This window comes from Aythya ferina (genome assembly GCF_964211825.1).
Source record: "Aythya ferina genome assembly, chromosome: 1".
NCBI lineage: Eukaryota > Metazoa > Chordata > Aves > Anseriformes > Anatidae > Aythya > Aythya ferina.
The window spans coordinates 69,240,016-69,312,104 of NC_140296.1; the positions used below are offsets into that span (position 1 = coordinate 69,240,016).

General features: G+C 41.3%; 1 long non-coding RNA gene across 1 annotated transcript; it reads left to right on the forward strand.

Moving 5' to 3' along the window:
- The first annotated feature begins 27,550 nt into the window (after positions 1 to 27,550).
- LOC311446050 lies at positions 27,551 to 51,718 on the forward strand. The gene is made up of 3 exons (XR_014698731.1): positions 27,551 to 27,640; positions 28,237 to 28,299; positions 51,321 to 51,718. It is a non-coding gene; the product is annotated as an uncharacterized lncRNA (long non-coding RNA).
- The last annotated feature ends 20,371 nt before the right edge of the window (positions 51,719 to 72,089 follow it).

A 72,089-nucleotide genomic window follows, 5' to 3' on the forward strand; every position in this document is an offset into this window, starting at 1 on the left:
AAAGGCATTTATTGTGCATAGAAAAGTCAGCCCCAGACTCCTCAACACCTAACATCCTTCATACCTTCAGTCATCCTCTGCAGTTGCATTTTCTAAGCCAAGTTAGTACTGTGGCACCTAGCCTGCCACAGGCCACATCTTGGAGTAATGGAGGTGAGATAAAGTAAGAAGCACTATAGAGTTAGCAGAAGGATTTCTACTCCTAGTTGCTAAATTGTCTCCCTTCCTTCTCCCCTGCAGCTCTGTGCCCCCATGCCCCCATGTTTTCCAAGTGCAACTTTTTTTTTTTTTTTTCCTCCCTTTGCTTTGCACTTCATTTTCATTAAATACTAGCTGCTTCTCCTTGCATTTGAATAATGTTAAGATTATTCCTGAGAACAGGATACCAAGCATTGCAGAAAGCCTGGGGCAAGACAAGCTGCATCTGAATATCACAAGAAATGCAGAGTATACCATCACACTGTTATCACTTGCTTTTCATTTCTGCACAGCCCATAGTTATAGCCAGCAGCCACAATAGCTGTCCCATAAAGTAGTTAGCCAGGATTTCCCCAAACCTCAGTGGTACATGCTGGTACAGAGACAGACAGTCCCATCTGTCAAAAGTCCCACCTGCTGTTGTGGTTTAACACCAGTAGGTAGCCAAGCACCACGCAGCCACACTCTCACTCCTCCTCGTCAGCAGAACAGGAGAAGAAAATATGGTGAAAAATACTGTTAGGTTGTGATAAGGACGGGGAGATCACTCACCAGTTATTGTCAGGGGCAAAACAGACTCAGCATAGGGAAGATTAATGATTTATTGCCAATTAACCACAAACCAGAGCAGTGAGAACTAAAAGCAAGCTACAAACACCTTCCCACCATCCACCCTCTTCTATATCCTCCTCCTGAGCAGCACGGGGCAAGGGGGGAATGAGGGCTGTCATCAGTCCCTAACACTTTGTCTCTGCTGCTCCTTCACGGTCACTGTTATTTATCCCAGGAAGATAGTTTTGGTTGTGCTGCTGTGCAAGTGCACGCAGGTGCATTTCAAAGCTCCTGTTGCTGCTCAGATGGAGGTGAAAATGTCACATTTTTATCACTGTGTAGAAGTGTCAGTGGTGACCAAGGCTTGCAGTGCCTGCCACCATTTAGTGATGCTGTCTCTCAGGAAGGGGCTGACTCCCCAGGAGAGCAGCCTAGCAGCCCCCAAGGTACCAAAGGATTTAGCATCTCACCATTCCCAGGCTGGGCAGGCATCGGGCTAGATGCAGTGTGAGGCAGCAAGAGGCACAGCTGTGGCTCATACTGGTGTAAAATTACAAGGTTGTGTGATCTTGCTAATTTGGCAGTGGCCTTTTGTAAGCCAGCTACATGACTGCAGCTTGAGCCAGCTCTGTTGAGGGGTTCAGTAATATGCAGCTCTGCCACTAGGGTGGTCATGGGGCCAGCAGAATTAGATCTGCGCTTTACTGGAGTTTTATATGTGAGGAATGCCTGGACGGTAATATGAACATCCCTTACTTCCTTTCCAAAATAGAAGTTTTTTGTTTGTTTGTTTGTTTGTTTATTTGTTTTTTTCCAATCATATCCCTTCCTGTTCTGCTGCCTCTTTAGCATTAAATGTACTTCTTATTAGTTATTGAATAGAATGATGCTGTTGTAATTTACCACTAACCCACATGAGTTTTCTGCAGTAGAGACACAACCTTCCTATGAATTTATTACCTCATTGCACAGAGAACTGAAAACAACTACATTTCAGAATATGACACAGCTTGCCTGTTTCTTCAGCCTCAGAAGGATTTTTTGTCACCCCCAGGTTTCCTCTGATACTGAGTTTCAACTTTCAGACAAGCTCAAAGAAAATATCATGCAAAGTCTTGCATTTACTCACTGTTTCACAAACTTTACTGTTTGTTATAGCAACAGATCCTGCACCACCAGGAATGCCCATTGCTTCTTTCTTTTCTTGAAGTTGAGATCACGTCTTATAAAGGCTTGTCAGCTGGAGGGGCAGTGGTACTCTGTCTGTGCTCTCTGAAAGAGAGGATGGCTCAGTCACAGGCACAGTAACCACCTATGGATTTTACTGTCTTGCAGAAAAGGGTGGGCAGTTGTAGCTTCTTACAATTAATCTCAGTATTCCCTTCCTATGCTCTTTGCCAGATGATTTCTATACTTTTTCTTTTTTTTTTTTCTTTCTTTTTTTTTTTTTTTCACTGTTACATAAATTTAAATTAAATTTATCTCCTTTCTCTGCCAGGTGTAGATAAGGTACTGTTTGGAGAAGATATCTTTGCAGTCATATAGGTGATCTATCATTTGTTCCATACCATTCAACACTCTATTGACCAAGGCATAAGGGTTCATCTTCCCTGTAAGTGCTGAGGTCACAAATATTGGAATAAATAGACAAATGGACTTCTGGGATATGTTATAGTGCCCCGTTCTTCCTGCATTAATGTCCTCCTTCATCTTCCTCAGGTCCCAAATAAATGCTTATTTTTGCAACTGTAGGAATAAAGGGGAAAAAAAGTGTAAAGACACATTTTTCCTCCTTAAAATGAGAGGAGGAAGCAGGCCTATTGCAAGCCATTTTCATCTTATCTGCATCACTAAAAGATGCAAATAAACTGGAACTTTGCTTGCCATCACTTGCCTTCCTTTTCCTGGGTGATATGGTTAAATTCTTGAGATTGCTTGTCTTGTATAGCAGTTTTGCCTTCAAATTGGATTATAATACTAAACAGACGGGTGGGGCAAAGGCTTATTGCTGAACTGCAAGACGAGGATGTTTAATCGGTCATGCCAGTGTCTGAAGTAGAAGGAAAATACAAGGTCTAACTAAAAATGAGAACATCTAGCAACAAAGGGTAGTCAGAGCTGGCAGTTAGTCAGGTTACACATCCTGGTTTGCAATTTGCTGAACTGTTCTAAGAAACTTCATGGAGACGAAAATAATAGGGTTATAGAGGAAGTCTTCCAAACACACAAAATGTGATAAAGGTTTTACTGCACAGAAGTTAAGCTAATTAGTTTGAATTTGGACAATTTGTATTTAAAAGTGACATCTAATTCCAGTTGGGGTCCCACGGCCAATTTTGTGAGGTTGATAGAAACTGTGCCACAGTCTGATACATTTTAAATACACCTCGGCTGAATCTCACTAGTTCAACAGTCCACTCAGTAATACTTATATAGGAAAAAAATGCAAAAACATGAGACTCAAACTCCTATACCTGTAGGTTAATTTCTTACCAACAGCTCTTACTGAAGAGCAGACAGCTTTTGTGAGGGCAGGGGGGAAGGAGGAGCTAATCCATCCTCCCAGAATATTCAAAACCCTTAACATGGATGTGAAGTATTAGGAGAACAGAGCCAGAGAATAAGTGAGGATGGGGATTATTTAATAGGCACATCAGCAGCTTTCCTGCCTCGGCATCATGTTTTATGGAAATTCAAAAGAAACCTTATCACTCTCATCCATCCCTGGCAATTAACTAGACCATAGATGAAATTCAGGTAGTATTCCTTTCCTCCTTCTATGTATGGTCCAAAACCATAATAGTACATTTTTAATTATGGAATTCAGATATACAAAAAAGCAACAGAAGTAGAAAGAAGAAAGAAGGATGGATAAAAGTTCAGGTTATTCAGCAGGATGATCTAGGTTGCCAAGATAGGAGTGTCATGGTTCCGCTCAAGTGGGCAGCCGAGCTCCACCACAGCCGCTCTCTCACTCCCCCTCCTCAAAGAGAAATGGGGAGAAAATATGTGAAAAGGGCTCAAGGGTTGAGATAAGGATGAGAAAATCACGCAATAATTATTGTAACGGGCAAAACAGACTCGGCATAAGGAGATAGTAAGATTTATTGCCTATTACTAACAAGCTAGAGAAGTGAGAAAACAAAGGAAAAAGCAAACCAAAAGCACCTTCCCCCCCATCCACCCTCTTCCACCTCCTCCCCCGAGCGGCGCAGGGGAACGGGGGAGTGGGGGTTATGGTCAGTCTACAACTCTTCTTCTCTGCCGCTCCTTCTCGGTCACTCTCGTCCCCTGTGCTGTGGGGTCCCACCCACGGGATGCAGTCCTTGATGAACTGATCCGGCGTGGGCTTCCCACAGGCAGCAGCTCTTTCAGAACTGCTCCAGATATGGGTCCGTACCACGGGGTCCATCCCTCAGGAGAAAACTGCTCCAACCTGGCTCCCCTACGGGCAGCAGCTCCTGCCAGGTCACCTGCTCCTGCGTGGGCTCCTCTCCACGGGCTACAGGTCCGGCCCGGAATCTGCTCCGGCAGGGGTCTTCCACAGGCGGCAGCCTCCATCGGTGCAGGGCCACCTGCTCCACCGTGGTCTCCTCCACGGGCTGCAGTGTGGAACCCTGCTCCACCATGGCACTCCATGGGCTGCAGGGGGACATCTTGCTTCACCATGGTCCTCACCACAGGCCGCAGGGGACTTCTGCTCCGGCGCCTGGAGCACCTCTCCCCCTCCTTCTACACTGACCTTGGCACCTGCAGGCTGTTTCTCACTCCTGGCTGCTGTGTGGCGCAGTGTTTTTTCCCTGTCTTAAATATGCTCTCACAGAGGCGCAAAACAACATCGCTTATTGGCTCAGATCTGGAAAACAATGGGGCCTTTCCCAAACATGGGGCAGCTTCTAGATCTTTCTCACAGAAACCACCGCTATGGCTCCCTGCTACCAAAACCTTGCCACGTAAACCCACTACAAGGAGAGAGATATTTGTTGACATTTTGTATCTAGTGCCCTCTATTCATTCTTGTATTGGCTATAACTAATCATCGTCTGCGTGGAAATCTCTTGGGATATAGTCACATTATTATTTTGCTGCAAAATACCCAGAGGATATAAGGTGGTATTCAAGAACCTGTTTAGGTTACGGGAAGGTTTTTCCCAAGTGTTCTTTGGAAACTTAGGAACATCTCACCTAACTGCAGATATAAAAGTCTTTTAACCATGATAGCAAGGTTTTAATTGTTCATGCAAGAAATTGATAGACTTGAGATATTTTATAGCATCACAAGGAATTTATATCAGTCTCGTTGCTCTCTTCTTTCTGTCACTCAGACAGGGAGTCTGGAGACTAACTGCTCCTATTTTGGTGCCTAAAATTAGCTGGAGTAAGCTCCCGTTGGATATTATCTGGATGACTCAATGTTGAATCAGTTTTTCTGGACTTTATTTGTTTTTCCCCTCCAGGACCAAGCCCATTGTTTCTTTCCTTGTCCTTTTTCCCCTCTCTATATGCTGCATGCGGATAGGTGTGCATGTTTTATTCATATCCTGGTGTTACCCTCCTTCCAGTACCATTCCTCCCTTTCATTTTTTCTCCAGGCCTCAAGTCAGCGTACAATATCAAGTGTGTCTGTTGTTTATTGATTTATGCAGTGTTCAGAGACTACTCTACAGAAGCCTTTTACATGCAGGGAACACTTCATTTATAACTAAAATACTGGGACCTCTCAGCTGGAACACAACAGCCATATAACAGCGCCAGTAACACAACTCAACAGCTCTCAGAGAGGAGCTGAAGAATACCATATCTAATTGAAGCAACAAGGGATTTTTAACTACTGTGGGGAGAATGTAATTGCTTATGCTGGAAACTGGCCAGGACACTAGGGTTAACATTTCTCCTCTTGCAAAACACATACTGGGACCTTTAAATGACTAACACTAATTATTGTTACCCCAAATAACATTGCTTAAACCACCTTTTACTATCACATCACACCATCAACTTTATTATTATTAATGCATCTTTCAGACTGCTCTTCTTGCAGTCTGCTACACAACAAAATAATTCAGAGAATGCTAGTAAAGCTATACACAAATTGCTTTAAGTCAGAAGATTGGGCAGGAAAAAATCAAAAATGTATACGACTCTCAGCTTCAGGTAGTTTTTATTTGTAGTAAAATTTAAAACTGTCAGTAATTATAACTTGAAAAGAAAAATCGTGCAAGTTGGTTTGTGAATTTAACTCTACAGTCCTGAGTTTATGAAGGAAACAAACAAACAAACAACAACAACAAAAATAGAGACAAATCTCTCCCCAATACATTGTGCAGTGACTGAAAAAAAATATTGTAAACCTTGGGGATGAGGTAGTGAACCTTGTGTCCTTCTGAATTTTATCAATTCGCTCCCTAGCTCTTCCTACCCATGTATGAAGAAAGGTGTCTGTGCTCTTCTCAGGATTGCTTATAACCAGAGGAGACTATCCTCTTTAGCTAAGTTTATCCATTTAAACTTACATGGCCAAAACGGCTGCATTTTCGTTAACTGCCAGTCAGGTTCAATTGAGGGAAATTTGACTCACATCACGTAAGATTGAAAAATAATTGCTAATGGCACACAGCAGATGCCTTTAACTGTATATTTTTTATGTTTCTCCATTAAGCATCGTTTAAAGGTATGTTGCATATTTTTAGATTTAATTAAAAAAATTGCAGCTCTCGAGGTCTACAATATCTGTCAGTTATTTTGAATAACAGCCTATGCAGGAAATCGCTGCCCAAAAGCATAATAAGTGCAGACAGACATGTTCAAGCATATAACATCACCTCATTCAACTCCACAGTTCCCACGACTTTCACCTAAAGCTTCAGTGGTCAATACTCTGGCTTCAGGCTCCAGAGGTGACGTGATGGGGCTTCTGTCAGACCCAGGGAAGGGAAGTTCACTGCCCCGCTGTGATGGGGGACCCTCACTGCCTCATGCACCATAGAAATTCCAGCTTTTAAAACCTTTTAAGGCCTTATTTGGGGAGACACCATCAAGTAACTTCATTTTGGCCACAGGTAGTGCTTCAGGGTCTGCCAGGGAACCAAGCTGCATGCTCATGATTATCAACACTGCTCTGTGTATGGTTTATTCAACTTGGGATTGAACCAGGCTGGTCTGGGGCTTCTGCAGGAAAAGATGCTCAACATGAAGCACGCAAGTGTATGTGTAGGCTTTAATAGTGCCACTCGCATGCATGAAGTTTTGTGTGTCTGTAACCAGCTGAAGGAACAAGGCCTTGAGTTTTAGCTCTGCAAGGATGTCAGTAAAGGCTTCTGCTCAACCAAGGGACTGGAAGTCAGGGTGCTGGTGGCCCCTCCAGTGATTCACCACCACAACTTTACCAGTCACATCCCCCAGCCCAGTCCCTGCCCCTAAGAGGAACACAGTAAAAGCTCTCATCTTCCTCATGCGCAGGGAAAGCAACTCTCAGGGGGTTGTTTGTATTTGCATTTATCACGCTGCATCTTCCCCCTGAAAGGGTCTCAGCCTACAATATTTCTCATATCCTCACAGACTTTCTAAGTTGTGGGCTTGCTTTTTGTGTGTGTGCTTTTGTAAATGATTTCCTTCATTTCTGCAGAGCTAAGGGAGCTCTGTGGTGAATAATAGTACTGCATTTGCAGAATTTATATTGCCAGCATTTAGATCTAGGGGAAGAATGGGTGTTCCATTATGCTGAAGATTCTGAAATCTGATTTTCTTCTGAAGAGGAATGAACTTGAATGTTTTAAGGCTTCACAAAATCTTTGCGAAAGAAGGACTTCGGAAAAAATATTTTAGATAAATACAGTTCAACAGAGTGCGATATCTTATGTCAATGCTTACTTGTTTTCAGTGTTAAAATAAATATAAAGAAATTATATAAATATGTATATATAAAAGGTAAACATAATCGGAGAGGAAACATTTATGTATTTAATGAGGCATTTTTATTAATGAATGCAATAAACATGAGTAAAATATGACATTGCATAGTCCACAGATAAGTGGCCCCATCAGAGTTTCTTTATCCAGATCCCTTAGGAAAGATGTTGAAGCCAATAAATAATCTTAGCCTCAAACCCACAGCTTGCCTGAGCTTGTGGAGATGAGAGACTGTTCAAAGCTCATTCTTTTACTAGTTAAGCTGAGCCTGACTTGGAATTCCCTAAGACCCCACATACATGGTGTCTCAGGGACATGGTGCCAAGCATGGCAACCCCATCTTTTCAGGCTGGACTTCATATAACCAGCTGGCACCTCTCCCCAAGCTAGCATACCACTAGGGCATCCTGCTGGTGGCTACAGAGGTTGCTATCCTGCCTGCCACAAAATGCCCATCTTCTATGTTACGTGACTGTGTGAAAGATGCATTCAAGTGGCCCCGTGGCTTACACCATGAAATTCACCTAGCACAAATCCCTGCTTCTCAGAAAAAGGTGAGTTTTCAGAGGAATACAGATGTTTCGCCACTGATTTGCGCTGCTGCATGTGGTTCCAGTGTATTAGATGGAGACCAGCTGAAGCTGATTCATGCTGTCCCTGGTTGTTTAGAGCTTGCTTTCTGACTGACATGATAGTAATTTTATATTGTTTTTCAATTGGATTTGTCTGGCAGCAGGATATTATGTCAGAAGTTTCTTTAAAAACATGCTGCAAAGCTTCTACTGTACATCTTGGGACCAGGTTGCTTTGATGCCTGAGAAGGGTGGGCTAGGTAACCTCATCTAGGTGCCTGAAGTCTCTAGGAAGCTGGTTGTGATCCTAGTAAATATCAACCATTGCATGCTAGGTTAAGGCCAAGACATTAATTCCTTATTGTTCAGCGTAGATTTTATTTTATCTAAATCCCTATCTAGAAAATATCAGAAATAATTTTCTCCATAATAAAACGGTAGATTTTATTATGGCATCAAGCGATCCCTTGACACTAGTGCAACAAGAAAAAGAGAGAAGAAACATTAAAACAACCTATACACAATAAGTCACACAATACAAAGTGTACGATGTCTCTGTATATAAACTAAGGCATTTAATTACTGACTGAGTAGATTACACTGAATTGCAAAAGTCATCAATACTTATGGAGATAAATCCTGGCTTATAACAGCTATAGAAATAAGGAGATGAAACCCACCTGCATTATTAGATCTTACGACATTTGTCATCGGAGGTAGCTGTTTGTTATTCTAAATGAATCATTAACCTGACATCTCCACCAATACAAAATGTAAATATTCGGAGGAATCTCATTTTTAAAAGCTATTTACAGCCTTAAATTCCTCTCAGTTTCCAAGGGGTTTTTGTCATTATTATAAAGTGCCGGACAGAGCATGCATACTCAAGAAGCGTGCAGAGCCAGGAGGCAGTATCACAGATACCATTCCCTCTGGAGGGATGTTGTTTCAAGCTGAGGAATCCCAGTAACCAAATGAACAGAACCCAGCCATTCAGAAACCTGAAGCTTTGCCGGGATTTCTCTCCATTCCCCACCTCATTTCTATATTTGAAGTTTTGCAGACAGGATATTTACATTTCCAGCTGATTCCTGGTGTGGAGGTAATTTGGGCAGCGGGATAAATGATTGCTCTGTGTAAAGAGATGTGTGTCGCAGAATGAGCTGACTATCTTTTCAGCAAAGCCTTACACAAAGGCAATTTCTCTACTGTGAGGAGAAGTATGTTTGGACCAGATAGCTGTCTTGCTGTAAAATGAGGAGGTGGGGACATGGCACTGTGCGTCTGTGTGACACATGTAGAGGAAATCAGCCCCCTGGGTGAGGGCTGCCTTTGTCAGACTCTATCTGGGTAGGTTCTCCCCGTACCTCAGCATCACCACGATTTTACCACAGGAGAGCCAGCTTCAGCTACTTCCCTCTGTATATGCTGTCATCTTTTCTGGCAGGGGAAACACGGCTGAAGTTACATTCCTCTAATCCACTAACCATAGTATCACTACATGTATTTTAAATCTTTCATCCATAGTTTGTCTGTGTGCTTTCCTCTAAGTTCTTTCATGGAAGAGTGATCTCCATGTTCTTGCTGCTTCCTCCTGCACTCCATAACTGGGCTGAAATTTTAAGTGTGTTTTTTTTTTTTTTTTTTTTTTTTTTTTTTTTTTTTTTTTTTCGCATATGAACTGCATATCTTCCAGGTTTTCACCTGGAAATCACTCAGCAAAATTCTTTTTACTATCATATTTTCAGCTGTTATTCATTCACATTTTCATTTTGCTGCTCCAAATAGCTTTGGAGATCAATACATATTTTGTAACGTTGCCTCATTGTCTGCTTTTAAGAATCATCAGGCAAAGGTTACAGACCTCTCTCAAACAAGTAGGTCCAGGAAACTTACTGTCAAAGGCTCAGCATGGAAGAATCAGCTGCAAAAGCCTTTTGATTGCAACTCCACCATCTGCAAACAGTGCCAGCATCTGGGGCGGTCTGGCAGCCCAGTGACCCAAGAGAGCACAGAGGTCTCCTTGCGGGCTGGGTGGGGATTTAGCAAGGAAGAGTACATTTTGCAACGAGCCTGGATGGGACCCTGCAGTGGCTCTGATACATACTTTTGGTGTCTCTGAAGGGGAGAAGAAGACCCCTGGGCACTGCAGAATATACCCAGCTCTCACTCATGGGAGAGGCACGGGTTTTTCCCTTTGCCATCACCACAGGTTGTCCTGTGGGGCAGGGACGGGGGACTGGAAAAGAACAACACTGAGCGCTTGTAGCTTTATTCCCATAACTGTTCAAGAAAATGGGAAATGGTCATCAGGGACAAAAAGGCTCTCCAGACATTTCACTCCATGTTAGAGGGAAAATAGCCACTACACAGAAAGGAGCTCTGCTCCTCTAACTCCCTGCAGCAAATTCACCTCTGTACCTCTGCTTCATGAATAAATTGATGTTGTAATAAAACCCATCTGTCTGTGTCATCGGTTTCTTATCCAAGCAGAAAACATACTGCAAAGACCCAAATTCAGCTATTGTTTTGTTTATAGAACAATAATATGGATCATGGCTGTAATTTTGTGTCCAAGGGTAGGTAGAGCATGCCAATTAGCTCATGCTACTTTGGGGCTGGGATATGCAAATATCTCTTGGGCAAAAATTCTATATAGACTCCCCTGGTGAGGAAATGCCAGTGCCCTCAGTGAAAAATAGGTGGCAGGTAGTGTGAATCTTGCTTTCTTCAGACAGCTAGAAAGGGCAGAGTCAACACATTCATACCTATAACACCAGGTTGTTTCTGCACGGCTATGTCAACAATGACTTCATTTTTTATTCCAGCTCGTGTCTGGCACCTATAAGGGACAGTCATTTCTGCTTAAATTGCTCCTGTTTGGTTACATAGCTTGGATTACAAGTACACAAGTACACATACAACTTGTTTCCTTTTTTTTTTTTTTTTTTTTTTGAGCTCACAGGAAGTCTACCCACTCACACTTTAAAGTACTGACAGTATTTTTTTTTTTTCGTCACATCATAGATTGAAGATCAGAAGGTACCAGTGTGATTATCTAGTCTGGCTTTTTGTGTAACACAAGTCAAAGAAACTCAGATGCTGTTTCCTTATGAAGCCCCAAGCATCTGTTCTATCCATGAGATGTTTTTTAGAAACAAATTAAATTAAGGATCACACATGATGAAGAATCCATCAGAGCACTTGTTAATTTGTTCTATAGTTAATTCCCCTAATGCTTAAAAATGTGTCTTATTTACAGCTTGAATTTATCTAGTTCCCATTTAAAGGAACTGGAAATCAGCATGTTTTTTCCCCCTGCAGTATAGAATAGTTGTCTACAGGAAATCTTTCTCCTATAAAGATACTTGTAGATCATGAACAACACCTCTTGGCCTCTTAAATAATCTTAATAAATAGAGCTCTCTGAGTATCTCACTAAGTTTTATGGACAACAAATTACTTTTGTGGCACTTTTCCATGCTTCTTCCCATTTTTCAGCATCATCCTCCCAATGCATATATAGAGTTCAGACACATTGGCTACATCTAGAGTAGTAAATTAAACAGGAAATGTTTCTGGGCACTTGAACTTAGTTGCCCCTAGTGTGAAATTGTTAGCATGGGCTCTGGTGTGGTTTTGGCCTGGATCAATGAGACAGATTGGCCTGGGCCAGACAATGTCTGAGCACGGTTTGGGGTTAGCACAAGCCAGCTGCCATTCCCAATGGGCAGCTTGTTGCAGCCACTGTGGTTTAGAAATTAAGATAGTTTGCAGGCATGGACACAGACCATTTCACGCCAGCCATCCTCAGTGCTAGTGGGTAGCACAGGGCACTTACAATTTACTAGGAGACACACGGGCAGTCAGCCCTCTGCAGTGGCCTTACTAGATTGCATTTTGGGAAGGGAATACCAACTTGCTGTTCCATTTTTGTTCTGTATTGTTCATTTCTCTATATCTAACTCCTTGCTATCCAGTTGCCCTTGAATCTTGTGATTTTATTATCTACCGTGGTCTCCAAATGATTTTGTTGCCCAAGGATATCAGGATATTGGATCTTGCTCTTACAATAGGAAGTAACAGGGATAAATTTTGCATTCCATAAGATGTTTTGGAGAGATTTGACTACATATGATATTTATGAATGGGGGTAAGTTTTCCTACACAAGTATTCTGCTCTCATCACAATATATCACCATTTTTATGGGGAGCTATTTTAGAATTCCTTCCAGAAAGTACTACTAACAAAAAAAGATAATGAGAAACATCACACCAAGAAAAGATCTATTTGGTAACTCCTAGGAACCTTAGAATTTGTGTAGGGGAATGTTTTGCCCTTTGTATTTCATGTTTGAGATGTAGCAGATTCCCTACAGTTAACCCTTTGCTTTGACTATGCAGATACCACACAGACTCATGTCATGATCAGACCACAATCAAAGGGCTCGAGCATCTCTCCAATGAAGACAGGCTGAGGGGGTTGGGGTTGTTCAACCCATAGAAGAGAAGGCTCTGGCTAGTCCCTGGCACAGGCTGCCCAGTAAAGCTGTGGCTGCCCCATCCCTGGGGGTGTTCAAGGCCAGGCTGGATGGGGCTTTGGGCAACCTGGTCTGGTGGGAGGTGTCCCTGCCCATGGCGGGGGGGTGGAATTAGGTGGTCTTTAAGGTCCCTTCCAACCCAAGCCATTCAGTGATTCTACAAACCTATGGCTGTGGGTCTCAGCTTGGCTGAAGGTGCTCACGTCAGTGATTTCCAGCCCAGTATCTCTGGAGAGCTTGTCAGCAGCACCACTTGAGCCATTGTCTGAAGATGGGCTGAATGAGGCAGCACTGCTTAAATGGTTGCTTTCCTCCAGTGCGAGGTTAGTTGCATGTCTGTCTTGTGATGGTCTGTCCCAGGAGGAACTATTTGAATTGCCTTGTCTGTGTGGCTGGGAAGGGAAGAAAATAAAACCTTTGAATAAGGACACTGTGTAATAGAAATAAGCTGAATCTGGCCAGCCCTGGATTTCAACCCTCTGGGAGACTTTCTTGGTCTCTCTATGCCTTGGGAGAAAAGTAAGCAGATTGAAAATCCTCCTGCATTTGTAGATGGGCATTTTTAGTGATAATCCAAACACATTTTGTCCTTCCAGTTGCAGAAAAAGTTGCATTCCCAGCCTGAAGTATAAGCATTTTTTCACTGGTACTTTAAAGATCCAAGCTGCATTTTCATCATTTATCATCTCTTGGAAGGTGCTTTTGCTGCAGCTTCACACTATTCCATAACTGGTTAAGTCAATGCATATTTCATATAATCTCCTGATAGTTTTCAAGCTAGGATGTAGGATCTTCTGAGGTTCTTAATGGCTATAAAATTTGTTCACCTCAGCAATGAATTAACTCAGCAATATGTTGTCACATCTCCTGTTAATGCCAGACCATACAATGATCTGTGGGATCAAGATCAAAGTGTGTATGTCTGGGGACAAAGTTGGTGCTCAAATTAACCTATTTTTACTTCACATTGGATTACAAAAAGCTTATGAATTGATCCACTGACTGGTGGCAACTCTTGAAATTGTTAACCACTGATTTTGTTACTTACAAACTTGTCACCATACTATAAAATATCTTTGTGCAATGTCTCTGTCTGTATCTCACCTGGATTATTGTCGACTTCAGAGGATAATCATGTTTTAGCAAAGATTTTGGCGAGGTTTCAAAAAAGAAATAGTATTTCTAGAACAGCATTGACACTATTGTTTCTTATATGTTGGGTCATGACTGACTGGGGTGCATATGGAGAGGGAAGTGTTCAAATAGCAAGGCTGCAGAGTGTAAAGAAGAGTATGGCTTCCTCCTCGTAACTGGCAGTGGTGCAGCATCTGCAGTGCAGGGATCACACCAGATCATGATGTATTTCTCTTGCTGCTGGCAGAAGCCCTGTTCCTCCAGGATGGGGAGGGGTTACACTGGTGATCAGTGAGGAGGGATGGTCTGACCTGCCTGCCCTGAGAAGAGCTGAGCTGCAGCAGATAGAGGGACATTGCAAGAAATGTCAAAACAACCTCCAAAGTGGGGGGATCCTGAGCTCATCAGGGTTTGAGAAGCCTTGCCATAGATACCAAACATGTATTTCTGTGGGTTTCCTTACCTCATGCTGCAGGACTTTTCTATCCTCTTCCTCATTCCACTTCTTTCATTCTTTTTCTCCCCCGCAGGCTGGCAGGCTTTTGATTCCAAAGTTTTTTTTTATATATATTTCTTTTCTTTCTGTTCCCCACCTATGCTGCCTGCTCTCTCCACCCCTTTCCTTCTTGCTGAAAGAAAAACACAGCAGAGGGTGTGCGGTTTAGAGGTATGGAGCTCCACTCCAAGTCGTTGCTCAGAGATTCATGAGGGCCCGGTGTCTGTGGCAGGCGAGGGGCGCGCTGCTGTGTCCCCAGGGTAGAACAAGCAGCCCGGTGACACTTCTTCAGGAGAGCATTTTGGGGCTGATGGAGTGTTTCTGCAGAAGGGACCAAAATGGGCCAGCTTTTCAAGCTACTTTTGGGTGATTAAGGATTCAGACAGACTCTGGGAGATTTGCAGAAGGAATTGGCTTTGCTAGGTATACTGAGCAGAATTTGGTATACTACCAGGAGAGGAGCACCTCGGGATTTATTGTGCATGTCTGAAGACACTCAGGAGGGCACCCAAAACCCCACTTGAGAGCTTCTAAAACATGTCTGCACCTCATTGTTGGCAAGCATGCAGCCTCCTCCAGCTGAACCAGAGCGATTGTGCTCATATTGTGCCAGCAAGCAATGGCCTTTTCTTGATGGTACATTTTTGTTTCCTACTTGTGAAGCTGTGAGAGCATTTTCCATCACCATAACAAGGGGTGATATACCACTTGTGTTGCCCAGGGAGCAATTCACCCCTGTACATGGCTCACGTTGCACCTCAGAGGGGCTGCGGCTCCGCAGAGCCAGCCCTGCCAGAGCAAAGCCCGGAGGCGGTGGTGGTGGGGAGGTGGCAGCGTTTGAACAATTAAATAGCACCATCTGCAGGCTCTGCACTTCCCGTGGTCCACGTCTGAAGATGTTCATGGAGGTGCAGAAGCTGTTGGTAGCTGTTTCATTCATGTTCATGTGGGTATTTTATCCCTGGTGCAGGCAGTGAATGTGGTGATGGAGTCACCTCCTGAGGGTAGGCTCAGCCAGCGGGTGTTTGGCTGAGACCTTGCAGGCAAAGCACAGCTGCAGGTGGCATTTTTAAAGGAGAAATCTTCTTTGGGATAGCCATTCACTTGCAAACATCAGTAGGGGCTTTTTTGGCTTCCTTTGCCCACAGGTCCCAGCAGTGCGGTGCCGTCACACTGAGGATGCTGCCTGAGCTGCCCCTTCCCAGAAAAACACCTTGAGGGGAAATGTGTCCGGCAGGAGGTAGGAATCATCCCCTGGCTGGGAATGTGCTCACAGACTCACTTTTCTACCAAAAATAAAAAAATAAAAAGAAAAAAACACTTCTGCACTTCACAGGCAAGAGAGAGCAGGAAAGCACGAAAGCGAGTGAGTGACAAACTGATGTTTTAACGTTGATAACTTTCCCTTTAAATCACAAACTTCTTTTATTTTTAAGCCTCCTGCTGCTGGCACATTAAAATGTCTGCTGTATCCCTGACTACTCTTAAATCATCAGCACTAGGTTGTGAACATTTTTCTGCTGATACTTTTCTTTTACTAATAATATCTCTGCTGTCTTATAGGAATCTTGCTAAAAGAACCATGACTGATCCCTCCTCCCCCCACTTTTTTGTAATGCTTAAGGTCTATCTCTTTATTCTCAAAAAAAGCACTTTCCTGAAATTCACTGCGGGAGTTTTGTCTTCCACCCAGCTGCATCTTTCTGACAAACAGGCAGAATAGAGGCAAGTTTAGAGTGTCCTGAGGGTGTAATGCCAATAGTTACCTTAAAAAAAATAAAATCCCAAACCCACCAAAACCAAACACTTTTAAAAAGTTGAGTACTTTAGAAAAAGCTTTATGAAGCAAGCCTCTGTGCAGAAGAAGAGAAACACCTACTGCTGAAGGCTAAAGACACTTTGCTTCCCCAGCCTGCCCCCCCACATGCCGTGGGGACATGGAACATCTGTGGTGGTCCTCAGTGGCAGCAGTGCCTCTGCCTGCAGTGAGGGCAGCTCTGGGGCTCTCTGCTGAGATCTCCTAACTTCTCCCTGTCTCAGCGATGACACCCTGTGACCAAGGTCACAACGATCTGGGTCTTCCCTAAAGGATGGTAATGATGCCTGCTTCAAGGGATGTGGAGGTGGCATGGTGACTGGTGGGTGACTGCTGCCAGCAGAGACAGCTGGACCTTAGCTGCTCTCTGGGGACTGCCCCATGACCTCAAGCACTCCCAGGACTTCCCAGCTCAGCTACATGTGATTGCAACCCTCTGGTTCGCAGCAGTACGTAAGCCACAAAGCTGTCCTTCTCTAGCACCCTGAGAGTTGTATGCTTTGAGGATGCATTATCGTCTGAGCCCGCAACCTTGTACAGTCAGGCAAATCAGAATTATTACTGCACATAATGAAAATATCTCAGAGCAAGCTCCATCTCTAACGACCTTCTTGCATGAAATCTAAACGAAGGCCTTGTAGCAAAAGCTGAAAAATAAATTGCCTGCAATAATAATGGCATTCCCGCTTGGCCGGGAAGCAAAGAAGGCATTAATGCTATTGTGTAGGACTCTGGTGTGACCTTCTGTGGGACATGGGACGCAACCATGGCCACTGAGGCTTGAGTAAGAGGAACTCCAGCAGAGAGAGGGAGCCATGCAGGGGCTGGAAATGCTGCCATGCTGGTGGGGAGGCAGCATGACCAGAGGAACCTGCCCTGTGTGCCTTCACCATACAGAAAGGAAGAGAGAGGAGAAGCTCACTGTCCATGGAGTTGGAAGAGGGGACGCAGCAGCAAGCTCTGTGCAAATAAGGTTGTTTTTTCCCTGGTACATTGCTGTTGCCCACTGCCTTCCTGCCAGGTACTGCCACTCAGGGCAAACATGGCTCTACCACCAGCGCCTCAACTCGGGTGTTCATCAGTCTTCATGGGGACACTGCAACCAGCAGCCTGGTGTAGCTGAGGAGTAGCGACCTATTCCCTCCTTCTCCTGGCGTAGGACATCTGGACTTCCCTTGCTGTGCCAAAAGCGTCCAACTCATTTCTCAGGGCAGTGCAGGCCTGTGACGACTGCTGTGGGAGTTAAGAGATGAACTCCCAGTGGGCGGCCTGGGTATGCAGATGGGCCATTAGCGTGTCCTTATTCGTTCCTCAGAAATGAAGATTGGACCTCTGAGCACAGTACCGATCGCTGAGATCTGCAGCAGGTTCTCTCAGTCCGTAATGTACTATGTTTTTCTGGAGGAAGAGAAACATCCAAGAGTTGCATGTTTGTGTACTAGGCTGGGCGGACGCAGGTCAGCTCAGGCCCAGAAGGTGATAGCGGTGTTAAAGCAGTGCTCCCAGCAGGTCTGGCTGGCATCGGTGTAGCTCCGTTTTAACCTGGCTTTCCAGAATGGAGCTGGCTCAGGCTCAGAAAGCTTGCAGACCACACAAAGGCAGCCTCGGTCTGTCTGCATCCATCCGAGCCTATATATAGCCACAGAACAGAAACCTATGTGAACAGGGAGTCTAACACTTGTGTCACCACCCTCTCCACAATGAATATGTGTTATGGAAAGGTCCCACACGGGAAACAAACCTTGCTGGTGAAGCTAATCAACATTGCTAATGCAAGTCAACAAAGTACACTTTGTTTATCAGAAATTTGCACAACAGCATGTCTGTTTTCTAGTAAGGATTCTTCAAAACAGGCCCTAAATAGCTGAAGAGGAAAAGGCTTGCTCCTCAGAAAGTGATATTTTGCTTCTTGCAACTCCATTAAGAGTTGCTGGAAAAGATTGTTGCCCATTTGGAAGTAAAAATATCGTGACCAGAATGTGATAGAAACGGAAATAGCGCTGAGTTGCAGGAGGGTTAAACCAAGATGAGGGGATTTAGCAGCATGCTTTTGCAGAAAAACAGCAAACTTTACTTTTAGTTCCAGCACACAAAATGATTAGAAGTGAAATAGAGCAGAGATTTTTCTAAAATGGACCTCAATCTCTGCTGAATATTTAAAAGGCAAAGGCTGTGAAATTCAAGCACCTCCAAAGTGTATGGTTGGGTTCTGCTTTCAGAAATGCCCAATGGCAAATTCTTTCTCTTTTGTAGTTTATGAGCTGTGATGGCGCTTTAGACATTGCCAAATACAATATTGCAAGAGTGTAGAATTACATGTTCTATGACTTAAAAGACTGAGAGGGCTGAAAATATTAGCATTTATTTCCTGTTGCACCTGAAGGAATACAAGCCTCTACATTCATGGGGCTGGCACAGGAACAGGGAGGGACTCAAACTCCTAAACCCAACATGATTTGGGGAAAAAAAAAAAAAAAAAAAAAAAAAAGAAAAGAGGAACTGTTTCAGTCCTTATTTGTTTTATAGAAAAGAGAGGACTGAGGTACTCATAAGAGGGTTGTTTTGCTATAGGTCAGCCTCCACACCCTGAGCTCAACTGCGGAAAGGTCTAAAGCCTATCACAGCTTTGGGTCTGCTCATGCAGAGACGTGGCCCAGCCTGAGGCCCTCCAGGTGGACCCCCAAGAGATGCAGTCCCCAGGGAAAGAGCTGTGGAGCCTTTGCTCCTGTATATCCATTTTACATTAAATGAAGCGAAAACAGAAGTATTATGGGAACATGTACCAACTCCAAGGCCTTCTCCTCCCACAGACATGCTCCGAACAACTGAGAGGTTGGCTGAAAGAGGCTGAGGAGGGCTGTGAGCCAGATTTCTCCCTCTTGGAGAGATACTCCAGCCTCTTCCTCCTCCTTTCCCAGGCAGTCCTAAGAAGAGCATGGTGAGCATGGTTTTGTTTGTTTTCATTTAGTTTTTAAAGAAAATATTTGTGCCTGCCCCATGGCCTTGTTAAGCTCAAACCTTTCAACAGTCTTTCTTCATAAGCCTGAGTCCCAGAGAGAGGATGGCTTTTCAGATGCAGGGTTGTGCTTAATATCACCTGTTTGTGAGCTCTGCACCACAGCTTGCTCAGCACATGGGCTTTTTGAATTGCTGGTGTGAGGTGTATGCCAGCCCCAGTGGATGCCTGCATCTGGATTTCTCTCACAGGGAACAAGGTGCCAAGAAGTTGGATTTAGCAGCTCATGCTTATCAAATACAGGAGTCTTAGCTGATAGGGCCTTCAGCGCTTGTTTTGGGCTGTAAAAACCACAAGGAATAAGATGGCAGCAAAACAAATTATACATCAAGAGGAATTTAGCAGGTCTGTGTGGGAGGCAGGTAGTGGGAAATTCAGGCATTTGAACTGGACTGTATGCGAATAAATGTCATCCACATTCTTCACTGTATGTGGCATAACATCAGGTGCCAGAATATCAGGTGGTCTTTTTCTTACAGCATCAAGACAAACAGACCTGAATATCTCCTGGGAATTAGCTAAAGTTAGTCATGTTGCTCAGAGCTCAACAGGAAGGCTACCTGGGTTTTTAATGAAAGGACAATGGAAAAACAAAACAAAACAAAACACATTTAGAAAAAGGAATGGACTGAGTTATAAGCAAAAAGCAAAGAAACCAGATAGCAGAAGGCAAGAAGCCAGGACAAACTACAGGGGCAGATATTAAGGTTACAGAAGGTGATATTGATAAGTACATTGTTGTAAGACATGTATGTACTGGATAAGGGAAGACATGGCTGCTGTGCTACAAAACCCATGCCACAAAAAGGAGTGCAGTACGTAAGTGTTAAATGCATGGAAGCATTTAAATTCATAATTATTTGGGCAACACTGATTTTAATAGATTTAGGGCATTTTGCAGAGGGCTAAAACCTACCTACTTCTGCAGACATAGCCACAAACCAGGCTATATAATACACGTCCAGTGAGCAAGTACAAAGCCTGTGCACCATATGTAAGTGTGAAGAAAGATGTGATGCTTCGTACGTGCGGTGTGCGAAGATGAAAGATGAAATTCAGGTAGCACTACAGAAGTGAAGAAGCCACAGAGGCATCTGTTCCCATTTGAAAGCAATGCTCACATACCTCTCTGGTGCTCGTGTTGCTGTACACTGTCCCCATTGCCTGCAGAGCAAGACCAAAGAATCTCAAGGGGACATTGATATCTGGGGACACGTTTGGTTATCGATATGGGTGCAAGGTTGGTTATAGTATGATTCAGGGTGGTTTTTCTTTGCCCACAAAAGCTCAAGTACAAAAATACACATTTTCATTAGGAGAGAAAAATGGAAATATTGCACCTGAAAGGTTCCTACATGAAGTTGCACGAGATATGAGAATGACCTGGTCAGAGAGAGGCACCTCTCTGGAGAAGGAGGATAAAACTAATGGGCAGATGCTGCTGTGTGTTTCTAGCTGTTCCCTGAAGAAACACTGGAGACGACGGTGAAGGACAGCAAGCAGGGTAAGGATACAAGAATCTGAGAGACACCATCTGGAAGCTGGCAAAACAGCAGCCCCTTCAAAGCGACAATGAATTATGCAAGACTGACTGCCTGTATGAAAATAAATAAATAAATTAATTAATTAATAATAATAATAATGAAAAAAGACATGCCTATCAGTCAGGACAGTTCAACGCCCACCTAGGGATGGCTGCTTTTCATTAGCTGCTAGTGGTGACACAGATAGCAGTCTCAGTGGAAGAATTAGACGGGGGAGAGGGCTGCAGCTGGCTGTCTTGTGAATCCTGTCAATACTGAATGCAAAGGAGGAACAAGCAGGATTTTGAAAACAAACTTTTGGCAGAAGAAATGTTAGATTCATGTGATGTGAGGCTTTGCTGAAAGAGGAGCTGGTATGGGTTGGAGAGACTCCAATTAATCCATAGGGAAAATAGCCTTCTGCTAGCATGATTAGAGGGAAAAGGCTTAGAGTGAAGACGTGGGGGGGAAGATATCTCCTCAAAAGATAAATGTGAAGAGGATGTTAAAACACCAGTGTTAATGTTATATACAGGACAACAGAAGGAAATGAAATCGGCTCTTGAAAACACAAGCTGTTTCGGGTCTTAGCTGTTCTTCCAGAGAGGCCCAAGGGAATGCGTAGAGCTCAAGTAAACAGGTTCATGGTTCATGGTTCAGACACCTGTGTTGTCACTGATGAGAAGTGACTGGTTGTCACTGATGAGAAGTTTTTCATTAGGTCAGTATAATTTATAAATCATTCATATAGACATCTTCTAATGTATTATAGCACAGGTTGCTTATTGTTTTCAGCAAAGAATTCAAGGACCAGGCATTATGGGTGGATGTTTTATGCTCAGGTTGAGGCATTCTGTGCTCAGACCTCTGGCACGGTTAGGTTCATGTTGAGAGCTTGGACTTCTGCAGCACAGTCCTTGGATGGAAGACTTTGGTCTCTTTATCTTGGATTTTTTTGTTGTTGTCGATTTCAGAAGATATACTGAAAATCTGCATTTCCCAAACACAATGTTCTCTTCCACCAACATTTTTTTAAGGTTCAGACATCTGCCTTACACAAGGGAGACTGCAAAATGTCTCATGGAAAGGCTGAGTCATAGAAATTCAAACCAGATCAAAACAAATCTCAGCCAGATCTCCAGCTCCCCTTAGTTCTTCAAAGAGGGCTCTTTCTTCTTTGTTACCTCGGTTCCTTGTGGATGGCCCTGGGAAGACCAGCTCTTGTCCACTTACTGTGGAACATTTCCCAGCCTGTTTTCTGAGCCAGGAGCCAATCCTGATACCATCCAAAACTTCAAGTACGCTTGAAATGTTTAAGGCACAAATCAGGCTCATTTACCCTGTCAGATGAAGTGTATTTAATCAGCACGGGGTCTGTCATGGTTAGCTGTGTTTCATAATAAGGTAGTGGTATGGGATGACAGGGCGCATGTACCAAGCTGGGCTTGTTCTAGCAATGCTGTTGACATTGGCAGGCATGAGAGGAACCATTAACATATTTGGGCAGTGCAGGCATGCTTCTCTGAAGCTGTTGCTGTAGCATTTGTGGTACATTTAGCACAATTTGGGAAGCAATGTACTAAAGGAATATGAAACGAAATTCTGTGTGCAGCTAGGTCATGAATAGTTAATGCAGATGGGTGGAGAATGGCAATTCTGTTTCACAGAGGAGTTTGATATTTGCTTTCATTCACATTTGGAAGGAAAACTAAACACCCTGCAATTCTCCACACGGTGCTTCAAGGAGATCAGGTTCTGGCTGGGCTGCACAGCAAGCTGTTTGGGAAACATTGACCCTGACAGTCCTGCTGCCAGGAGATTCAAGACTTCACATTCTGAGGACTGACAACTTTATTTTTGCCTGGCTGCTTAGCAGTAATAAATAAATAAATAAATGAAAATCACAAGAATGGTGTAGCTAGCCCAATATTCTGCCATTTTGATGGTCCACTGCACATGGTTTGGAAGATAAGAACAAGGCAAACGTTGTCGTACCTCCTCAGTACTCTCCTAGGCTTCAGTAATCCCAGAATTAGGAACTTTGTGCGCCAGAAGTGGCATCCTTTTCCAGGTGGTCCTCAGTGCATTTGTCCTGATGATTTTTAAATCATACTTAAATCATTTAGCTTCTACAAGGTTTTCTGTAGCTGAATCACAGCTTTTGTGGTGAACCTTTTACCTCTGCTTGTGTTGAAGCCAGTGCTGCCTGCAACGCTAGAATAGCAACTGTGCTGGGGGGAGAGGAGAAAATCGGCTGGTGCAGAGGCTAGCCTCAGAGCTGGGTGCATCATCTCTACATTACATACTTTGGGCAGTCTATGGTTCATTACTGAATATGAAAAGGGGTATATCATAATTTGAATCTGTGAGCTGTTTTTCTAGGAAAATGCAGAACACATATTGTTTTTACCATTTTTACATTCTTGTGGTTCAGGCAAAAAAGGTAAAACCATGCCAAGGTAAAAGAGAATAAAGAGCATAGGGAAGGGGAAGTGGAAGGGGAAGGGGAAGAGGAAGGGGAAGGGGAAGGGGAAGGGAAGGGAAGGGGAGGGAAGGGAAGGGAAGGGAAGGGAAGGGAAGGGAAGGGAAGGGAAGGGAAGGGAAGGGAAGGGAAGGGAAGGGAAGGGAAGGGAAGGGAAGGGAAGGGAAGGGAAGGGAAGGGAAGGGAAGGGAAGGGAAGGGAAGGGAAGGGAAGGGAAGGGAAGGGAAATGGAAAAACAACTTACATTAAAATAATAAAAACAATCTGCACTCAAAGCATTCAAACAACAGCTTACATGAACTTATCCCGTTGACAGTATATACACAGAGCACTGAAGAGTTATCTGAAATTTTCCACTGATTGCTTATTGATTTTTTTGTCTGTGTGTAATGTTTTGTTTTTGATCACATCACTAACCAGTTCCTGTACCATCAGAAACTGCACCAAATATTTCTTTGCCCTCACATAAACGTGTGTTCTGTGGTTAATTCACAGGCAAGGGAACACTGCGGGTGGCTGGGTGAAATCCTGGCTTTTCTGGAAGCATGAGGCAAGGGCTGGGCTGGGCTGGTGTGGAGGGGGAAGCTCAAGAGATCATCTCTTCCCTGTCACTTGTAACAGGAGGTCACTGTTGTTCCTTTGAGGCATTCAAAAATCACAGTCTGCTGCTTCCAAGATAATGGGACTGGCTCACTAAGGTTTAAATTATTATTTTTTGTTCGGTTGTTTTAATTTTTTCCTAATGTGCAAGTGCTTCCTGGACATCTGTTGTATGCTTGCTTAAAATATTTGAGCTTTACTCTGCAGTTACAAGGCCTAGAAAAGGAGGCCCCTGTCCAAATAGCACCCAAGAGCCTCCACCTCTCTCTGGCATATCAGACCCTAAGATAAGCAGAGAATAAGTTTGTGATAAACTTGTGAGTTTTACCTCTGCTGGGTGCTCTGTGTGTGTTCAGAAGGAGCAGATATGCATTCCCTTGGGCACATGGTCTGGGAGGGATACTGGTTATCTCCTGGTTCACTGGGCCCTACAAAACCTCCCAGCTTCCTACCCAGACCCCTGCCTGTGGCAGAAGAGGCTGTGCAGGGCTGTGCCCAGGCAGCTAAGGCCGTGTCTGGCTGACAGGAGGCAGCCAGGACACTGCTGAGCCCTTGGCTGTGGGAAGGGGGGTCTCTGCTTGAGCATGGATGTCAGACATACAGACATGCACAATCTGGCTTTTGGGCAGACGGTGTGCATGACTCTAGAGCAAAGATTCTTAACCAGCAGATCTCCAAAGTGAGATGATGGAGATGATGAAGTTATTTCTAATCTTTTTTTTTTTTTTTTAAATGCTTTTTTTTTTTTTTTTGAGAAATATGATGAAGCAATTTTTACCACATAGACAACGAGCCAGCATCTTACTGCAAAGTCCCGTTATGAATCAGTAATCTACATCAGAAACAGTATAGATGTGCCAAAATCTTTATCAAGAAGATGAAGAGAAAATTAGAACTGATGCTCTGCGACATTTCATCTTACCTCTTCACAACAGGTCCATTTTCTTACTATGGCTGGGTATAGAAAAATAATGTTTGATTGTAGAAACAGCTTGGCTGAGTAGGGAGGGAGGTTATTGAACTGCTTGTTAGTAGTTATTTTTTTGGCTGAAGTGGATGTAAAAGTTAATTTGCGGCAAAAGGTCTCACAGCAGGAGCATGTTTGTGAAAATCACTGGTACCAATTAATTACTGAAATTCTTGTTGCAGCATAATTTTTCTTCTCAGAGTGAAGGAAAAAAAAAAGTTGCTGCATTCACCATAGACTCATACATATTTGGGAATGTGCTGGATTTTTTTATTTAATTAAAACTATAAGCAGCTCACTGCTACAAAATAAAAGAAATATAATAAAAAGGACAGCAATACAGGAAAGTGTATTCTGGACAATGAAATTGAGTGCTTGCTAACAACTGTAAGGATCAATGACAAGGAAAAAGGTGTCAATAAAATAGCTCATTACTTCTGAGTTGACAGGGAAATCTTGATTAAATAACAATTCCCTATTTAAACAAGCAAAGAAATAAATCAATAACATTGGCAAAAAATACACTTTCTTAACAGGAGCGAAAAGATGTGTCAGATGTTATTTCTAAATACATTGCACAATGCCCATGCAGCTGGAACAAGATACACAGCTGTAAAAGAAGAGATGTTTCTTTTGAGACAAGTTACTTTTCTGGGTGCCAACTGCTGTCTCTTTGAAGAGTCTATATGGTCACACACAGCAATTTAGGAGAGTTCATTAATATACTGCCTTAATCCTTCTTCTTGTCAGCTTCTCCTCCACCGCTGTTCTCTCTAAATTGAATGATGCTGCAATGAATGTTCTCTCTATGTTATAGTATGTACCTGTAATCTGAGTACATAGCCTTGGGCAATATTCTGGTGGGCTGAAAAGTCCTGCCACAGTTGCCTTTTGATGAATGTTTCAGCAATGTTGGCTTAGGTTATGTATCACAGAATCACAGAACCGTCTAGGTTGGAAGAGACCTCCAAGATCACTGAGTCTAACCTCTGACCTAACACTAACAAGTCCTCCTCTAAACCATATCACTGAGCTCTACATCTAAACATCTTTTAAAGACCTCCAGGGATGGTGACTCAACCACTTACCTGGGCAGCCCATTCCAATGCCTCACAATCTTTTTGGTAAAGAAGCTCTTCCTAATATCCAACCTAAACCTCCCCTGGAACAACTTAAGCCCATTCCCCATTGTATGTAAGCATAACTCATTGCTTATGTGAAGCTGGGGAAAGCATGTTTTCAAGGATGGTTTCAGAAGTCCAAAGTGTGGGGGTTTCCTTTTGCTTTGGGTTGGTTTCGTGGACATGGGAACCAGCAATGGTACTTTTCTGTATGAAGCAGAATTTCTAGAAAAGATGGCTTAGCTACACTAACTGTGCTGCATGGGCTGAAGGGGAGGTGTAGAGACCCCAGCAGGCAAGTGCCCAGGCAGGTGAGCCAACTGGGAGTCTCCAGCAAATTGTCTTATCAAGAAAGGCAGGAGACATAGAAACAAGCAAATAAATTGGCAGGACTCAGCACTGAGCCTTTCTGCTTGGCGAGGAATGTCCCAGCAGAGTCTTTTATGGACTCTTGGAACTGAACCATCTCCTTGAAATGTTTTTGGGTGTTTAGGAGACTCAGCTATTCTCTGCCCACAGGAGGGACTTTAGATTTCCTTCAGCTAAGTGAGATCAGCCCCCAGTGGCTCTTGAGATAAAGCAGGAATGATGCAGCTGAGGAGGCATATATTAGAGACACATTAATGACATCATATACAATAAATCAATGCTGGAAAGGATGGTTTGCTGTATGTATTAGAAAAATTATAGGGAGTGCATCCGAGATTTCAAGATAAAGTAATCTGAAAAGAAATCAATCTATACATGATTTAATGGTGGCCTCTCATTTATAAAGCTATAAATAGAAATATTAAAAAGGGAATGACAGCAGGACCCAGTGGAGCTAGCAGAAGCTCAGGAATCCGCGGTGTTGTGGAAGGGTGAAGGCTCTTCAGAAAAAAACTTTCAGTAATACCTGTGGACACTATGGAAGACAATAGGATTTAGAAAATGTCAACAAGATTAAAAGAAAATGCTCAGCCACTTTCCTGAAGAGAAGAGGGTGCTCAAGGTTAAGTGTATACCTGCAAGATTTGCTCATTGGAGGCTTTAAATCTCTCCCCAATGTTCTTCCCTCTCCAAAGACCATAAACATTACAGATTGAGAGAGTATTCACTATTTCCTTTAGATGGATTAACTCAGTCTAAACTTCAAGGCTGATCCTTCATGATGACACAGGGATCTCTAGAGAGCCTTGATTGCTTACACTGCAGCAAACCAGCAATCAAGGCTCTCTCTCTCTCTCTCTCTCTCTCTCTCGTCATCTCTTTTCAATTTATTAAAACAAAGTCCTGCCTCCCCATCTCTTCTCCACCACAATGATCCTCAAAACCCTGGCCTTTTAAAAGAGGGGCAGTTAATTATCAGTGGTTGTTCACTCTCCGGCTGAGTCCTTAGCTTAGCTCTCGTGTCTGTGTGTTGTCTAAAATTCAATACTTTAATAAAATATTAAAAATAAGCCATTAATAATACCAGTAATAGCAAAATCACTACACTGAATTCAGTACTATTTCTCTAATAATCTTGGAGCAGAAATGCTTTAGATTGAGAATGATCCTGCTTCCATGGAAATCAGTGGCAAGCCCACAAGCGGTTGCTAGTCTGGTCTACAGAAACAGGGTCTTACTTCTTCTTTTAGGAACAAAGGGAGCACTGCTACTGGGATACCTCTGACAGCTGGAAAAGCTGTTTCACAACACATATCTGCTGGTAAATGTCAACTAAAAAAGCAGGTAATTTTCCATTTTTATTTTTATTTTTTCATTATTATTATTATTATTATTATTATTATTATTATTATTATTATTATTATTATTATTATTATTATTTTAAATGCCTGTTGCCAGAAGTGGTGAATGGAAAAAATATTTGTTCCAGCTCCTTGTGTTAGGTGTTCTCAGTAGTGTTACTGCTTAGCTGCTATGTGGACAAGACCAACTTGCTGCATTTCACCTCTCTGTTGAGGTGAAGCTGTGGAAAGCTCCTGTTTTGTTAGGAGAGGCTGTCCGAAGTGTAGACAAGATCGAGGGATTCCTACACAGAGCCTTCTGCATTCACCCTTGTTAGGAGATCTTTTCTAATTCATACTCCTTCCTACCCTTTTGTTGTGTGTGATCCTTCTGCTAAAAGTCCTTCCAGGGGGGAGCAGCAGAGTGACTAGGATTAAGTGTTATATAAACTGAATGTATGCACACTGAAATAGCTAAGGAGAGAAGAAGATCATGCATTGTCCAGCTCTAGAAGCTTCACTCTGTGTAGTGGTTTGGTTTTGAAATGCATTTTCTATATGCCTAATTGAAAGAAACGTTTTATTCATTTCTGCCATTAGATGAAGATGCTTGCTTTACATCAGGATTACCAGGGAAACAGATAGCTGTAATAGCTCAGAAAGGTATGCATCATATTCTTCAAAAATGTGGATTACAGAAATATTTAATCTCTTGTTTCTCCTCATATTATCATCAATATTTACTGCTCTTTGCTAGTACACACACATATATATAATTATAATCTTGGAAACTACATCTTTGTGCAAGAATATGTCTACATTTTTAGGAAAAGCAATGCCTGTTGCTGAGGAAAAAAAACAAAACAAAACAACAACAACAACAAACACAGCAATTTTCTCCATTTTCCTAATAATATTGAGAAAAGAAACAACTTTGAATGCAGCTCACTGTGTTAACTTGCAAGTTTACTTTAAGACTGATTTTTGTTTTAAAAGCAAATAAGTAGTAAAGTAACTTTGACAGAGCCTCTTTCTCAAAATCTTATTTTTTCCAGAGCAGCTGATCAGCCCCTTCATCTCTTTAAACAAAATGAGGCCTCTCTGAAGCCTTTTTAGGCTTTTGTAATTCATTAGATGCAGTTGCCTAACAGTAGTACTGAAATGCTATAAGCCAGTGTTAAAGCAGATAACTTGAAAAGGAATAAAAGAAGAAAAATAAAAGCAAGGGTAAAATAAACCAGAAATTAAAAAGCAAAGCTCTAGGGATGGGGCTGTAGCTGCAAACAAACTTGAGCTACTGGCTACTGTGGTTTTCTCAAGTTTTCCTCTGCAAGGGGGCTGCAGGCCACAAGAAAAGGAAATGGTGATAGACCTTGCTACTAGTCTTTGGTAGGGCTTTGGTAGTCCCTTGAGCTTTCTATATGCAGTTGCAGAGCCTGCAGGATGGATCATTTGGCCTGGCTGGGCTGTGGACGTAATGCCCAGAGAGAGAGAACTGTCCTAGAGGAGAACTGCGGTGGTGGAAGGCAAGAGATGTGCATTGCGAGTCACCCAGGGATTTGGTGGCAAGGGGAGTGTGGTTTATGGATCCTGAAGGCAGAGGCCAGCATGGGCAGAGCTCTCAGTCCAAGCTAATTCCTGCACTCCCCCAAAATCCACAGAAAGAAGCGGGCACCTGTGGAAGGATTCACACATCCTAAAAGAGGCACCTAGTTCAGGTCCAGGGGATCACTCTTTGAAAATGCCTGCTCTTCAGAGGCAGTCTGATGTGACTAGATAAGATTTAGACCTTCAGTTCTTAGGCAGCAAATAGAGATTACACGAATCTTCCTGTAGTTCTCCATGGGTGGCCTTGTAGTCTGCTACTGCTGTTAAGAAGCTGTGGTCCAGAGGAGCTACCATGTGGAGAGAGCAAGGCTGGCCTGAAAATTAAGGACCAAGGGTAGTGAACATTGGCTCCTTGACACTGCCAGCACAAATCCCCAGTACCCCAGATGGGGTCTGCCCTGGAACTGGTTTCATTTAATATAAAAGCTTAATATAAAGCTTTAAAAGCTGTGAGAAAGAGTAAGTAAGCTGGCAGACTATGCCACATTAGGGGGCTGCAGAAGGTAGGGAAGAGGGAATAGCAAACATGCTGGAGGTTTGGATCATACTCCAGAGTGTTCTTGACAAACTGAACAATTGAACAAATTGGCCTGAAATAAATGGGATGCTACTCAATAAGGAGAGGTGAAAAGTTCTACACTTCAATGGGAATAATCAACTAACTGCCAAAATAGAAGACAAAGCACAGCTGGCTACAGAAAAGGAAATGAGATTTCAATGAAATGCTACCTGGACGTGATTCTTACAACATTACACTGCTGTGAAAAATGCAAACATTCTTTTGGGTGTATAAGCAGACAATGTTACATATAAAACAAGAGAGGTGATTTTTCCTTTGCTTCAGTCTTCCGTCTTTCTCAGAAAGCAGACTGTGGATAAAAAAAGTAAAAGAATTTGGAGGAAGACAAGAGAGATCAGGTCAAACAAGTGATATATGTGATATGTGAAGAAAGACTGAAGGAACCTTAGTGTTTTTCAGTATAAGGAAGATTGACTGACTGGAGATGTCAAAATAGCTTCCAAACATGTGAATGTAGCTGCAGAAAATGAAAGATATAGCTGTGGACTGGACAAAAATAATAGGTTTAAACATCAGGAGAGGAGACTGATTTTAGGAAAAAAAAAAAAAAAAAGGTATTCTAACTATCATGCTAAAGAGTACATTTTTAGGGAGGTATAGATTGCACATCAAATAATATCTTAAAAAATAAATTAGCTGAAGAACTTTCTGGAAAAATACAGAGTCCTCCAATAGGTTAGTCAGGACATATAATTTGAGCCCACAGCCCTCTATTAACTATACAATGAACCAGGAGAGACTGGGCTCCTGTCCCAGTCATCCTGCATTATGAACTTAGGCACCGCAGTGCCCCCAACAACAGCATAAACCAAGAGAATTTTTCAGCATAGTGTTACACACCATACTCAGTACTCTGCACCCTGGCAGGAGTGCACCCTTTTCAGAATGATTGCATCTGGAAAGTCTGCAGCATTAGTCTGCTTCATTAATCTGGTGTAGCAATCAAAAAAGAAACCATAAAAGAGTGATGTGCAGTAAAGGGAATGCAAGTCTGAATCCCCCAGCTGGAAAGGACACTGGGGCTGGCAAGCAACTTGCATGTGAAGCCACACTTCCCCTGAAAGAGAAAATCCAAGACAATCCAAGGGAATCTCATAGAAGAATAAGATTAAATTTAGTTGAATCCTCCAAGAATATTTCCAGCACAACACGTCTACAGCCTCAGTGAACTCAGTCACCTGTGAATCCTGATGCTCAACACCTTTCTCAGAGATTAAATTAAATTCAATTTAGCTCTATTTTGTGCAGAAAGGGAAAATGATGGCTTGCTTGTAGGCAAGCCTTTTGCTGGTATTTAATCATTAAGGTCTTTTCTACTCATGGGATGTCCCTCAATTCCAGCAGCCTTAGGCCACCAGCACAGATGCATCAACACAGAACTGGTGGTAGAGGGGGAACCTGAAGTTTGCATTGGTGGGGCTCCATTCTCATTTATTGGAGGGAAGAAATCACAGCAGCATAAATCATGCTCTCCCAGCCTCTTCCTTGATAAAATCCTTGTGAGAACAACATGTGATTTCCTGGTTCCAAGGACACATTTGTTTTCAAGGATCTGTCTCATGACCAAGTCACAAGTCAGGATAGGAAACGGTGGAAATGCATTATAAATGTAATGCAGCACGGACTGAGGGCTGAGCACGAGGTGTGCTCAGCTCAGCTTGCCACTCTGCGTGTCTGCTTCTTGTCTGCCTCGGCAGCATCTCTCCACTCTCCAGTGTGGTGAGCTTCATCCAAACGCTTCATCCAAACTATTCCCACAGCACTCACCACAAAAGCCAGTGTTTTAATAAATCTTACCTGCCTGGACAGCCTTTCTTCAGGTGCATTCATTATCTATTCAAATACAGAGAAGCTCAAAAGGGAATGAAAGGACACACAGTGCTTCTGGTTTTTAGACACTTTCAGTGTATTTTTGGCACTTTTGAAATGAATTTTATGAATCATCTAATGAATTTGTTTTAAAGCACGTTCTGTTTTCTGTGGCCTATGCTTGTCTGAAAGCTCAGTTTAAAACAAGAAAGGAGATGAAAACACACTAATTTCTGTTTTGGGCATTTTAGAAAATCACTTTTAAAAGGTGCCTGCTGCAGGCAGCCAGCCTTGGTGGCATCACGAACTATGCACAGCTGGCTGGATGTCAGCTGGCAGATGCAGTGGCCTGTGGCTGCAGGAGCATTTCAGTGTGGCCACCCTGATTCCCTCTGGCCCACGAGACCACCAGGCCTAGTGGCCTGAGGTGGCACCAGGCCTGCCCAGACGAGCGCACTGGGATCAGAAGGTCTCATGGGAATTGGTCACAGTGGTAGGCCACGATTTGGCGTGCAGAGGATGGCCACTGCCTGTCCTCCTCACCTCTGCTTTAGGGTAGCAGCGTTGCGTGTCTCCTGGTTTGTTTAGATGAGCCTGGGGCTTAATTTTTGTGCTTGAGTCAATCCTGATGTGACATTATTTCTGTTGCAAAACACTGCCTGATTTTTACAGCCTGAATGATGTATTACTGAGAACTACTCGCTTTCAATGAGGCTTTGGTTTGAACAATATTTCCTTGCAAACCCAGCACAATGTTACCCATAGATGACCACAGGACTGCTACTCAAGGAAGGCAGGACCCATGAAATGGTTTCTAACCTAAGAATTGCTACAGATAATGTCATCATTGATATTCACAATAATAATAATTATATATATATATATATAACATTAATATAACATTTATCTTTTCCAAATGGATATGAACATAGTTTGAACAGCGAATGATAGGGGATGGCGTTTGACTGTAACATGTGGACCACAGAAAGTTTGGAGCATTTTTCAGGGTGGGATTGACTAAGCATCAACTGCACCATGGCTCACAAGCCCACTTTCCTGCCAGGCTGCTCCCTCCCTGCCTCCCTATTTCTGGGTGCAGGAAACACCCAGCTCTCCCACCCCATCCCTCAGCTGGGCATGACTGCTAGGCTGGACACCACAGCGGGAGACTGCTAGCCCACCTGCTGTCCCATTCCTCATCCAGTCCAGCTCTCCACTTGCACTTCCAAGATGCAAAGAGTTTGCATATAGGGTGTTTTCAATTCTCAGTAGAGGGCAAGCCTGGTGGAGCCTTAAGCCCAGTCTGGATACTACCTGGGTAGAAACATTTATGGAATAGGAAGATTTGTTGGTAATAGCTTGTAAGTGCTCACACCAGAATGGTAATTTTCTTTGCCACTTATGGATAATATTTTAGAGTTATTTTACAAAACAAACAAACAAACAAACAAACAAAAACCTAATTTGTTTATAAATGCACACTTCTTTTTATTTATAAAATGGGCATCAATTCCTTCAGAAGAGGTCTTAAAGCGTAGGCTGTTCCTGACGTTTGTTGTTTTTGTGATGAGAAAATGTGCAGTAATCTTATGCTTGCTATAAGAACTTCCATTTTTTTTTTTCATTTTAATTTTCTATTATTTTCTGCTACTTAATTCTGCTCCTGCTAGTCAGATCCTCCATCTATGTGTAATGCAACAGTAGCTCACTAATTTGCAGTAATGATTAGAAACTCTTCTGAAAATAATTAAATTTGCAAATTAACAAGTGGATAAACAAAAGGAAATGTGTAATCAGTCAAAAGGTTTGAGCAGCTCATTTATGTTGTCATCAGCGATTTGCTATTTATGACAACGCTATGTATTCTAGCCATTGTACTAAGGCAATTCTTCATGGTATACTAGCTAGTCCATGCTCTGTAGCTAGAAGAAATGATGCTATTAATAGAAGACTGCAGTACCTTCCATTAAATCTTAGCTGAGAGGTGGGGAGAGGCTGCCAACTTTTGTTGCAGATTATAAAGTGTGCAGTCTAGCAAGTGCATATTAGCTAGATGCAAGTGCAAATATATTCCCATCTACACCGAGCCCATTAAAATGTACAGACATTTACTTTCTTGCTGTTTCTGCTGCCATAACAGAGAAATAAACATGAGTCACTTGAGGAAGCCATAGCAATGGTAAAGACTTCTATCTGTACTGTCACAGCGATCTGTGGTAATAATTGTCATTAAACGAGCCTAATTGCAGATTTCTGTCATTGAGCAGCAGCAGCATCTTAAATGTGCTTCAGCTAATGATATAAATGAAAGCAGAGTATGACCAAAATGGACTGCCTTTGTGGAGCTACCTTTCCTTTCATGCTGGGACGGGCAACAGTGCTGACTGAGTCCCTGAACAGTGGTGGCAAGGTCTGCCCGACGCAGATGTCCTGGAGGTCTCAGTATGGTGGTGTGGAGACACCACGACAGCAGCACCTGCCACCTCTCTGCCACCAGCCAGAAGCCACTGCTCATGGGTGCCCTCCAGCCATGCCAATGCTCCTCCTGCAGTGGATCCTCTTTCTGCTCCAGAAGTTGACTGAAATCAGTGCCATCAGCATTGCCATACAGCTGTGGGGCATTGCACCAAGTGGGGTCTAGCTGCAGCAGCCATAGGGCTGGGCTCGTTTATCACCACTGTTCAGGGAGTTGGCAGTGCCCTGAAAACTCACCTTGCAATCATCTCCTGAAGGTTTGAGCAAGCTTCTAAGGCAGTTAAAGGACAGCAGAATAGCTCATATTAGCTGTCTTTTGCTGAAACACAAAAGGATGAGAATACATGGAATAAACTATCTGCAACAAACCCCCAAGAGTTTATTTATGTATGGCATTTGTTTTGGGAAGCAGCTCTCTTGTATAAGGTGCTGCACAAATCACAAACTCATAGAAGACTTTTTTTTTTTTTTTTTTTTTTTTTTTTTTTGTAAACAGTTTCTATTTTCAAACCATAAAAATTGATTCTGGTAATCTATAAAATACAGGTACATATTATTTAATCCTTTTTTTTTTTTTTTTTTTTTTTTTTTTTTTTTCCCTGACTAAACCTAAACTATTAGATTTATTACTCAGTTTAGATTTATTACTCAGTTTACATTTATGGGTTAATTCTTTATCAGGGTTGAAAAGGTTTGTTGTTTTAAATCCATCCTCTAGCAGATGTTGTCACTTTACTCCTTCTGAAATAATGAAGCTGACAGCCGTTATCCAAGGTAATTCTCAGCATCCAGGTCACTACTCTACTGTCCCTCTCTCCTCCTCCCCATGCACCATTCCCTGCCAGGTGAAGGTATCGCAGAAGCACCAGTTAATGGGCAACGTGCTTCAACTTTAAAGTTGGTCCTGCTGGGAGCAGGGGTTGGATCAGATGACCTCAGGAAGCCCGTTCTAACTTAAATTGGTCTATGATCTTGTGATTAAAGGACTCCCCTCTCCCTGGAAGCAGTAAGTCTGTAATCACAGGCACAGATGTTTCAGTTCCTGCATTCAGCATTGCAATTGACTTTTGCAGCTGTGCCTGTTGGCTGCTGACATTTTTGACTGAGATCTGGTAGTTGTAAGCTCACGTCAACACTGCTGTCCAGGGCTCATCCACTGCAGAGTGGATAGGGCTCATTATTGGGAACACAGGATTCTTGGAAACTTCTAGCTGTTAAAGTAATAAAACGTGCCATGATAGATCCACCAAAGGACTATAGGACCAGCAAAGGGAGGACCTGGCTCCTACCTACACTGCTGAGAGGTTGGGTGACTGGCTGTGGCATGCTTCGCACTGAAACTCTTGGTGGAAGAGTGTGCTGGTGAGCCCACAATGAGGAATCTGCAAATGCATCATCACTTTTGTAGTCAGGGATTCAAATATAAGTGAACAGATACAAAAAGTTTCCTAACTTATTTGTTTATTTATTTATTTTAAATGAGTTTGTTTTACAGAACTGCTGTTCTCTATGTTCAATGTTGCCAACATTGTTTTCATACATTAACAAAACCTGAGAGACTTTGAGCTTGATCACTTTGCTGAGGAGGTGGAGGAAGCCTTTAAACCTCTGCCCCTATGTGGAAGAATAATAATTAAAAAAAAAACACGTTGGGTACTCACAGCTCTGCAATTTTAAATAAGGTTAGTATTTTTCTAACTGCTTATTCCTTATCTTTGCATATGAGAAAGGTTAATGGGATCGTTGCAAGATCAAATGTTTATATGGCAGTGGATTAACCTTTACTACTAACTCAGTTTCTTGCAAATGTAAACTGTATTCAGCATGGATACCTGCTAACTATGCTATGGCAATATGGACAACAGTTCAAGCCTTCATTAACTGTGTGCTAAATTACAGTGATAATCATGTAATTTTCAATCATTTCAATCCCTCTATATTGCTCATTACAACAGAAGCATAAATGACACATTCAAACTTCAAAAAAGTCAAGTGAGAAATAAGAATTACCATTTAAACCCACTCTGTGAAGTTGACCTTGATATAATTTTATTCTGCTTTCCACTAAGAGTATTATAACTATCCGGGGAGGCAAAGTGTTTCAGCTTAAAAATATGATTTAGATGTGCCACCTTTATTTCTTATCTAGGCTGGCCTTTTTCTATAGATTGTCTCCAAAATATATGCCAAAAGCCCAAGTTTTGCTGGAGACTTTTCTGCCCTTTTCCTGCTTCTGCTTGTATCTGAAGTATACTGTGGCAGCTTTGTGTTTTATTACTGTTAAAATGCATATCTAGAATGGGACCAGCCACCAAGAAATGTATCATCCTACAGCTGAAGAGTACTCAACATAGATGGCAGGGGAACACCAACATAGAGCTCATGTGCAGTTGGCCCTCCTCTGTATTTCACTGAACTCTGCTTGCTGCACTTGTTTGCTGCTGTCACAGGGAAGAAGCCTGGATGTATTGATCAGGGCTTGAAGCTGTTCTCTGTTATGTCAAGTTTATGAGATAACAATCTTTTGATCTTTGTGAATGTGCTGTGTGGCTATGGATTGCACTTTTAGAGAGCTCTTTTGGAAGTTCAGCCCATTACTTTTCTCCATATTTTAACTAAAATGTATACTTGGTTTAGAATCGGGGAGGAGAAGAACAGGATTTAGATGAGAAATAAATAAAGAATAATCTTTACAAGGGCTTTGTTCCACAGTGCCTCTATCCAGTCTCTATTCTGGACACCCATTCTCAAAGAATTACCCCAGAACATAGTCCTGGAGAACAGATGTTGCTAAAGATGTGGTGGAATTAGGAGGAATCTGTTTCCTTGGCTGTTTGAAAGGCATTTCTGGTGTGGCTGAACCTAAACACAAAAGTCACAAAATGGCTTGCATACATTTTTGTGGTCAGTTGCTAAATAGTTTTATACTGATGTGAAGGTGGATGTATTGGCCAGTGTCTATTTACAAACTCTGGTTTATCAGTGTTATATTTTTAACTCTTTCATATTCCATTAAAAAATAATTAAAAATCAATCATTTCCTTCCTTTACATAAATAAAATGAAGGAGAAAAAAATATATATATGGTTTTGTTCACTTCCAAAAAACTGTAATGAAAATGAAGCCAAGAGGGTAACAGTAGTTGAACAACAATGCTCACCAGCATCAGAAATGCCATGTGGATTACCTCTTTGGCTAAAGTCTAGACACACAAAAGTAAGTACAACTCATGAAATTTTAAAACTGTTGTGCAACTTCAGTCAGGTACTATATTCTACAACTTCCAGTGTTATTCAAGAGCCTTATTTCAGCTCCATTTGTTCATTGCCAAGTGTTAAGACATATTTTTAGCAGATGAAAACTGTCACTGCATGAAGCACCTAGGGAACATACCCAGGAGGCTAAAGGGAAGAACCTGCATGTGTATTTATGTAGCTCATCATTCTCGGCTCTGCATCTGATGTCAGGGCAAATATTTAGCTGTGGGTTGTACTAACTGACAATACTGGGATTTCTCCAGAGGAAAGGTATTTCTCAGTGAAGATGCCAAAAACAGTTCACAAGTGAGCCTAAAGAAAACCTCGCCCTTGCATTTCCTTAGTGTGCTTACAAGACTCTGCATTTGCAAGAGGCTTAGGACTCAGATTCTTTCTTGGCTTCAGATTATCTGCAACCTTGAAAAGCTTCACAGCAGAAGACCCAATGGGGATTTTTTCATGCTCTTCAGGGATAATACATGGCCTCACTATCCTGTAATAACCCAAGAAAAGCTGCAAACACTACAGATATCATATTTCCAGAGATATAATTCAAGCAGAAACTGGTAAGAGTTGAGATATTCCTTAGCTCCTTAAATTCTTTGTTTCCACTGTTTTGACTCCCTGCAAAAGTATCGTCTTCTACATAGCCTTCATCATTACTATGGAGTCCCTTCATACCACAAAAACAGCTGTCTAAGGATGTAATTTTAAGGCTTTAACTAGCCTTTAATGTATCTTAGACATAAATTAAGGATTACATCAAAGGTACCACTAGTGATTTTGAATATGAATCCATGCTTTTTGAGAAGCTCTGCAGTGCTTAGAGCGTTTGAGGAGATGGGCTTGTTGTATGCTGGACTTCCTAAAGAATAAGGTTGTTTTGCTGGCGACATTCAATTGCTAGAGTGTAGAAGGTCATCACCTCGTTTGTATGTTTGTATTAATAAACATCTGATGATGTGAAAGGCCACATAATCATGGGGGTGGAGATAATGGAGTGCTGTTGGTCACAGCAGTTGACAAAACGGGCACTGGTGTGTGAGCACTGGGGAACCACTCAGAATACATGTATTAATGGAGTACAACCTGACCCAACTACAGGTGGTGTGAACATAGAAAGAGGAGCCTACACTTGGCATGGGAACTCCTCAAATATTTTCTTCTACTCACCTGACTAACTTAGGTTTGGCTCAGACATCTACTCTTTATCAATCTTTCATCTTGTCCAGCTACATAATCATCTAAGGACAATTGTATTTGTATCATTTGGTAGAGATAATAAAATGTCTGAGTTATCTCCATATAAGAGGTAGTCAAGCTCATATTATTGCTATTGCTTTTAAGACTTTGAGAATGACCACAGAGATAACTGGCTAACCTTCAAGTCTGGCTCTTCTCTACCATCTATTAAGACAGGTTTATAATCTTTCATTTAATATGGAGTCTGTACTGGGAAGGCTACACAGAGAAGTTTCTTAAATGCTCTCCAAAGGATATTCATGGGCACTTAACCACAGAACAAAGACTTGGTCAGCAGATATTACCTCAATTTAAAAAAAACATATGTCAAATATTACTTCAGATTTCATTAACTTTTGTAGACATTTCATTACTTTGTATATAAGGAGATTTGCAGTAGGAAAGCAATCTATTCTATATGACTTTCTGCTTTGGGAATCTCTGATCCTAGAGCTCCTTCTTTCCTAAGAAGACCACAAAAGAAAGCTGGAAAACACAAAAGATAACAGTATAGTAAGAAATAGTCTTAGCATATCCTTCTTCCTTTCTCTCTTACCAGTCCCTCTCACCACTTCTGATGGTGTCCAGAGCAGGGAGATGCTGGATTTTCCTATCTGTCCAGGATGGGTGAAATTTGTTTAAATCTGTTCTCTTCTGTATTTCTTGTCACTCTTCTGATTTGGAAGCGGTAGTTTGTGACAGCCACTAGCATCCTGCAAGAGAAACAAAAAGATTTATACCAGTTGAGAATTCTTTCAGGTAGTTTCCTGCTCTTATACCTAGGTGTTGAGCTTGACTTTTTTTTTTTTTTTTTAATAAGAAAACGTGGTTTAATTTTTTTTTTAATTATTTTTCATTTTTGTTTTACTTTTGCAAAAGTATTTATTGGTTATTTTTCACACAGTATCCACTTTAAATATATTTAATGAACATAGGTCAAAATCTCAAAATCATGAGTATTTAAAAGAGGATATAAAACCCCAGAATCTTCATAGGTATAAATGACTTGCTCCATAGCTTCTTTAGACCTGCTGAAAATCATTGGACATCTCCTCTTTGACTTGAAACTAAAGTCCCCCCAGGTTTGAGCATTTCAGGTTTGAATATGGTTTCCTTGTTAGAATGCTTATGTACATCTCTGCTGCCTAAACCCTATAGGCACCTGGCAGGGCACAAGTTCCCTGTGGAGGCCAGCATGGTACTGCATGTGCACAAAGATGTCCACACAAAGACTCAGTGGTTGTTTAGCTTTTAAAATGTGGGCAGATGAAGCAGAGTCATTCCTTACCTTTCATATAAGATGTAACCATTTCTCATTACAGGATTCAAATTCCTGACATTGTGCCCCAGCCCTGCTGGCTGTAAGTTTTCCTAACCACTGCAACTTCATGTTTCTAGCTAGACCTTGAAGAGATGCTCATGCCTTGAGACACTTCTGATGTCTAAGAGACACTAGGGTGGGATTTTCTTAGAATTATAATGAAAGTCAGTGTTTAGCTCACAGGAATGAGACCTTGGTACATAAGTTCCCTAGGTAATTGAAAATAGCCTGTATTTGAGTAGTCTACAGAATTGAGATCCACAGAAAATGCAAAGCAAAGGGATTCTTAATATATACTGATTTCCTTGACTCTCTACAAATGCACTGGTGCACTTTCCCACCAAACTATTAATCAATACAAAAGTATTTTATCAGTGGTCACACATATGCAGAGCTTCCCATGCTGCTTTGTATAATCTTATTATCGTAGTATTTTACTGTTAAAATTAAAAAGGAGAGATGGCTGGTGAATAAGCTTAAGTGATTTTTAGAAATATCTGCTGATTAAGTTTGTGTTGTTTTGCAGTTGATGTGATATGTCAGGATAGCAGCATTCTTGACTAATAGTAGCAGCAGTAGCTCATAGAAAGAGTTTATTATTATGGAAGGATCAAGTCTAGGCTGCGTGATAGCCAGTGGGTTTGGGGAATTACATTAGGATGATAAAACATAACAATTCACAAGGAAAGTAGGAAAAAGGGAACCATTTATCCTCTAGAGATGTCCACACAGAAGGAATGAGGAAATTCAGCATTCACGTGATTTCAGCAACAGCGGGTAGTTCCTGGGATCACAGGATCAGAGGTCACCTGGTCCAACCTCCTGCTCCAACAGGATAAGCTATGGGATCAGACCAGACCACTCAGGGATTGTTCCAGCTGAGTGTTGACAACCTTCAGAGAGGGAGACTGCACCTCTCTGGATAGCCTGTTCTGCTACCCGACTGTCCTCATGGGAGAAAAGTTTTCCTCACTATCCAGTCTGAAACTCTCACATTTCACTTATGCATATTTATATCTCATTCTCTCTCCTTGCACCACTGTGAGGGGTCTGGCTCTACCTCCTCAATGACCCCTCACAGGCACTGTGGCGGGTTGGTAGGTGCCCCTGAAGCCATCTCAGCTCCAGGCTGACCCAGCCCAGTCTCCTCAGCGTCTCATCAAGGGAAAAATGCTCCAACTGCTACTGCTCTAGGGGCCCTCCATGATCTCCCTCCAGTTTGCCCATGTCTTTCTTGCACTGTGGGGTCCAAAACTGGATGCAGGATCTAGATATGGTCTGATGAGTGCCAGGTGGAGAGAGACAATCGTTTTCCTCTCTCTAATGACCATGCCTCTGTCCACACAGTCATGAGCTGATGGCTGCCTTTGGTGCCAGGTCAGACCATGGGTTCACATTCAGCTTGCTGTCTGCCACCACTCCAAGGCTTTTCCTGCAGAACTGATCCCCAGCCCCTCCATCTTTTTTGGGAGATATAGCCCAGATGACTACCTTATATTAGACCCTTACCTTGCAGGTGTTGATCTTTCCCATTGACTTGGGTGGAATATAAATTTTCATCCTAACATGTATTCCTCATAAAAGGTTAATTTAGTACTCTCGACTTCACTAGGATGACTCATGAGTCACGAGTTACTCATGTGCATAAATGTTTTCAAGATCACGCCTGGAGCATGTACCTGGGTTGGGAAGACTTTTGATTGACAAATTTATTCTGTTCTCTTTCCTTTAAATATTCATTTGTTAACTTAAAAATCTACTTATTCATACATTACTCATTAAAATATGAATAAAGTTAGTTATAAAAGGTCTAACCTAAAAAAAAAAGCACCCTCTTTTTCCTCAATTCTTTTGCAGGCTCTTAAGAAGAGTGTTATTCCCATTATATTTGAGGGATGCTAATGATTAACAAGGTTCATTATTAGTGGTGTATGCTGATATTTTAGCACTTTGAAGATGAAAAATCTTGGCTTTTCATCAAAATGATTAAACTGTTATCTCTGTCCACTTCAAAATCCTTTATAAAAGATCATTTATTAGTAATAGAGGATTAAACTGCCTGGGAATGATGCAAAGACATGTTAATTTTCATTGTTTAATACAGCAAAGTGTGTATTCTATTTTTCTCTTTTTTTTTTTCTTTTTTTTTTCTTGAATTTCTATCAAGGTCTCTCTATAATTCACTTCAGTTGGTAGCTAATTCACCTCGTTTATTGAATCTTCACAAGCGCATCCTCCCACCAAACATTGCAAAAGCTTAATATGCTGGGTCATCTTTGTGAGAACCTTTCAGAGTTTGATGATTTCTTGATATATTGAAGCAAAATTTGCTGACAGAACAATTCCAGCTTTCAGATAAAATTACCCAGGGAATCTTTTGCATTAGTAAAGAAATGGGGGGCTTTTTTTTTTTTTTTTTTTTTTTTTTTTTTTTTTTTTTATTATTTCAGATAGCTTTCTTTGACTGGAGAGATGTTTTACCTGAGGTCCAAGTACAGAATGAGCTTCATTTTTGCTTGTTTGTAAAACAAAACAAAACAAAACAAAACAAAACAAAAAAATTAATTCCTTTTCCCTTCCCTTCCCTTCCCTTCCCTTCCCTTCCCTTCCCTTCCCTTCCCTTCCCTTCCCTTCCCTTCCCTTCCCTTCCCTTCCCTTCCCTTCCCTTCCCCTTCCCTTTCCCCTTCCCCTTCCCCTTCCCCTTCCCCTTCCCCTTCCCCTTCCCCTTCCCCTTCCCCTTCCCCTTCCCCTTCCCCTTCCCCTTCCCCTTCCCCTTCCCCTTCCCCTTCCCCTTCCCCTTCCCCTTCCCCTTCCCCTTCCCCTTCCCCTTCCCCTTCCCCTTCCCCTTCCCCTTCCCCTTCCCCTTCCCCTTCCCCTTCCCCTTCCCCTTCCCCTTCCCCTTCCCCTTCCCCTTCCCCTACCCCTTCCCCTTCCCCTTCCCCTTCCCTTCATTTTTGTTTCTGCACTCTGCTTTTTTTTTCTGAGCCCTGCACTGAACTGCAACCTGTGTCAGAGCTGGAACAGATCATTATTCTGATGCATCCTAGTCCCGCGAGCAGAATGAGAAATAAAGTGTTGTGAAGAGAAGGAAGGAAATGGAAGGAAGTTAAATGCTATCAAAAACATTTCTGAAATTAGAAATAACTGAAAGAACTTTATTTTTTATGTTTTACAGAAGAGGTACAGAAAGTGGTCTGTATGATTGTATGCCAGTTCAATGTAGTCATAGCTTACTCACTATTACACAGTAAGAGATAATTAATAATCCATATAAGAATTAAAACATAAAATATTCAGGACTTTTCTTATAGGTGAAGTGCCTTGCAACACAGGGTAGTGGCATGTCCATGAAATCTGTTTGCAGACCACGACTACTCAGTTGGCTCTATAAGCACCTGCCTGTCAACAACACCTTCACAGTGAGAACTTAAATTACTGGCTGTGATGTCCTGCATGAGATACAGCGTAGTGCACTGGTGCACTTTGAAGCATAGGGTCTGATGTTTCTGTATGTAGCAAAAATTGGCCTTCTCAATCCTCTTTTGTTTGGGGGAGGAGAGTGCAAGCAGGGAAGCTGTAATCCTGACTATGAGTCTGATACATGGATACTTCATTGTACTGGAATGTTTCTTCTCCAACTGTGCCTGAGCTGAAGATATGTGATGAGGCACCTTCCTCTGCTCCTATCTTAGCACTGCTTAGGGTTCCTCTTTATATACATACATATATATATATTTGCATTTTTTGATCAATCCCACTTCTACTTTCTTGAGCCATCTACCTTTTAAATCCAAGGCTCCCACTTTCTCTGTGGTGTTGTGGAAGGGAAGATAAAGTCTATACGGATTTTCACATGGGTTTTTCTGCTGTTTGAGGGCTTTCTGCAGGAATGAAAAGTGCAGCCATTAAAATTTCATGATGCACTTCCAAGAAAAAATGTTCTCTGTTTAGTAAAATAATTAAAAGCCTGCATGGTCTCTGCAGTAAGTGGCTATGGAGGGATGAATGAAAGTGCAGCAGAAGAAATGTGCTTGCTTTAATCAGCATTACATCAACCAAGTGGGATCCATGCAGGAGAACTGCTAAAAATCTATCATTCAATAGAGCTGCACCATTTCTAGACCCTTGGGGAGAGCTCAGTACTACTTTGCATTTCAGACACACTGTGGTTGGGTCAGACCAGAGTAAATCTAAACCATATCCCTCCCCAGGGTGCTTATATCATTCTAAATAAATAAAAACTTCCTGCAACTGAGTATAATATATCAGAAACCCGCCCCCTGTTCTGTCAGCCTTCAAGGTATTTCTGTCAGCCACTGTGCTATTTTAAGCTCCTATATAGGTGGCAATTGCTTGGCTTGGCACTGCACCTCAGCGACACGAATGCAGCATTTCAGCAGCAAATGCTGGAGAAAAGGAGTGCAAGGCGGCTATAGTACTCTATTCTTCCATACAGAGAAAAGGATTTATTTTTAGATCCTTTAGCAATTCTCTCCTCTAGATCTCTCTACTCCTTTGAATGCAGACAGGTTACTTTGGGCATAAGATTGTATGTGGTGGGAGCCAGAATCATAGTGGTGGCCTTGAGGAGGCTTGCAAGAGCAACAGATGCCACCATGAGTAGTACCTGAGACTTGTCTAAGATGCATGAAAATGGAGGAAGAGGTTTGTCATCCAGCCCTGAAGCTCCCCCAGGTTCCTGGTCACAGTCCTGAGACTATCTGGCTTCTACCTTGGCCTATTGCAATGCTCTGCCTGCTTTCTAACTGCCTGCTGCTGTGTTCAAACTAACAACAGACAACATGTTCCAGAGCTTATGTATCAAACTCTGCAATTATTCACCACAAGAGCTGCTTCCAAATGTCTTATGGATGCTACTGTGACAGTGTACAGCACAATGAATTTTTCATGCAAAAGTACCGAGTGTGTTTAAAACATGGGTGTGGAGAAGGGAAATACAGAAGAAGCCAAATTCCCAGCTCTGCACACGCCCTGCTGGAAAAACAATCACTTCAAAAAGCTGACCAGAGCTGCTATGAGAGGCATTTAGCTTGCTTAACTTGCAGAAAATCTATGCCTTCTTTGTGCAGGATGGAAAATATTCTTCTCTTTTTGTAAGCATTCCCAGCTTGCCTACAGATAGGACATGAACCTGCGAAGATCTTTGCTTCTGATGTCAGTAATCACTTTTAAGCAATCTAATGGTTAAATTTTGGTTCAACACATGAGCAGTCCTATTAAAGTACATCTCCACATAAAGTAAAACTAATGATTACGTACAGTAGTGCTTGACACTGTTATAACAAGGCTCAGTCTGGTGATGTTTCAGATTTCAGCTAACAGGTTAGGAAAGATTTTTGTTTGTTGTTTTGTTTTGTTTTGTTTTGTTTTTGGTGGTAGTATCTTTCTAGTTATCATTTTGGGTTCCAAGGCATGCTCTCTTCTGCACTTTCCTCAGTAAACTTTACAAGGTTTACATTTCCTGAAGGAGTTTTTTCCAGTCACGTTCTCATATCACAGCCTACAATTTTTGTTTTGGGCTCAGTAGCAAAATTCACAGTAATTGGACTGCAGCAAACCATGATGAAGATTTTAGGTCTGCTTCCCCACTCCATCACTGAGAACTCTTCCTTACCTGGTTTCAGCAATCCCTGTGTCCCATACTACTTGTGGGATGCTAATCATATGCTGCTTTCCTGACCCTCATCAGGAGGGTCTAAAAAGGATCACCTATTCCAGTCATTGGCGGAAGCTGTGGGTGCTATACGGTCTGTACAGTCACACTGTTATGCTTAAAAAACTGCATGGACAGATTCTGGGATGAGATTTTCCTTACAGATTTTACAGCACAGTCTCTGACAGTTGTTGCATGGGTCTTTGTGTGCAGTGAGCTGTTTGTCTGAAGGGGGAGGAAATTTTCCACAGAATGTGTTGGTATAGTATACGGAGCACTTATTTATTATTAGCTATTGGAACTTTAAATTAGGTATCTATTTTCAATGCTGCCCCTGGCTATATTCCCACTGCAGGTATAAGATGCAGCTCTGACATAATGCCACATCTCTTAGCTATAGAGGAGTGTTAGTTGCTTGTATGCAGAAAAGAATTCAACAGCTTCACATGGAAAGTTCTTTATCCTTTATTTTTCAACAGTGCCACTTTTAATGGCTTTGTAGTTCTTCAAGTGACTGAAGTGGTAAGACTCATTTCTAATCTCAAGAACATGAATGCATTTTTCAAAACTTAGTTGTTAAGCAGAAGCTTTATGAATTCACAGAAATACTCTATTCATACTAATAATCTAGTATCTGTGGCCTAGTGTAACTGCATTTCTGTCTCTTCCAAGGCACCTCAAGACCAGGTGCAATGCCTGGTCAGAGACAGAAGCAAGCAGCTAGAAAGAGAAGGATTTTAGGTGGTTACTGCATACACGATTCTAGAGAATAGAAAAATATCTAGAAATTTGGTCTGTACAAACAGGTAGCTTTTGTCACCTGGGTGCTCTGGAAAAATCCTTTTACATGAGACTCTTTGCTAGCTATAGCGGCACTTCTCTTACAGCAAATTCATAAACTTCAGTCCTTCTGGACAAATTATTATTGCAGGCTGTCTGCTGAAGAAGTAAAAAATTTAAAGTTCATGGTTTAAAAGCCCACAAACACTTGCTGGAGTTATGCCTTCCTTCGAGGCATTCTCCTTATCTCACTACCTGATTCTTCTGACAGCCCTCTTGTACTCTTGCAGAGAACACTCTTTTATGTATATCAAAATACAGTATTCATAAGTTACTCCAGAATAGCTCCAGTTCTATGTGTGTCTTTCTGCCTGATGCAGCCAAACACTCTAAGATATACTCAAGACTGTGTTGTTCATGGCAGGAGCCTAGCTTATTATTCAGCCAACTCATGCGAGCCACAAGGTGTTATTTCAGTCAGTATGCCTAATCAGTGCAAAGTCTGAAATAAATTAACCAGTATAAACTCATTAAAGACAGCAGTACCAGTCTTAAGAATATTTATGAATTCTTAAGATCTGCTTCTTTCCTCCAGATTTAATATTTGCTGTTTGCAAGTACTTTCTAAAATTACCTTTGGCACAAGTATTTGGTTTGCTTTTGCTATGAAAACCATTTTCTAATGCCAACATGGATAACTATTCAGGGAAGGGAATATGTTCTTTAATCATCATTTGTTATTTCTTTTCCATTGTTAATTTCCCCCTCCTTTATTTTTTTGTTAAAAGAACTTTTTGAGAACTGTCCCAGAGGGTAGAGGTAATAACGATCTATATCGTGTACTGCCCATCTCAGTGTGTGAGCAACGAGCAACGTGTGCAAAGACACCAGGGGCTGATTGTTTTTACATAAGTAATTCTGTGCATATTTATGGAAATTGAATTGATTAGCAAAAAAACAGCCTAATTTGCCAAGTTCTATAAGTGCAAAATAGGGCTACATGTTCTGGGAAATTTGTTCACAAAATTTCCTACTGCCTAAGTACTTTTTCTCACTCTTAGACTTAAAATAGGTTTACATTTGAAGAGGACTGTGCTGGAAAACAAATTGCTTCAGGTTCTTTACAGAAAATACAAAAGACTCATGTAATATTTGTGTCAGATTTATCACCTTTTAGCTCTTCTGCCCAATCAGGATGACACATCTAAAACCTTTATCACCGAGGGGTTTTAGCTGCAAAACATTTTATAATTGCAAGTGACTCCTAAATAAAAAGTGCATGGAGGCTGATAATTCTGTCTTGCTGTGACCTTTCAGGCTTTTATATTTGTCTTCATTTCTTATCAGAAAACCAGTAAACATCCAGAGTGTTTTCAAAGCATGACTTGTGCTGAAAAGTCTTTTTTAGATCAAAGAAGTCAGATTCATAGATTAAAAACAATGTTTCCTTTTCTCTTTTTCTGTGGCCAGTTTGACCTCAGAATCCTCCCATTGAAAACTCTCCAAATTAAGATCTCTCTGCAAAAGTTCAAGTTTTGCTGAAACAATAAAAAGTGCTTCAGTAGAAATCTCCTATTAGCTTCACTAAAACACCTGTGTGAGAAATATAATATCCTATAGTTTGTAGGTGATACAGACAAAATGTTTAAAAGATGAACATGAAAATTCAGAAGTCTGTATTTTTTTTCCTGTAGCTTACCTCAGGACATAAAGTAATGGTATTTTTTAAATATTTCTTCACAAGAAAGATTACAGAAAGCTAAGAAAATCTCTCGTGTGTCTTTGTATTAGCCATATCTCCCTCTTCTTTCTCTTAATTGCTAATATGCTTGACAAATTGCAACCCTCTCTTTCCATCTGCCCCACAAAAATTCCCCCTACTTCAGAAATCCTTTCACACTTGAATAGGAGGGGTAGTTTAAAGCATATGAGAAAATTAGTTATAAGATCTAAAACTTTTGGACTACAGAGATATTTCCAGAGTATGTATGTTTTTTAAAAAGTTTGCAAAAACATTACGGAGAAGAAAAAGTATTGTGCTTCATTTTCCTTTGGAATATAGATTGTAATAAATGCTGCCATTGTTTAAGGACACAAACGAAAAGCAATTATGTGAAAGTAAAGTAAGTGTATGGTCAGAGTCAAATTGCTCACTGATCTAGACATTAAAAATATCTATGTGCACATAAACTTGACAACTGATCAGAGGATATCATTGGCACACAGCTCCCTGCATTTCAAGTGTTGTACAGCCCTAGCTTTCTACTGAACCCACTGAAATGGCATTACTGCACGAATACATCACTACCACTCAAGCACAAGAACATTACTGATCTGAACATTATTTCTGTCCTTCATTACTCATTCTGAACCCAGGTCATTGAGATTACAGAATGTTATGGTTCTAGACTCATCCTTAGAAATTGCCCATCTGTTTTTTGTTTTTTATTTGTTGCTGTTTCTTTTTTGGGGTGGTGGGTGAATTCTATTTCCAACCTTGTTTTATTTCAAATGATTGGTTTTATCTAATTTTGTCATCAGGGTAATCATAAGTGATTACAGAGACATACTGTATCTAAAAGACCAAGAAAAAACAAAACAAACAAAAAAAAATTTAAAAAAGAACCACTTTCCCTTTGATCAGCAACCCATAGAAACCTGCTGACTTCTTTCAGACATTATAGCTCTTTTAATTAACTTACTACTGGCTTTGCTATTATACAGAACTAAACCACTGCAAGAATGTTAAGGCGATAATAAACATCTAATTTAAATCCACTAAAGAGAGAAAAAAGTAATTTACAGCAAGATTCCTGTCCTTAGTTTACCCTTTTGTGTCAAACATTTTGAGAACATTTGGGAACTGACATAGTTTTCCTTAGGACAGAAAGGAGTCCCTCTGGAGGAAGCAGGCTTACTTATTGAAATGAGAAGTATCTGTTCTTTGCTGCCTAAAATCTTCTGTCTATCTAAGAAGCTGACATAGTAAGAGTTTGCAAGATTTCCTGATTTCTGTGTTCTTTTTTTAGTAAATTCAAACCCCAGATTTAGCATTGTAGTAATATGTCATTTTTGTCTCAGGTTTTTCAATGTATGAAACTCAATGCACTGATGACTTCTAATCTATGGATTTTCCAAAAAAGAAGCACAAAATGGTATTATTTGTACCTCTGATACTGAGGAAAAAAAAAAAAAAGTCTTGTTACTCAGGCAAGTTTGATGTTTACTTTTTGGGAAAAAAAAAAAAAAGAAAAAAAAGAAAAGAAGAAAAAAGAAAAAAAAAGAAAAAAAAAAAAAGAAAAGAAAAAAAAAGAAGGAATTTAGAGAAGGCCTATGAAAGAACATTGAAAATAATCCAGAAATCTCGAAAGCCTGCTTACTTCAGCAGGGGAATTAAGAAGTCCATTTTTTCAATTTTTTTTTAAGAGTAGTTTGTAGTTTGAGAGGTGTCTTAACCAAGTTGAGTCCGTGCCTCCACAAAGAAACAATTGCTAGTGGTGTAGAGATGTTTCTTTCACTGAACCAATGACAAAAGGCAGAAATTAATGGAGTTCCAAGTGCAAAGAAATGTGAATTTCTGTCCACGACTGTAGCAAAACAGAAACAGAGATGATAGAATACAGGTTGCCTAATATCTGTTAAAAAAAAAAAAAAAAAAAAAAAACAAAAAACGAATGGATACATCTCTCAAAATTACCCTTTAATTTTGTCAGATTTTGTTGATGATGCAGACAAGTAGGCAATAAGATAAGCCATTCACATTCTGACAATACCTCCTACCACAGGATTGTCACTCCAATTCAAATGTTCATCTCACTTGTTAATATTTAAATTTAAGCTGCACACTCAGAAGGAATTTGATTGTCAAACATGACCTTCAAAGTACATTAGATGCTTTTTCTTTTCAGAACTTTATTCTGATTTTTCAATGGTATTTCTATACCTCGTCAGGCTAAATTAAGGTTAACGATCTATCCTTAAACACTGATTTGCAATGAGGAAGTCCTTACAGGGCGCTTCCAGATTTAGCAGCAGGTGTGTTTAGCAGCATCCCTCCCAATACTATCTTCCATTCATTTGAATCAAGGAGCATTTCATTTCATACCACTTCCCTGTGAAACATTCCCTTCCCTGTGAAAATGAAACATTCTCAGATGCTGTAGTTAGGACACAGCCATTGCAGTTAGGGAACAAACGCTCGATCTGCAAGTACCTAAGCATACTTACACAGTGTCTGCTATGTGGCACAAGCAGGTGACTACCCTAAGTTTTCCACTGAGTGGCAAAGATCCTTTTGGCACTGTTGCTGCTAGACGTTGGCTAAAGAGAGACATCTCTTTGGCTGCCACTAGGCAGTGCCCCTTTGGGGAAGCAGTGTGAGGGATAAGAAGTCATCTCAGGACACATTTGTTGCATAGCTCTTTGAAAGCTTCAAGATTTTTTTGTAAACCCTTTCCTTGATTATGAGTCATGCTAATCCGCTGAGGAAACAAGAGAAATCCTGCGTGATTTGGGACTAGTCTCAGCTAACCAAAGCAGTTTCAATTTCAGATTGAATCAGTTCAAAGAGGTCTGAAAAGACTTGCAACAAGATGTGCCATGTAAATCCCAACAATGAATAAATCAGAGGTAATTGTGAGCTGTGTCTGGATATTCTGAAGAGGAAAAAAAGCTAAATTAATCAAGTGCACTATTCATTGCAAAATTATTTTTTTCACTCCTGATCATGAAGCATTGTACAGACAGGAGCTGTCTGCTCCTAGACCTTCTGGTCCTTAATGCAAGAGGTTTTCCAGGAATGGGGCAGGGTGCAGTGTTACCCTCACTCCTCTGCTCCCACATTGTTAGCTTAGCTGCAGAACTGCTGTGTTTCCCAATGCTGTGTTTATAGCTTTCACTGCTGCTGGCCTAAAAATAACACTGTACTTGTGCTTTCAGCTCTTCCATATCACCTGCCATAGCACCTGTCTACAAGCTGCTTGCTGAGGTGGAGGATGAACAGGGCTAATCCAGGCTCCATGGTGAGACACATACATGGACTCTACAATTAAATGTATTTTGATTTCCTTCTCTTTGTATTTGCTGTTGTTTCACAGAAAAGTGAAACTGTGATGCCCATGGTGATTATGGGTTCTTGTCTGAACAGCATGTTTTCCTGTTCAAAATTTAAAAGGAAGATTGTTGTTTTCAAAGCCTGATGAGGATGCCATGATTATTTCACTCCAGCAGTTTCATTCAGCTGAAACAATGATGAAACCATAAAAACATTGGCTCAGAGTCCTTGCTTGTATACATTAACACAAAAATTTTAAGAGTTTAATGCACAAGAGAGTAAACAAATGTGATTAACTAAGTGTCTTTGTGTCTGTAACCACTTATAATCATGATAAAAGTAAAAAAGAGTAGTTTCAGCCCTATGTTATTTGTAGTTGTTTTTTGGTATTGTAATGGATGCCCGTTAATGTTTCCAGCTCTGTGATGCTGGACTGATAAAACAGCTTTCAAATCTGAGTACCAACTTGTGCTTCCAAGCTATTACTGAATGAAATGGCTATCTTCCTTCTTTTCATTTCAATGGGTCATTTGACCTACACAAACAAGTTAAAAAACAAAAGTTTTTGCCTTATAAGTTTGTTAGGAGGAGAAATACATGTGCTGTGTAGGTAGCTTAATTTGTACAGCTCTCCAGCATGCTTCATTGATTCCAATCCAGTTCATACTCCGCTGAGTATGGAATAAAACCAGAAGAAAATTGGCATTTACTGTCACCTTTTCTCTTCAGAGGCCAACAGGGTATCCTAAATATCTCTGAAGACCCAGTAGTACATTAAAAGGACATTCATCACAGGCATGAAATCACAGAAGACTTTACATAGAAGGTTTTAGTACTATAGAGATTATCTCTGTGGTATATACTTCTTCCTCTTGATAAAAAGGAGCACTGGAAAAAACTAACTATGGATTTTATGTGAAGAAAGCAAGAACGAAAAAGAGAAATGGTAGGTTGCCTCTCTGGCAACACATCATGTTTCATAGTGGTGGTTCAGCCATGAGGGTTAAAGCCTGTGGATGTAGAGAGCCAACCATGAGAGCTTTCTCTGCAAAGCAAAACTCTGTTCTGCAGTCTTCATGTTTGGTGTTGGTGGTCCAGCTGTGTGTGATCCAGCCTGCGGAAACAAGGAGCCAGCCACGAGACCTTTCCCTGCAAAGCAAGCCTCAGCCCTCCGGGAGGGAAGCCTGTATTCATAAATAGAGCATTTCCATTTCTCTTTTTTGCTCAGTTTCAATATTTTATTTGGTTTGGGTTGGTTGAGTATTTCTCCTCTGGAAGGTCTGGCAAAGCCATTTCCAGGAGGCACATGTGTGATGAGCTGCCAGACATCCCCCTGCCTGAAACCACCTGCATCAGCCTCAATGAAGTGGAGAGGATTTGGGAGTTGGGGTAGTTTTGGCATTCAGATAGCGACAGGAATATTCACTAGCTGTTAACAGAGATTAAAAACAGGAGAGTAAGAACAAGAGCCCTACCTTAGAAGATGCAACCAAAAACAGGGAAGTTATTTGTCTTCTATACACCTTGTTATTCAGAGGTTTGCATCCAGCTTGCTCCTGGCAACTACAAAATACATAATACAATTAATAACAGTTCGTTGTCACCAGCTGCTCACAAGAAACAGATGCAGTTGTGGAGCCATTTAGTCAGCATTTCTTCCTGCCCAGTTATGCTTCATCTTGAGCTAAGGATATTTGAATAATGAATCATGTATTGGACTATGAAGTAGGACAGATATAAATCAAATTGTTCTCCTTAACCATTGTGGTTCACTAAGCACGAGGTCCACAGTTAAGCACAAGAGATTTAGGAGAAATACATGTACATTGGTGAGGAAAATTCAGTTTTGGCTTTATTCATCTGGAGGTATTTCCTCTCAATATGATCCCATGTGAGCTATGGGGCTGTGTTTACAGGGAAGGAAGTCCCTTGCCCTGCCATGAACTAACTGCCTTGGCACTCCATCTAGGGAATAGTCCTGTAACATTTTATATTCCTAAATCTTTTATTTTCTTTTTACAGCAAAGAGACAATAGCACAACCAGTCCCGGGATCTCTCTGTCAAGGCTTCTCTCTAGAAATTTTCATTTGAAATATTGTGGAATTCCTTGCCTGAAATGGGATGTAACACTGGAATATTTCCTCTGTAGAAATATTTGCATGTTTCTAAAGGAAAATATCATGGATTTCTAAGCCTACTGAAAACATCATGGACTCACGGGATGGTTGAGGTTGGAAGGGACCTCTGGAGATCATCTGCTCCAGCCACCCTGCCAAGCAGGGTCACCTAGACCACATTGCACAGGATCACATCCAGGCGGGTTTTGAATATCTCCAGAGAAGGAGACTCTCTGGGAAACCTGTTCCAGTGCTCTGTCACCCTCAAAACATATTTTATATGTGTCATTAATATTCAAGGTAAAAAACATCCATTTGCCCAAAAGCATATTGAGAAATATAATGATGTCTGAATGTTGGAGCCAGCGAACAAGGAATTTTTCCATTGGCCACTGACCTTTGTGTAAGGCTAATCAGAACATTTTGGTAAAGTGAGCCTTGGATAAACACTTTGAGAGACTTAAGAACTCTCATATGATGCAATTGGCAGGAAATTGATAGGTTATTCAAATATTAAATCTTAAATGAAAAACAAGTGGGGAGCATTCATAATTTAAAGAAAAACACATAAATCCCAAAAGAGAAAAGAGAAACTATTTTAGTCACATTTTTTACTTCAAATTAAGTAGTCATACAGTTTCTAGAACTATGTCTGCAACATACATCACAAAAATAAATAAATAATAAAATAAAAAACTGACAGTAATACATTTAGACAGTCTTATTTAAAGAAACAGAGAATTGGAAACAAGCAGTCACAGATAGAGATGAGCACAGTCCAGGTAAAAGATTATGGCAGTGAAGAAAAAGAAAATATCAAGATAGGGGAGTTGTAAGTGGCAACACTGAAGGTTGTTTTTCTTCAAATCTCCACCCCATGCCCAGTCATGGAGACACCTGAGAAGGTGTGAGGTGCAGTGGGTTGGCATCATGGTGCTCCCACAAAGGGATCCCCCCAAAGCTGAGTGCAGGGGAGCCCATCCCCCACTCTGCTACCTGCTGCCATTCTCCGGGATGGGACCTCAGGACATCCCACTCAGCCACCTGCTTCCACAGAGCTTTTGGGAATTTTTGATCAGATTTGTTTGAAATTGCCCAAAAGGTTCAGAACAACATTCAGGAGGCAGGAGAGACACAGGTGCTTAGGCAGTGACATAAAACACCTAATTAACTCGGGAATGCAGGCAAAAAAATAATGCCTAAAGGAAGAATTTTGTTAAAAAGCTTTTATATATACTTTGTGGTTGTTTTTTTAATTGAGCTTCTTGGTCTTGTTAAGGTTCCAGGGGGGAAGGAAAAGCAAAGAGTTTCTCCTCTTCTCTGAAGCCTAGTGAAATCAAAGGATCCTTTCTCCTGTCTCCTGACAGAGGTGCTGAGCATGGCCATCTTCCAACGCATTTCAGTAAAGCTTTTCAGGGCATTGCAACTGCACATTTATGCAAAAAAAAAAAAAAAAAAAAAAAAAAAGTATGCACTACTTTGCCTCTCTTTCTTTCTTTCTTTCTTTCTTTCTTTCTTTCCTTCTTTCCTTCTTTCCTTCTTTCCTTCTTTCCTTCTTTCCTTCTTTCCTTCTTTCCTTCTTTCCTTCTTTCTTTCTTTCTCTTTCTTCTCCTCTGTTTTACATCCCAGCATACCCAGAAAAACAAAGCTTATGCAGACCTGTGTGTCCATGCATATTTCCCTCATTTGAGAAAAGGATGTGGGTCTGAAAAGTAATTAAGTTTCTATTACTTTTATAAAAGTCCATAACCAGGAAAGAGAATTGTGAGGGTCCAGACATTTACACATTCATCTCACAGTGACTCGCTTATCTCATTCTTTTGTTATCTTGCCACTTTTAGAGAGGCTCCAGCTGACTTCTGCTAAGAAAGACTTTTTTCCAAAATTTGCTAACATCTGCATTTCAGGGTAACTCCGGACATTTTTGAGCATCTCAGTTTAGTGGGCAGGAGACACTCTACTCCACCCTGGAATAATGATTTCAACAACCAGGAGAGAGTGACGTGGCAAGCCAGTGTTATACTGGTCATGGTCAGACTTAGTATTAAACAAGACTGAGAGATAAAGTGATTTGTTTATTTGGAAATATAAATTTGCAACTATGGAATAAAGTTACAAAAAAATACAGCAAAGTTATTAAATTTATGCTTAGCATTAAGTAACTTCCTGTGCTTCCAACACTCTCATTGCTTTCTGGGTCAGCAAAAACCAGAATCTGCAACTCACTCCAGGCTTGGCATGCTCTGGGGAACTTCAGGAGCAGGATCTTGTCTGGCTGAATTATCAGGTCACAATATTCTCTTGTCCTGGCTTAAGTTGGGATAGAGTTAATGTTCTTCATAGTAGCTCATATGGTGTCGTGTTTTAGATTTAGTATGAATATAATGTTGGTAAAACCAATGATTTTCTTTTCTTATGAGCAGGCATAATCCTGAGGATTAGTTCATGCTCTCCTCCCTCCTTCTTAAGGCTGCAGTTATGATTCACATTTCTATTGTAAACTTTAAGTACCTGAAACCTGGGTTTAGCTGTCTTTGTTTCATTTACTGAGTCCTTAAAATATGACAGACAGACACAGCACTAGATAGATAGATAGATAGATAGACAGACAAATAGATAAAAGATAGATCAATGCTGGATTAATCAATCCACTTTGTCACGGGACATGCCATGTACAAGATTTATAACATTTTTTTTTTCTTATGGTCATCGCATTGATTCTACATATGACAGTAAGCCTAACGGATGACAAATATTACCTGGATGCAGGAGTGGAGTGCATCCTCAGCAAGTTTGCTGATACTGAAATGGGGGGTGCTGTTAACTCCCTGGAGGGATAAGAGGCCTTGCAGAGCAATGTAATTAGGTTGGAGCATTGGGCAATAATGAACAGCATGAAGTTCAACGAAGGAAAATGCCGGGTGCTGCATTTGCAGCACCTGGGGGTGCTGGTGGCAGCAGGCTCAGCAGGAGTCAGCAGCGTGCCCTGGCAGCCAGAGGACAAACCTTACTTTGGGGTACATTAAACACAGCATAACCAGCTGGTGAAAAGAGGTGGTTCTCCTACTGGATTTAGTGTTGGTGCAGCCTCACCTTGAGTAGTGTGTGCAGCTCTCGGCACCACAACATAAAAAGGGTGTTAAGGTACTTTAAAACATCCAGAGCAGGACAACAAAGCAGGTAGAAGGGCTGGAAGGCCTGTCCTGTGAGGAGAGGCTGAGGACACCTGGGCTGCCCAGCCTGGAGAGAGGAGGCCAAGAGGTGACCCCAGGGCTCTCTGCAGTGTCCTGAGGAGGGAAGCGCAGAGGGAGGTGCCGGTCTCTGCTCCCTGGGCACCGGTGACAGGACATGCGGGAATGGCACAGAGCTGTGCTGGGGGGGTCAGGCTGGGAATTAGGAAAGATTTCTCTACTGTGAGGGTGCTCAAACACAGGAACAGGTTTCCTAGAGAGGTGAGTGATGCTCCATGCCTGTCAGTGTTCAAAAGGTGCTTGCACAATGCCCTCAATTAAATGCTTCAACTTTTTGTTAGCCCTGAAGTATGCAGCCAGTTGGATCTGCTGATCTTTGAAGGTCCTTTCCAACTGAACCATTTTCTTCTGTTGGTTATTTGGATGGCACAGCATCCCCATAGTTATCTAATAGTGTGTAATCGTACAGCACAGGTTAACCACTCTGCAGCTAAGTAGTTTTACATCTTTAGCTAAAATGCAAATGCACAGTAATGGAGACACTTTTATACTTGTGGGCTTGAACAGATACAGACCCTTGATTGTCTATATAATAGTAGAATACATGTATATACTTGAGCATTAATTCTGCTCCTCACTGTTGTTTGGACAAGACAGTATTACCAGGCTGATACTTAATTGGATTTTAAACATACCATTTGGGCATAGTAGATGACATTTTCCTCAGAAATTGGCTAGAGAGGTTTACACTTTAAAATCTTTGAACAGCATAAACACTGCAAATTATAGTCTTATACAACCATAGAAGGGATAGCTATAAATGCAGCTTAATATTAAATTCCTACAGAAAAACAAAACAAAACCAATGACCACTGAATATATGTGCACAAGACAGGGTACTTTCTGTGAAAGGGCTTTCTGGGACAGGGTTATGCTGTGATATTTATTATTAGCTTTTGACCCATTGGCTGATTATGACAGCTCTCATGTCATTGCTGAAAACCTCTGAAGGAGAAGATTTTAGGTACATACATAAATATTAGGATATTATACTATAATTAGTTTAAACAATGAATCAACTATCCGATAGCTGAGTGATTATATCATTGAATTATAGAGAAACAGGTTCAGGGTAACTCCTGCTTGCTAGCTGGGGTGCTCACCAGTTAATGAAAGCGATGGATGTCACATTATTAGAATGGCTGGGCTTAGTTTATGTGTCTGCTGGAGGCGCTTCTCAGGACATACAGACACTGGGATGCCTACGTATGTGTCCCTTGTTGGCTTCAGTTTCAAGCAGATGCTAAGATACTCAGCCCAACAACAGTGTCTCAAGCCATGCAAAACTTCGGTGTCCCTGCACTTGAGTTTTTTTGTAAAGACCACACTTAAATGTAGAGTCCTATTATTGTTGCTGAGTTTTCACAACTAAATAAAAAAGTACAAGAATTTAAAGTTATAGAGTATGAATTCAAGCATTTCATTGAAATGAATGAAAAGGTGAGCTTGAATGAGTGGACCTTCACAAATATCCAGTAATGGGATATCAAGAAGTGTATAATTAGTTGCTATATGAATTAGCTATCTGAATGCTGAATAATTATACCTTTATTAATAACCACTGGCCATCATCTTGGCTTGGAGAATTGTTGCTGCATGATGAAAAATGCAAGTGGATCAAAATCCGTTCGCTTGCAGAGATGTCATGCAGATAGATGGGGACACAGAATAGTTTTCTTTGTCATGGACCAATGTCAAACCCTCCAGCAGCCTGCTGTTAGGCTGGTGGAAAGAAAACCCTGACAGATGGCTGGGCATTACCTATGCTGTGCTGTAAAAGGTACGGCACTAACTGGGTACTTCTTTCTGATAGTGCCTATCCCCAGCACGATGCCAGTCCCAAACAGCTCTGAAGCAGCACTGTGGAATAACACAGCTGCCAGGAGGCAGGCAGGGCTAACAGACCCAAATCGGCAGTTTCTTGCTAAAAATCACCATTTCAGCCCTGTTTTGAAGGAAGGCAGCCAGGTAAACTGTTAGCATGAAATGTGCTGTACCCATACTTAGCACAGTGTGCTACAGTGACTTGGCATTCCAGCCCTGAAAACAGAGGCAGTGTCTGAAAGTACAACAGCCATGCAAATTTCATGAGGAGGGAAATGACAGATTTACGCACTTCACATCCAAAACTGGCTTAGTGCATACTTTCACTTGAAAAAAGACGGAGGTTGGAAACTCATACCTAGCACAACAAAGAAGCAGAAAGCCGAACTAGACTGGAAACTGATATTTCCTGAATGTTATAAAATAACAAGATCCTATCATACCTCTTTCAGAGACCTCCTGCAGGTAATTACACACAGTCTATAGAGTGTTTCTTTGTGGCATAACCCTCTGTATTGGGTTTACATGGCAAAGATATGGTAGCAGGGGTGGTGCAGGGGTGGCCTCTGTGAGCAGAGCCCAGCAGCTGCCCCTTTCAAGATCAGAACCAGCTCCAGCCAGCTCCAAAAGGGACCCACCACTGACTGACGCTAAACACCAGAGAGCAACACTGGGTGAGCCACTGGGAGAGCAGATTTAGAAAAGAAAAAACTACTGCGCAACAGCAGCTGGGAGAGAGAAGTGAGAAACAGTACTGCAAGGGCTGCACCAAGGTCAGTGCAGGAGGGTAGAAGGTGCTCCAGGCACAGCAGTAGTACCCCTGCAGCCTGTGGGGATGCCCCTGGTGGAGCAGGCTGTCCCCCTGCAGCCCATGGGTCCCACATGGAGCAGATCTCCATGCTGCAGCCCTCCCATGGAGAGCCCTTGCAGGAGCAGGCCCCGGGCCTGTGAGAAACAGCCCGTGGAGAGGAGCCCATGCAGGAGCAGAGGGTCTGGGGGGAGCTGCCACCCACCTGTGGGGGACCCGTGCTGGGGCAGTTTGCTCCTGGGGGATGGATGGACCTTGTGGTACGGAGCCGTGTGGGAGCAGTGCTTGAAGAGCTGCTGCCTGTGGGCAGCCCCCGCAGTCTCAATTTGGGAAGGACGGCATCCCGTGGGAGGGACCCCATGGGGAGCAGGGGCAGGGAATGACCATGAAGGAGCTGTGGAGGTGAAGCGTCAGAGACTGACCACAGCCCCCATTCCCCGTTCACCTGCGCCACTCAGGAGGAGGAGGTAGAAGAGGGTGGATGGGGGGAAGGTGTTTGTAGCTTGCTTTTAGTTTCTCACTGTTCTAGTCCACTAGTGATAGGTTATAAATTACATTAATCTCCCTATGCTGAGTCTGTTTTGCCTGTGACAGTAATTGTTGAGTGTTCTCCCTGTCCTTATCTCAACCCATGAGATATTTTTCATATTTTTCTTTACCTTTTCCTGTAAGAAGAGGCAGTGAGAGAGCAGTATAGTGCTGCTTAGGTGCACATTGGCGTTTTAACCATGACCCCCTCAACCTGTAATACTGTATACAGCTGGGGCTGTTCCAGAGATGCTTAGCAGCTCCCAAAGGTTGGCCATTCAGGTCCACATGTATGAGCCCCAAACTTCTTCCTGGACCCAGCAGCAGCAGATCTATTTTTCTCCAGCTCATTTGGTCATTGATAATTGTGTGTCAGAATGATTTACTTAGCCAAACTCACTCAAAGATAAAATAGCCTGTGAGAATATGGTGCTACATGGTATAGCATACTTGTCAACATACACCATGGATAAGAAATGTACTAATGTAATTGTCTTAACATGTTTTCCTTTGTTTATTTAAATTTGGTATTTTTGGTATTTAAATTTGCGGGAACTGTATGTGGATCATTATTTAAGACTTCAAAATAAGCTTCCTAAAAGATTCAGGTTACAAAAGAAAAGAAAAAGCCATACACTGCCAGGGCAGTGTTATTCCCTCTCTTACACAGCTGATCGGCAGAGCAGAGGACTGACTGGGTGGCTTGCTCAAGGCCAGACATCAGTGCTATGGCTGTGAGTTGCTATAATGGAGATCTTGAGAATTCCTGTCCAGCACAGCCACATCCCAGAAAATCAACAATATCATACAAATATATACATTAATTCCAAATATTATCCAGGGCAGTGTGTGTGCACAGGAAGCACTGTCCTGGAGCCTCTGGAGATATCAATGAGAAAAACAGATCTAGGAAAACAAAACAAACAAACAAAACAACTTTTTGTTGTTGTTGTCATTTTGTACTCTTTGTTTTATAAGTCAGGGTTTGTTTTCTTTCTTTTCTTAGTTTGTGTTTTGTGTTTGTGTTTTCCCTGGAGTATTTTCTTTTTCTTCCTTTGTCTCTGCAACAGAACATTTAGGTTTCAATAGTCTCTAGTATGTGATTACATCAATAGATATTTTACAGAAAAGTATCCAGCAACAACCCATTGATCCTGTTTGTGTATGAGAAACTTCAGGATACTGGTCTTTCAGGGCACAAGTAGTTATCATGAAAAGTAAATACTGCTCCTAATTTGGCATCATTTTTTCTTTTTTGTTTTGTTACACCTATGCCCAATTACAACTTGTGGAAAAAACATTGGAATCTGTAGATTCAAACCTAACAAACTTGAGGAAAATTTAGAAAGGAGGTTGGTAAGATCCTACAGGCTTTATTCTTGCACTCAGAGCACAGAAATATGTAAAGGTTCAGCGGCTTTTAGCTCTGCTTTCCATCGTTGTCTTTAGTATTCCTGTCAGATACCATTTAGTACCATCCCTCTTCTCCTATGTCTCATTTATTTGCCAGCATTTTTAGCAATGCAAGTCTTGTTGGTAGCTGTGAGAAGAGCACAATTTGAAAACTTGTGAAGAAAGGACAGTTTATTTCTTTCCATTAGACTGTCTTTTCTTCTGTCAATGAACACTAGTTATGGAGGAAAGGAGGACACTTTCCAAATGTATTGGTTTTATGTGGTAAGAACTTGGTAGCAGGAAGGTCTGCAGGGGTGGCTTCTGTGAGCAGAGCCCAGCAGCTGCCTCATGTCAGATCACAGCCAGCTCCAGCCGGCTACAAGGGACCTGCTACTGGCTAGAGCTGGACCAGTGAGGGACAATGGTTGGACCTCTTGGAGAACAAATTTAGGAAAACAAAAACAAAAACCTGCTGTGCTGGGAGAAAAGAGTGAGAACCAGCCCTGCAAACTCCAAGGCCAGTGCAGAAAGAGGGCATGAGGTGCTCCATGTGCCAGAGCAGAAGTTCCCTGTGGGCAGCCCCCACAGGCTCAGTTCAGGAAGAACAGCATCCGATGGGAGGGACCCCACATGGAGCAGGGGCAGGGAGTGACTGAGAAAGAGTGGTGGAGACGAATAATCAGGGACCGACCACAGCCACCATTCCTTCATGCCTCACAGGGAAAGGAGGTAGAAGAAGGTGGTTGGAGGGGAAGGTGTTTTTAGTTTTCTTTTAGTTTCTCATGGCTCTAGCCTGTTAGTAATATGTAATAAATTATATTACTCTCCCTATGCTGAGTCAGTTTTGCCTGTGACAATAATTGCTGAGTGATCTCCCTGTCCTTAGCTCAGCTGCTGAGCCCCTTCCATCGTATTTTTCTCTCCTTTTCCCTTTGACAAGGGAGAGTAAGAGAGTGGTTGTGGTAGTCCAGCTGCCCAGCCAGGTAAAACAACCACCCCAAAAAATATATATAAAACAAAAATGAACAAAAAACACACCGCATCAAGGTTACGCTCTACTGTTGCTGTTCCAGCAGCAAAGGGTATTATCACTAGTGCCTTGTGGAAATGCATTGAGCTCTTCAGAAGAAACAGAAATTACATGTTGCAGAACTGTAGGAATGCATGCTTCCTTCCATTTTTGCTGTCATTGAGGTCTTACTGAAAACAAGTTATGATAATAAGTAACTTAAGTCTCAGGATGTTTTGTGGAGAACTGTAATGAAGCTGTCTGTTTAAAAGCTCATGTGGCCTCTAATTAGCTCAGGTTCATCCTGCCCCAGGGAGGCACAGCCCTGCCAACATTTAGAGACCACAGCTTCCCACGGCACTGTCTGCAAACTGGGGACCGTCAGGCTGCCCACGTAGGTGGCTGGGCCTTTATCTTCATGGCTGCTTTACATGCCTCCATACAGATGTCCCACCAACAGAACCGATGTCTCCAAGGCAGCCCCGTGGCAGCCCCAGAGGGTACGGTACCACAGGTGGCACCGAGGAAGGCAGCACTGATGCCCCTTGGGAGCGGGGCCAGGCTCTTCTTGCACCTCCTCTGACTTGGCTGCTGAACCCTGAGAGCATCTTTTGCTTAAGAGTTGCAGGGAAAACTCTTCTAAAGGGTGTTGGACAGAAAACAAGACACCTGTAGAGGTCTCTCTTCACTTGGTCAGAGGAGATTTATCTTTACTCCTCCAGTGCGCTTGCCAAGAGAGTGCTCTGTGTTCTTCTCAAGAAAAATAAAGAACAGCAATAAAGCTTTCAGAAATATCATTTTACAGGTTTAGTTAATTCATACAGAATCCTTACTATTCAATTTCTTCTGCCATTTTTGGATTGATGAATTCACAACATACAGCACTAATTGTCAGGCAGCTACATCTAAACCCTGTAATAGCTAGATGCTTCTAACGGGAATTGACAGCTGACACATATGGAAAGTGTTACTTACCATGGCCTGAAATTGAGGGAATTATGTGACAAAATTAAATGCTTACATGCTTTCAGGCAGAAACTCTTATTTTAGTAAGGAACAAAGAAATACAATTACTGCACAAAGATTTACTGCAGGTAAGTTTGATCAGGATTTTATATGTACAATATACCACTTCAAATTATGTCACCAGGTATGCACGTAAACACATTCATCTTGATGGATGTCACAGCTTGCTTAATACTGCCAACAACACAATGCCTTTTTGCAGCAGCATCTTTGGGAAGAAATGATAACACCCAGCATTTTTATTCTTTTCCACATATAACCATTTACAAATGCTTCTTTGTACAATTAAGTTTAATTAAGCATACTGGATTCACTTAGGAGAATTTTTCATCCATCATCAGGCTTTTGAAGGCAATTTTATCACACTAATTTGTTATTTCTGATCCCCCACCCCCTTTAAACATTATTATTTTTTTCCTGTGAAGGCATTCATTTCTCAGACATTCTCCACAACAAAATCTGCAGCAATGCTGTGCCTTGTTGAACGACCAGTATATTTCTTAGGTAGAAAAGGTCTGTTGCTTTAAAAGGAATTCTCATAGGTGGACTACCCACTAATTAAGCAGAAAAAGAGGAGGAATTTGCTATATGTTAGTTTGCTTTGCTTTCCAAACTGCCAGGTTCACAAGGATTAGGTAATGGCATAAAGTTGTGTGCATTCTCAAAACATTTTTCCAGCAGGGGGATGTAGAATTCCAGGTGGTTTTTTTTTTTTATTTTTTTATTTTTTTATTTTTTTTTTTTTTATGAGTTGCAAGAATGGTGGGACAATTATTTTCCATTTCATGAACACCAGAATGGTCCTATTTCAAAAAAGAACAAAGTAAGAGAAAAAAGGCAAGAAGGCTGGTCTCAGGAGTTTCTATATCTGAGCAACTGTTAAATTGCTTCACTGTTTGTAATCTGAATAAATGATGACCGTGAACACTTTTGAATTACTTACCAGATCACTGCCTGGGAAATGACTGGGGTAAGTATTCCTGAAACTATTCAGAGTAAATTATGGGTGAAAAAGTGAGAGAGCATACACATGATTTAGAAACTATTTGGCCAATACGCAGCAGGCTGAAAACAATGCAAACTGTATCTGCAATTCCTCTGGAGCATGGTTTTCCCTGGTGTAAATCAAGTTAAAAATAAGGTAACATGACATGTAGCAATTAAAGAAAAAAAGAAAAAAAAAAAAAAGTTGTTGACTAGGCACCCTAGAGCCTTTAGACCAACAAATATAATTTCCCTTGTTAAAGTAGTTCAACACTAGTCGCAGGGGGAAACCTGAACCTAGGAGCCCATCCCAAATCAAATACATTTGTTTAAATTTTGAAAAACAAATTGAACATCAGTGCCTGCCATTCAATTTCATCTGGACATTGACAGCCTACTCCAATGGGACTAGCCAGGATCCCCTGTATTCAAGAGCCCACAGCATCTCTCCCCCTCAGGAAGTCACAACTGCGTGGTGGTGAGGACACTCTCCTAGCTGCTCCTCTGCACTGACACCAAAGGTGAAAGCTGGCTTGTCATTTAGGACAAAGGACCTAAATCCATTTAATTCACTGTGGAGACCTCCTAGAGCAGCTTGAGGCAGGTGGAAGCTGAGCTGTGGGATATCCCAGAAAACAGGGTGGAGTCCTCACCTGCCACCTGTGAAGGACCTCAATTTCAGCTGGTAGCAAGTATCTTCTGGTCACCAGCCTTGGTTTGTCCATCCCCAGCTGGTATGAACCAACGGCATTACACTGAATCACACAGGCTTCAGCAAAGTTGGCCTCTGCTCAGAAATGGGAGCACAGGTGCAGCCTTTTGAGTCTTTCACGTTTCCCACCCAAGCTGCCAACCTGGAAGAGAAATAGACTGGGTTAATTCTTCTTGCAGTTCCAGTTCCCAGCCTGAATTCCATCTTTCTCGCACTCCCTTTTATCCAGTCCCTCACCTGCCATGTTTCCTTCTTCACCCAGAGATTTCAGGCACACAAAAAGAAGGTTTTGCAGAGTGCAAAGAGGAGTTTGTCCGTTTGCCCAAAATCTGCTTTATCATTCCTGCTGTGTGTCAACTGAGGAAGGAAACATTTCCTATTTAATTGTAGAAAATTGCATTCAGTGATACAGAATCATTTCACAAAACAAAGTGCTGGTTAAGCCAATTAAGAAATTCTAAATTAAAAAAGAAACAAGCTGTTGTCAATATAGCAATGTCAGATCTCTCCAGTGCTTGGAGTTATCCAATAATCAGGCGTTTCCAAGGGGTCCAGTCCTGCATCTATTGAAGTCAATGGCAAAACTCCCAATGATATTGGGGGAGCAGAATCCAGTTACTAATCTACAAGCTGCTAGTTCAGTAAGAGTGATAGTAATTACGCAGATGGCCATATAAAGAAGTTCAGCTGAAAGTCATTTTGTGTTAAAAAAAAAAGAAAAAAAAGAGAGAAAGAGAGATAAATATAGAAGAGAAATTCTGTTGTAATATAAAAACTACTGAAGTCTTAGATTTCAGAGATAGCAGGTGATAAATCATTTGACATTGTAAAAGTGGTGGACAAATTGTAACAGATATCAAGATAGGCATGAAGAAAAGGTCTGTAAGAAATTATACCTTCATTTCTGTATTAAGATAGCATGTAACTAAGCCTGCAAAATTCTGAGTTTTAAACCATTAGAAGTGATTGATTTTATCAGGGCTGTGAAGTGTATGAATTAGTATATTACTGATTTATTCAGATTTGCTTTTTCTTGAAATACGGAGCTAGGTTCAAAAGAAAGGGAACAGCAAGAGGGAAGTATGTGTAGGTCTCTAGGCTAGGAGGAACCATTTTAAATTGCTGTAGGGGAGTTTCAAATTAAATAGGGAAATAGTTTGTCTCCAGAGGCTGTGAAATCTTTACTAGTAGCACTCTTTAAGAGTGGGTGTTAAATAAATGTTTTTCAGGAACGTCAAGAGGAGAAGCACATCCTGCCTTAGGAAGGGAAGGTGGACTTGAGGATCTCTTGAAATCCCTTCCATCCATTTTTTCTATGATTCCTTGGTTTTTATTTTTTTTCAAATTGATAATTTCCTTGAATCCCATATGGTTTCTATTTTACTTATAAGATCTTTATAAAACAAATATTCCCTGTATTAAATTTATTACAGCTGTGCTTAATGACTAATGAAGAACAATGATGCTATACTGAGTGTTACAGTAGACAAGTGCAAGATAACCAATGACTCTTTGGCTTTGGGACTAAAAATCCTTTGTTAGCTTGCTCAAGTGGTGAACTCATGCCATGCACTATACGCTATATCTTTCTGCTTTATTTGGAGACTTTTTTTTTTTTTCTTTTTTTTTTTCTTTTTTTATCTCTGATTTTCTTCCTAAGTATTTCAATAAGATCTGCACTTGCTGCATTTTTGGTCAGTGATACAGGTTTGAGCCTATTCCCTGAACATGTCCCACTTGCAATGAAATGCCTATGCTGAGATGCTGAAAGGTTCTTTATTCTCTAGAGGGAAAAGAAAGGAGCAGGTAGTTTCAGGTGGTGGTTTATATCTTATGTGGCCTGTTTTGCCTGGCAGAGGTTTTTTGCTTTTTAGATGGAGGTCTAATCTTTAACATGCCTCTGTAAGTTTTTTTTTTTTTTTTTTTTTTTTTTTCCCATTCCTTCAACATATTCGGTGGGTTCTCTCTTCACAGGTGGTGTTTGTATTGTCTCTCTTTTCTCAGCAATGTCAAGTGCAGCCTTTGTTTTTACCATGAATACTCCAGCAACAGATGTTTCTGCAACAAGTAACTTGAATAGTCATCTTTCCACTCATTGCCATTTACATTCACTCTTTGCACATCCTTTTTGGGTCTGGAAAAGGTATCCATCAGACAGGAACACTGTACTTGTCATAGAACTCTACACCATGCAAGTGTATGATGCCAAGAAGAGTTTTTGCTCCCAATGGGGCCTTATCCCTGTGTTAATGCCAGCAGTGTGCCATTCATTTGGTATTTTCTTAAACTATGAAAAGGTTGTGATGATCTTCCACTATTGCTTTGACATTCAGAGTTTGATTTTGCTGTAGGAAATGGTTCATGGATATCCCAGTACCTCTATCAAATTTGATTGTGTGCTTGGTGCTTTTCCTTTAGAATTCCTCCTCCACTGTTCAAAAGTAGGGTTCCCAACTGAGACTCTCCTTTTCTGACGTTATTAATTTTTCCTCTTGTGGTCTAATACAGTGAAAATGAATGCACAACCTCACAGAAATTAGTTTGCCATTAAACATGAGAAAACTATTTCATCTGCCATGAAGCGATTCACAGACATCTTCTAGAAATGCAGGCCAGTAGAAAGAAGACCGGCCAGGGGTCACAGACATGTAATAACACTTAAGGAATTGATTAGCACATCCAACAGATTAAATCAACTAAAATATTTAATAGTTTTTTTCATTTAGTTAAAGTTACTGAAAATAATGATTTACTTAAAACCAATAAAGATCCAGTGATGCCAAATGTTATTTTTCCTACCTCCTACTGGTACACACATTGTGCAGCACAGAACTGGTTTCTTGCAAATGAGCCTGAGAAAATTTGCAGCAATGCTTGGAAACTAGGGTGTTTACTATTTGCTACAGCAGTTGAAAGAGAGAACTGCAAAGCATCGTGGTCTCAAAGAAAATAAAATCAACCCTCTATTTGAAGAGAGGCAATGAGAGCAAAATACTCACAACAGATCAACTGTATTTAATAAATATCAGTAAAACCATAGTGGGCTTCTGTTGATAGAAATGTATATCTGGGCCAAGCTTGCAACATGTGTTGATATGGTTTCACTGCTCTTAGTGGCTGAGCTTGGAGTAAAGATATTGCAGTTATACCTATCCATGCTGTGATCACACTCTCGAAGGCACCATAAAGCCTTCTAATGATAAAGATAACGAGCCATCAAAATAGAGTGGCTGGAAATTGTGAAGCATCTTTTGTTGAAGGTCTTTAAATGGATGCTGAATAAAAAGCTATCTGGAATGATGTGGTTACAGATGATCATGCCTTTGGGCAGATAGATGAAGTAATTGACCTCTTGATGTCCTGGCCAGATGTATTTTTTTTATTTTTAACTATATAATCTTGGATTGTCATTGAGCAACAAACCTCTATTTTTCTGAGGCTCTCTTACTGCCTCAGTGCAGCGTTGATGCATCAGTCTTCAGAGTCACGTCTGAGCACTAGTGATGCTTACTATTAGGTTTGCTTGCAAAATACATTTCTAAAATAACATTATCTTAAGATTGCTCTGAATATAGCAAGTCACCTCACTTCTTGCCACTGGATTCTGTAGATCTGTGTCTGTCCTTTGATCAAGAGACTGCATTAAAATGTGAAGAGCTATTGGCAATGATGACAGCTCCGTACTCTTGGAATTTAACAGGGGAAATGTATTTCTATTGTATAGGATTTTGTAGGCTGGTTAGGTGTGCAAACTGCATGCAAAGAATCTCCTGCTTTTTTAATTCTGCACATTCCTGTCTCCAGCCTACCTACAGCATCTGCCTGGTGGCTTCACCTGGTTTTATAACAGGAATGGAGGTTTAAAACTACCATTAGGGTAAGAATCTAGCAAATTTAGCTTTACTGAGTTCCACAGCACTTGTTCAATGGGATTTCTGCTTGCTATTGTAGTTAATGAAAATGTTTATTTGGCTGGCAGTCTAGTAAACACTTTTGTAGAGCAATCCAGATGAAACAGATCCAGGGGCTCTGCTTTCTTCAGCTGTAGCCATCTGTGTATAGGTATTTACCTGTCAGTGAATTCCTGCTGACTTCATGGGGAAGATTGGCCCGCCTGAGAACATTGTGGGACAGTGATTTTGGAGCATCTTCAAGGGTGTGACTGTGTGGGGCCAGATCTAAGCAGAGAGACACAGGAGCCCCTCTGTGAGTTTCTTCCCATAAGGGTGTTCAGCCAAACAGGGCTGAATTTACACTTGGTTATGTCTGCTTATTAGGCAAGATATTTATTATACTGTGTGATTTCAATGGAGCCTTTGAATAGAGAGAATGTGTTCCTGTTTCAGATTTGCTCTTTCCCTAGGCATTTTAAATAACTGTTAATATACAAATTTAAAATTTAAGTTAATATGGTATTTAGGATGTAACACTCCTTTGTGGTTTAACCTGTCATTATGTCTGATTATTCCACTACGTTATGAGCTTACTCAGAGTAGAAGAGAAAAACACCTTCTCTTCCTGACAAGGCAAAGAAGAAGAAGAAAATAATTACATAAAGGAGAGCGTGGGACCCATTCTGCCTCCGTTACACTGCACTTGCATCGCTGCTATTCCAGGCATTTCAGCAAAGTTACTCTGAATTTGCATCTGTGTCACCAAGGGCAGGGTTTGGCCCACACTGTGTAAAGGCTGCATCCTGTTGTCATGGCAATAGAAGTTCTAAAAATTGTAGAGGAGCAGAGCACTGGGTTGTTGTGATAAATGATGCATTAAAAGTGACTGCTTTCTCATAGCTTCTTGCTTTTAATTGATGCCTTTGTGTGTGTGTGGAATCTATTTTTATTGATGGATGCAATTAGCCACAATGCTCCCGTAGCAGCGTTAATTTTCCAGTGGCCAGATATCACAATGGAGATGCCCAGGTTACATTTTATAGCAAGATGAGAGATTGGTTAGCTTAAACTTATGCGACAAACTTACGTTCTGTACCTTCCTATTGATTTCTGCAACAGCTGTCATGGAGCAGCGGGAATCAACCTAAAGCTAATGCTATCACAGTGACAAGAAGGAAACCACATTTTTGACATCTGAAACGTTCTGTATTCTGAAACAGGCTTATGGAGAAAAGACGTGTTTTGGTGAACTCCATACTTTTTTACTTTCTACATTCCTGCCAGGAGACCATAACTCATATAATGCTTTTTGATGGTCTTTGTGGTCTGTGCTGGGCTGAACTTTGAGGCCTATAAACCCATCCCAGCCAGTTTAAAAATCATTGGGTTGGCTTTGCTAGATTACCTCCATCAGCCCCTCCCTGATGCCTCAGCTTGCCAGCAATCCTGTCTTTGGGAGGAGAGACCCGATTCACTTCCTCCTGAGGAGTTATGGGTGGCACCAAGTAAGAAGCGAGCACAGAAGGGAAACACTGGGAAGCTAAAGGCAGTGGTGAAAGAAAGCTGAATTCAAGTTTTAATGGCATAGTGGCATAGCACATCACTGTGCATATAAAATGAGAGGCATTTCTGCCTCAGTTTACAGGAACCTAACTTCAGGTGTCTGCATATGCGTGTCCATGGGTGTCTAAACTCTCAGCATAGTGTTTTTTTTTGTTTGTTTGTTTGTTTTTTTTTTTTACCTAAATGTGGCACCTATTGCCATTTGAGATATTCTGGGATATCAAAGACATCTAGTTTATCAGGGAGGTCTTTCCATTTTTGAAGCAGTATGTGCCTAAAATGGCACCAACATTCAGGCAACAGAATCTTCCCATTATCTAAACTGGACAAATACATCACTCAGATATTCAGTTGATATTGATGCTGCATTAATCTGATGTCCACTAACTGTAGTGAGATCTTAACCACCAACTCACATGCAGGCTCCTATACTGTAAGTACATTGCTATCTAAAAATGGCTGTGAATTTCATAATTAATTACTATTTTTCAGCCATAACCTTAAACTCAAATGAAGTAAGGGAAAGCAACATTTTTTTTTTATTTATTTATTCATTTATTGCTTTTGATTGAAGTCATGTCACATTAGCTCCATTGAAATCAGAATAAAGTTTCTACTCATTTCAGAGGGGGCAAGACAGAATGCATGTGATTTATGAATATAGCTCCTTAATGATGACATCAGGGTGACTGCTTTTCCTGGTCTACACAGCCTTTCATTGTTTAAGCTGTTTAAACAGACAAGATCTCAGGTAGTATCTAGACTCTTTATGCTGTCATTAAAGGGAGAGAGAGGCACCTCTACAGGGTCTCATTCCAGTTATTAGTGTGCCTCACTCATGACACTCATAATACGTATTTAAGTCCAGAATAACTCTTTAGTGATCAGAACTAGGCAAGATGAATTGCCCTGAGTGATTGCAAGCAACTGGTATGACAGCTATTTAGGTGTCCCCACAACACCAGTCTATAGGAAAAAGGGAGTAGATGAGATTAGCTCTGTGCTTACTGATGCCTGGAGAAACAGCTGTAAAACATTGACAGGAATTTCTATTGAAAGTTTACATCACATATAAATATATAAATTAATTGATAAACTAGTTTTTTGTTTTTTTTTTTGAGAAAATCACTGTTATGCCTTTGGTGCATACTGATGATTGGAAAAGGGTTGTGATCCTTCTGTGGTGTTGGGCTAGTTTCTGTCTTTTTTTCTGTGTCTTTTCTGTGTTTGTGTCCTGCAGTGATTTTGATCAGTAAATTTCAGGAAACAGATCAGAATACAGGAAAGCACTAGGCACTGAACCTCAAATTCAGCAGGATTTGTGCGCATAGGAATTATTTTTTTCTTTTTACTGGATTTTTTCCTGTGCTAAAACTTAGGCACTTGCTAATCAGAGGCTAGGTTCCTACAAACTGTAATTTGCAGTATGACCTATAAGGTTGTTCTGCATTTTAATTGCTCTGCTTACCTCATTCCTTGGTATTCACAGTAAAATGTTGCTAAAAGGGAAGTTAACTATAGTAGCTTTTTAGAGTATCTCAAA